Raw genomic sequence first — 72089 nt, forward strand, 5'->3', positions numbered from 1 at the left:
TGTAAAAGAATATCCCCTTTCGCCATCTTTTGCGGAATCCTGCTAGCTCATAAATTCTCGCGACATCGCCAGAAGGGAACTGCTACATAAAACCTTTTGTTTCCATTCCACGAAATCCCCATCCGTACTCCTTTTAGCCCACAAATTGCTCCTGTTTTCGTTATTTTTTTTGTTGTTGTTTCTCCTCTTGCGTTCTTAAGTCTGCAAAGCACATCTCTCTACATGATTCTCCACGCTCTATCTCGTTTTCTTTTTAGAGCGCCTTAATTCCTTCTCTACCTCTACATATAGTTTTTTTTTCATGCAGGCTGTGAGAAGAATCCCCTCACCCCATAGAGAGAGACCTTCTGCACAAATTTTCCACATCCCAAAATTCCTTTCCCAAAATTTAATCCGCATTCACATTTTATGGAGTCCTCTACTTTTTTGCGTAGCGCGAAAGTTTTGGGTCATGCTTCTGCAATATTCAAACCATATGCTGCGTCTTAAGCAACGACTTTTCCTGTATTTTGCGGGGGTGGGTGGATGTGCCACCACACAAAAAAGCTCCCACCGTGTGCAAGTTTTGTCCTTTTGTCTCTTGTCTAAAATTAAGGAATTTTCCTCTTTTTTGGAAGACAGCACCAGATGAAAACTTGGACGTCACATCTTGTGCATAACTTTTTGCTCATTTTCACAGATGGAACAGCTGCTAAATGCGACAACATTTTCCATGCTGCGATCCCCCCACTACCGCCAAAGAAAATTCCCCACACAGCAGATTGGCTCTAATTGAAAATTTCATCCTCTCTGCGAATTTTTCCACATCTCCATAAATTTTCAACACTTATGTCCCCAATGCTAAAATACGCGTCATGATGAGATAAATTGCATTGTATTAAAAGTGCCTTCGTTGGTGCATTAATTAATTTATTGCATCTCTGAGGAATTGCAATTGAAGCTCTTTGCCTATATGGAAAACACTACATACCTACATGTACATAGCGTCAGCTTAGCGTGAATTGAAGTCATTCTCGCATTGCGTGGCACGTATGGAAGAGTTTTTTTTTTTTAACAAAACGACGACTATTTACCTTATCTTTCGGTCTACTCACAGGTGATGGAGTGACTGATAAAAGTATGAATTTATTAATATTTAATGCAATTTTCTTCAGCATCGAAATTCCATTTGATTTTGAAAGTTTTCAGCGCACTTTGAAGTTTCTGCGCTTGAAGGTTTGCGGTGGAATTTGGAGCCCTGGGTGGTCGTATTTTCAAGCATTTCCCATTGAAGCATTTCGCTGAATTATGACAAGCAGCTGAAAGGAATTTTAGGTGTGCGTATTGCACAGTAAAATATTCTTAATTTAGCATTTTATCAAAGTACTTCTTCAGTGGCAAATGTATGATAATTTTAAATTGTTGTAAATTCAAACAGTTGAAGGTATGTGAGAGTTTTCTTTTTTGTGTTAGACGGCGTCTGGGAATTATTTAAATTTGGTTAAACCCAACGCAGACTATTGGCTTAAGCCCAAAATTAATTTCTTTGAGGTTTAGACACAAAAAAGCTTTTTTTTCTTTTAATTTTAGTTGATTTATTATTTAACATTTTAAATTATATTAAAAATAATACAAATAAAAATTTTTTAAAATAAATAAATTTTAACTTAAATTTTGGATGAGATTTAGGAGAGTTTAGCATAAGCAAAATGATTTTTTTATGCAAGTTAAATATAATATGCGATTTTTCTTTTTCTTAATCTGTCATTTAAATACTAAAACCATAATTAATGAATAATGATTTTCCGGGTTTTTCGTCGATTAAATGGAGGTTTCTCACCGAGAAAAACTCACAATTTCCAGAGCTTTCAGCTACATTCGGAGTCTCCTTCAGTGGCGACAGAAAGAAGGAATTTATTTACAAACATTTTCTACAAAAACAAGACAATTTCTGAGACAAAATTCCTTTCTCTCTGAAGTCACTGAAGAAGGCTCCGAACGGAAACAAAAGCTCTGGAAAACATGAGTTTTTCTGGGTGGGAAACCCCCATTTAACCGACGAAAAACCCGGAAAATCACTTCATAATTAGTTATTTATTCAATAAAGCAAAACCAAGAAAAATTCATTAAAAAAATTATCTAAAGAATATTTTCTAAATACTATATTTTTTTATTTACCTCCAACCTTTTAATTAAAATATCACAGACTTTTTGCAAGCCTTAGGCTGTGTTTCAGAGCTTTTAAATAGGCCTAAATTAAAATGTAATTTAATCTCATTCCTAAAAGCTTCTAAGATATTTTAAATAGTTTTTTTTTATCTTATAAATTCCTCACCTAAAGATTTTTTTTATACATTTCGTGCCTCTTTCAAACACTTTTGCCTAACCAATTCAACTCTGTGTGGTGTGGCTCTCAACACCAGACGGTCAATTAATTTGAGTTCAAGGAGATGGACATTTTGGCCATTTTGCAGTACTTGAGACTGCGATTTATACGAAAGCTCCCTTCAATACTTAATGCGCCACATGACCCAAAGGGCGTTCAAGGAAACTTCCAAACAAATGTGCGGATCAGGGGGGTGCTCGTGTGGGTGGGAAATTAAATATTAAGGGAGATGGGGGGACAGAGACGCTGCTCTGTGGAATTTGAAGGAGAGAAACCCAACTCGCTATTGATCTCTCTACATGGAGAACACGGAGTCTGTGGGCAGTGTTGGTGGATTGTAAAGTTGTGCTTCTGCGGGGTCCTCCTTCGGTGCCGAGATAAGGCATAACAGGTCGCATAAATTTTGTGTTTTATTATCATAGATTAGCACGTTAGACGGTGCTGTGCCCCACATGGTCGCACTGTGTGTATGGCACCATCCTAAGGCGCGTGCCTCGGAGATTTTTCGCAAAAGATGAACCGGAATTTCGCCCAACCAGCGTCTTGTATAAAATTCTGCAAAATATTTAATAAGTTTCAGCAATAAATATGTTGACTTTATATGTTTGAGCACCCTTCGTATTATAATGTAAATCGTTACGGGGGTCTCGGTGGAATTTCATTTTCCTACCCCGTGCACCGTTGACAGGCACTTTTCTCCCCCTTTTCCTTACCCATTTTCCACAACAGGGAGGCCGGAAAAATCCCCTTCCGGCTTCCTGATGGGAGTGGGGCGGAGAGGGAGGTGGAAGAATGGATTGTATTGTGTATCAACAAAGTTTCGTTAAAATACGAAAAAAGAAGCAAAAAGGAGTTGGAATTCTTGACCTGAAAACACACCCTCATGCGTATTAGTTACCTGAGTTGAAGGTGAGAGACGGGTGGGCGAGAAATCTTTCACAGGTAGAAATCTATTGGAAGGAGGAGATTTTGTACCGAAAGAGCCATTATTCTTTGCATTTAATGGGCATCTTATTGCATCGTATGCAAATTTTCAGCAACAACTTCTCCTATCCTTCTGCCACTTTTATCATCTTTGTTGCAATTGGAAAATCCACATTGAAAGCACATAAACTATCTCATTGACTCTTGGCGGTATTTTATGAGTTGTTCTCGCGTCGACTCTCTACGCGCAATTTGCAATGCATGGGCCGATCCCACGTGCAAGTTCGATGGAGTCAAGGATCTCCAGAGAGGAACCCAGATGTACCCCTCATAAGAAAATCTCTCAAAGAGATGAAAATGAAAAAAAAAAGTCACGGGGGTTGTTTGAGAAGTCTTAGATTTTTCTTTATTTTAATTAAAAATTAAGATAAGAAATTCTGAAATTTAAATTTTAATTATATTGAAAAGTCGTTAAAAAATACAAAATATAGCGCCCGACTCACTATCCAGCAAATATTAACCTGCTCATAGAGTGAGTACCCTTAGATTTGGCAGTAACTGTAACGGCTGCCCAGAATTTAGGAGAGCACTGAGTGAGTAATTAGATGAGAGAATAGCAGAGAGTGATGATGAGAGTAGAGTTAGTCGTAGCACAGCCTCAATCGGGAATGACTGCGAGCTGAAATTGCACTGTAGATTGAGTGAGGACGAGGGTGGAGGTTACTTGGGGAGTTGACCAGAATCCCACCTTATGGCGTCCCCCTATGCAACGCGTCACAAAAAAATTCTTTTTTTATTTTTAATTCCTTTGAATTATTATGAAAAATATATGATTTTATGTAAATCCTTTAGCAAGTGTTTTAATTTCAAATTAATGAATTATGAAGAAAATCAAAACGTCGCTAGAAAGCACAAAAAAAAAAGAAGTCTGATTATCACGAAAACATGAAATTTCAATTAATTTTCAAAAATAACGAATTTCTCATACTAACTATGCTATTTTGCAGCAAAGAAGGACAAATTTTAGGGCCTTAGGAATTTTATACGTTCTTTTATATGCTGCCAAGTAAAACCAATGTATTGAAAATCATATGTTCAATTTTTATTACATTTGTTTTTACAAAAAATGACTTTTTTAAAGAAACTTCTTAAATTTCTCGCTTGTATAGATTGATGAAGAATAACAAGTGTTTGTCCACACGACTCTATCTCAATCCCCGCATCACTCTCTGGGGCTAGAGAGTGCTCTACTATGAGAGAGAGTGAGAAACAGAGACGCAGAGGCATTCCCATAAAATGTCTATTTGTATGGATGATGTGGCGGTGCTATGTGTAAAAATTTGATGTGACTTTTGACTCGATTAGCGTATTAATGTGACAATTTTATTATTTAATTCAAATTATTATTATTGATCCCATAAAAATGTGCGAAAATATTAATGAAAACCGAAAGCGGACATCAAATGTCTCACTTTTCCTTTCAACACCACGATCATCACACAAATGTCTGCGCAACTAGAAGTCATCACGAGAAGGCTAATATATAGAGAGGGAGATTATGTATTAAAGCATTATGGTGAGTGACATTTGAGTGATTTGACATCAATCGCGCGCTGTGACTTCTTGACACCCCGGAGCGCATCTGTATGAGATAGAACATAATAAACTCACTGAATACAAAAAGAAAGAAAAAATACGCGGCACTATCTCCATGACATGGCGTTGTTGATGATGATCCCCGATTGGGGGCGAAGTGTGCTGCTCTCGAATCATCTCTCCCGGCACACAAAATGAAATGGTCATTAAATTAACGCATAATCGTTCATAATTCATTTGGGATACAATAAAATTTTTTACTATCAATAAAATGATACTAAAAATATCGTAAAATAATCATTATGCAATAACAATAATGATATTATTCATCGTCAACAAACCATCACACATGTAAGGCGAAAATTGTCACTTTGTGCGACGCGGATTGTTTATTATTCGCTCCTCATCAGCCCATTTTCGCCTCCATAGTGCCTCCCTCCCAATGTCTTTCAGGCCCCCCATTTTTTCCATCAACACCCAACAAGGTGATCTTCCGCCAGTGAAACTGGAAATATAATATCGTAACATTTTGCCCATTTTTGGCAAAAGGAACCATTTTCCACATAAAAACCATTCATGTTCTACTTTTTTTATTCTATACGCCCAACATGGTGTGTGTTCACTCTTAAAAGGATTAACCATCTTCTGAATTATATTCTGTCTTATTGAATATCAAATTGGATGCAAGGAAATTAATGATCAAAATGTTCAGCGTCAGAGAAAGAGAGAAAAAAGCTCCCGCATATAAGGCCCCATAACGACTCAATTCATTACCAAACGAATCAAACATCTTATGAGCTTTTCAATTGTGATTGGGGCAGTAAAAAGAGAAAAATTATCTCGGCTGTCATTTTTACTTAAAGACACAATTTATTTAGCAGTCGTTTCTCAAGCAGTTCATTTTTTTTTGGCGAGAGGAGACCTCCAAGGTGCTCTGGCTTCTTGTTTACCGATTTGTTTTTTTTTTTTTTTTGCTAAATGTATTTAGATGATTTCTATGAATTATTATTTTTTAAATACTTTAAATTATTTTTTAGAGATGTTGGTGAGAGTTCAATTAAATTACTTAAATAAAAAAATATATATATATATATGGACGTATCAATACAGCAGTGGTGGCGCCTGGTTGAACCATTTTCATTTATTTCGTGCTTTTACTTTTGAATTTAATCATTTTTATGGAAAACTTCTTTCAAATTAAAAAGCATAAGAAGCATCGAAGAGACTTTTAGAATAAATATAAATCAGTGCAGTGGAGGCGCCTGGTTGAACAATCCACTTCCATTCAGTTCATGCTTTGAGTTCTGAGCCTAATTATTTTATTGGATTTTAAAAACATATTTTTAAATTAACAAAAATAGTTAAATAATATTCAGAATTATTAATTTTCATTTCTTATTTGTGTCGATATATTCTTTTTAAAAATCAAAGACATATAGCTTTTAGTAAAAAAAAATATTAATTCAATGGAGACGCCTGGTTTTCATGCATCCCCATCGTTTCATGCTTTAATTTTTTGAGCTTAATCAGAGAGCTTTTAGCCTCCTTTCTATGAATTATTGGCGTGAATACATATCTTAAGAATTAAATAAAGAACAGCTCTTAGGAGAATAAACTACTATATAGGTAGGTATATAGCTTTACCGAGTTTTCTTTACTAAAAATTTTTGCCATTAAAAAAAAACAATAAAAATATTAATAAAATAATAATAAAAAATAATCAAAAAAATATTTTAAAAAAATATACAAAATATAATAAAATAATAAAATTTTTGCCTTTTAAGTAATTCATTTCTTTTGAATTTATAACTTTGAAAATTTATTTCAATCCTTTAGAAAAATATTTTTTAAATATAATTTCATGAATTTTATATTTTTAGACGTGAGACATTTAGGAATTTATATGAAATTAAAAAATAATTAATAAAAAATACTTTTAAATATACCTCAAAGGCCTTTAATAATACTGAAATATTCTCTTGATATTTTGTAAACAATTCCCACCTTCAGAGCACCTTGAAAAGACAGGAGGTAAGCAGAACAAAAAATTGGAAGGGAAATAAATAACATCGCAGCCACGATCACCCCTTGCTTGTGACTTTTTAATCTCTGTGCAATTCGGGAAAAACCTTCACGAAAGATCCAACCTGTGTGTTGGAGAGCAATTAACGCGAGAGACCCACAGTGATGGCCAAAAAAACAAGCGAGGATCTCTTGCAAAAAGCGCGTGATATAATGTTGCATTTTGGCATTTCCATTAAGAACCATCAATTGTGCGTCTTAATGGGCATCTTGCGATATCTTTATTCTCCCTAATTGACCCATGAGCCCCCCGGGTGGGGAGGGCCAGCTCATTCCATCTTTCACATCTCTGTGCGAGCTTTGTGGTAAAAATTATGGGAAATGAGCGGGAGATGGGTGTTGTGAGATTGAAAAACATCTTCCCACAATGGACCACAGTATCGGCAAAATCTCACGATCCTCCGGGTTTGTGTGTGCAAAGAATGCCCCCAAAGAACCCTAAAACATGGGGGGAAACGGGGGAGTATGGGAAGCATATGCAAAAGACGAGGACAAATGCGGGTGGGAAACAATGGAAAAGCTCTCTGAGCTCTGTTGGTGATGGGTGAGATTGGATAAAGCACGTATAGCCGTACATCAACCCCTTTTTTCCTCCTTCGGGGTACAATGCCGAAAAGCATAAAGAGTATTAAAATATTATAAGGAGTTGCAGGAAAGATAAGAAAATGCACGATGGCAGGGCATTAAGGCGAATGGCAGAAAATTGTCACGCAACTAAATTATTTTCAGTTATTTATGATCTTGATACACACAAAGCTAAACCGCGTGGCTGTGTTTTTTGTCCTACACAGCACAGCAAGGTATCGTCTACGACGATTGCATGTTCCTCGATGGTGTATCTCCTTGTCACCGTATTTTATGTACAATACCCCGTCCCCCCCCCTCAGCCCCCTCAGACCGCCACGAGGTCAGCTATATCGGTGGTTGAATTTATGATTTCGCCAGAACTTCATCGATTAGACATTCGCAGCAAATGATTAAAAATTAGTACCTATTTTGTTTTGCTTAAGATTTCCTTCGATATGGAATTTTGTTTAAAGTAGAATGAATCGTTGTACTTAAAAGTCTTAAAAAGTGGTAGAGTTTTTAAGTATAGGAGCGATAAGACAAGCATCTCATTTCCATAGTAGAACCTGAACTTGATAAAATCCAACGAAATGCATCCAATTCATTAAATAAAAGCGTGAGAAGATCTAGACTAGATTGTTTGTACGTCCTTAAAGGACTCAAACTGATTGAAATGTCGGTTTGAAATAAAATTTTTAAAATGAAAAATTCTGGCTGAAAATCCGTCTTTAAGAACTCTTATGTTTAGAGACGATCGCCGGCTGTAATTAATTAATGATTTATTAATGCTTATAAATTCCCGATTCTGACCCTGCACAAGAAAAAAAAAAACATTTTAGAGTCAAATAAATATTTAACCAAAAAGTCAAAATTTTGTTCCTTTTTCAACCATAAAATTCCCCAAAAATGAATTCTTTTCAATTTCTTCCAAGAAAAAGAATCTTAAAAAAAATTCTTTATGATACCCCTTTTTAGCTGTGATGCTTTTTTTTATGATTCCTCAACCCTTGACCTGACAAAACCATCCAAAATGTTTTTTTTTTCTTTGCCAAAACAGAAGCACTTTGCATGAAGAAATTCTCAGAGTGCAAACATCCTTGAAAATTTGTCACAAAAATTAAAAAAAAAATCCTTGAAGATCGTTTAGCTGAAAAAAAAAGTACGCGGAAAGGGTTGTGTTGAGGTTCCTTATTGCGTAAGAAAAAAAAGGCATTCATGGTCAAATTCTATTGCAGCAATGCATTTTTTATGGGCATTTAGGAGTCAATAGATGGATGTTTTTTTACGGGGACAGCAAAGGCAAAATATCGTAATAAAATGAAAGAAGAAATGACCTCGAGTGTCACGTAAAAAGGGGTAAGGTGCATCCCTCACAGGGGTGGGAATTTTTTTTTGCTATCATGCCTTGAGGTTCGTTGAGAAGGAGGTCTCTCACTCTGCACCTCAGATGCCGTGTACTTCACCTCCGTGGCGGAATTGATTTTTGGTGTTTGCGGAGGAAATTTGTGGCTTGTGCGGTTCTCTGTTGGAATTTCTTCATTAATTTTTCGGGCGCCTTTCATTGGGGAAATTTTTAATCAACAAGTGAAAGTTGAGAGATGATTGAGGAGGGAAAATTTGTGTGTGTTCGTGTTAATTAAAAGTGCCAATGATGGGGTTCATTAATAGGGTCGCCTCAAGTGCTTTTGCCATCTGATCTTGGGTAACGATTGAGGCAAAATATTTATGTGAATGAAAAGTTTAATGAGTGGTTTACAAAGGGGATTGGCAACCTTTTGCACGAGGTGGAAATTTTTATCAAATATTTAATAAGGAAAATTCAAGAAGAATTGAATTGAAGAGTTTTGAAATTTTTTTTGTAGTTCATGAAGTTCTTAAGAAAATCAGATCTGTTCTAAAAATTCCTGGATAATCAAGAATAATTTTATCAAAAAGAAAATTTCTGGATAAACTACGGAAACGTTTTAGATTCTAGAATTTCCAGAGCCTAGATTTTTTTCATAAAACTTTTTAATCAAATTCAGAATCTTTCTTAGAAAACTTCTCAATTTCAAGTCCTTACGAAAATTATAAAAATTAATTTAGAAGCTCCAGAATAAGAGAAAATTTTTGAAAAATTCACATAAGAAATAATAATCAGAAACATTCTAAAGTTGAACCGTCCAAGTTAGATATTTTAGAGATTTTTTTTTAGAAAAATCTTAGAACTACTTTTCAAACTCTAAAACAATTGATTTTTAAATTCTTTAAGAATTAAAATATCTAAAAAATTCTAATGAAAATTACTCTAAAGTTCTTAATTAGAAATCTTCTAAAAATCTCTAGAATTTTCTTCTTCTTTCCTGACTCGACAAAAGGTTCCTCACAACTGGATTTTGTTGCCAAATATATAAAATTTAACGTGGAGAATCTTCATTTGTGTGAGAAGCGATCGATCGATGTTCCCGCAAAGTTTGGGGTCTCGGAAATTTTTCTTTTAATTAAAGCTAAATACGGTAAGTTTGCTAACCATGGAATATTTCCACATATTGCCAAATTGGGGTGGGCGAGGGAAATGTAATTTTAAGTTTTCCCATTTGCTTCCCTCATTGTCTCCCCCCTCCCATTTTCCCATCCCGCAACTTTTGTACGAAAAGAAAAAGAATATCGTGCGTGTTTTGGGTAATTTCTACGTGGGGGAGGAGGTTGGAAGAAGTTGGGGGTGGCAGAGAATGAAGAGAAAAACCCGTAGATGAAAAGGAGAAGTAAAAGTTTTCACTGTGCCTCCGTGAATAACAAATTCTTAGACAACCCACCCCCCGTGTATTCGGTTATGCTCCACCAGCCCCTAAATATTTCCATGTATATTGGACATTTGTGTTACAGTTGAATCAGCATTTGGCTCCTCTAGTAGAGCTTTCGTGGATACGGGAGTTTCGTCGCTCAAAGTCGCACAGACAAAAATATATTCTTCACAGCTCCGCAAAATGTATATAGAGACAATTCTCTCTACAAGCCAAAACGAAACTAAAAGGCACAAAATTTGCCTCTTCTATCTGCATATTTCCAAAGAGGATTTTTCCCATAACATAAACTCAATAATATTCGCTTTTTTATCCACCCCGCCACCTTACCTGCTTCACACAGTTCTTCGGGTGGTCCCGGGACTTCTTCCAACGGGGGGAATGCGGTGGGGGCTTTTGGGGAGCGAAGAACATGAAGATATATTTATGATGTGGTGTCGAAGTTTTACATTATATTTCTTTTACGTTTTGGTACATGAAAAGCAACAGTATTCCAATGGCGTATTTGGGGAGCCACCGATGGATTGAAAGTGTGAGAAAAGCAATATTCTCAACAGTGTCTTCTGAATACAAATAGAAAATTATACACATATCATATTTCTCTATTTTTTATTCTTTTGCCTTCTCCAGCAAAAAAATATATAAATATAGCAAATTATTAATATTCGATAGATTTTTCAAGAGACTCCGCTCGCATATACAAAAGCTTTGTACAAAAGTTTCGCGCATATATGCAAATTTCACCCAGCAAATGGTGTGAATTCTGCGTCTGTTGATTTTCCAACGCGCGCAAAGATTACTTGCAAGAGGGAAAATCGTGTGTACGGCCATTTGGGTTGGAAATTCACATCTTCCAATCGATTTCATGCGCGCCAGGAGCTTCCCCCGGGCAACGCGACATAGCAGCAGAACTCACCCCTTGAGTGTCACAGCCCCTTTTGTCCCACACCGTCCAATCTCGCCTTTGCGATACAAAAGACATAAAATGGCAATCACACTCAACAGGGGGAAAATATTAAAATTTCTGCGAATACAACTGTTGATTGGAACAATGGAAGGCAAATGAGGGTTGGTTGGTAACAATCCAAAGCATTGATTACAATTTTCTCAGCATTTAAGGTGTCATCAATTTTTGAAATTTTCCAGTGAAAACTTCTGAATTTGATTCCTAGATTTCAAGAAATATTTATTCTGAGAATATTGATTAGTTTATGAGACTTTAAAATGCGTTATATTGCAGTGGAGACGCCAGGTGTCTACCAGGTAGCACCAGGCGTCTCCATTTTTAAAATTATTAATTAACAAGTAAATTACGGGCAATGAATTTAATCCTTTTTGTTAAGTATTTTAAATTAAATAGTCTAAAGGGATATTATTTATATAATTTCTTCGATTAAGTGGAGGCGCCAGGTGACTACCAGGCGTCTCCATATTATTTTAATTGCTAATTATTAAGTAAATTACGAGCAATGAATTTAATTCGTTATGTTTAAAAGAGAAGAAAAAGAAGGACTAATGTTATTTATTTAATTTCTTGGATTTAAGTGGAGGCGCCGGGTAAGCACCAGGCGTCTCTATAGTATTTCAGATTAGTTTAATAAATTTTGATTTAGAAAAGAAAGAAGATTTTTAAATTTCTGGGTAATCAAAACTCTTCAAAATATTCTTAAAACCCTTAAAATCGATCTAGAATCCTGTCAAGAATGAAAGACATAAATTTTCCTCCTTATGATTTGCAAAAGCATTGCAATTATCTCTCAATTCTGGGATTCCAAAGAAGTGAAATAATTTACCTTTTTCCATTTTAAATCGACAAAGAAATCTTTAAAAAAGTTGTCTACAAAACTGAGTAAACAATATAATAACCACTGCAAACGTAATGAATTGGTAAAATGTAGAAAATTCCCACCATCTCTGGCACTTTTTGCCTCATTTGCGTCATTTCCGCAGCTGTTGCAATGGAGAGGGTGGGATAAATGGCTTACAGGAGGAGGCAAAATGTGATTTTAAGATGGGAAACTCAGAGGTACTCAGAAGTGCATTATCTGCGGTACCTCCATTCTCGACACAACGGCAAAGTGGTTGACCTGTGAAGAAGCGTCTGGATGAGATAAGATTCATGCATAGTGCGGGAAAGGGGGAAGAGCCACAAGAGTTCATTTCCCGCGCGACCATTCATTAATCACAACGGCCCTTGTGGTATGGGTTGTTTATGAGGCGTACAGGGATGCTGCTATGGCAGAAAAATCGACCATCTTGGGCGTACGGCATGAGCAAAGGTGATGTCGGAGGTATAACCTGCTTGTTGGGAAACCATGCTGTGCGCCATGCGGGCCACAAAGAAGGACAGACAGAGATGGAGAAATGCAAACAATTATGGCTGCTGCGGTGTTCCTTCAATGGCTTTCATGGTTCTCTCCAAACCCATGGCCCGGTTATTCCATTCACCCTTAAACGGAGAAATGGGGGTGGGACAATTTTGTGAAAACTTTCTGCTGACAACAGCATCCCACCTCCACATCCACAGCAGCAATGACCAGCAGTGTTTGGAGAGGATTTAAAATTTTCACCACACTGCGCGCTTTTTCCTGTCGCATCATCAGCAATTTCCTCGCCAATTTTTCCACCCGCCCCCCCTTTCTGTATTACCTCATCGGAAGTCCCATTTTGCCCCCGACTGGACAACCGGAAGAACTCCATACATACCGTTTTGGGTGGAATAAAAGACGAATGAGAAGGAGGAAAAAAAGTGCATAAGTCGTGCCATTACAGCATGTTCTTTGTTGGCGAAATTGCAAGTTATGCGATATGGTACGTGACGAAATTGCTGATCACAGCCGGGAGAACATATCACATCGTTCACATTAATAAGTTATGAAGCGGAGTCACACAGAAGAGAATTCCTCCTGAGACACGCTCACATGGGCCAACGTCAATGGGGGGCATTGCACACACGAAAATTTCAAGAAGAAATCAACGAAATCTTTTCAAAGATGACCATGAGGAATTTCAACATGAAATTATATGCATGTTGAGATGCAAAAGATAGTGAAGACATGTTAAAGAGCTCCCATTTCTATAACAAGTTGAACAAGAAATGGCAGGAAGCATCCCATTTACTATGGATTGCATGAAATTTAACACGAGAACGTACTTTATCCAACACTGCGATGATCTTCTAGCTGATTTTATGCTATTTTAGAATTTTATAAATTACTCTGATAAAGTAAATCAGAGTGCATTATATAATTCAGCTCATTAGAATTTATTTAGCTTTTTTTTCTACCTTGAAATTTTTGCATTAATGGAGTGCATTTTGTATTAAAATAAAGTTTATCTTGGTCATAAGTGCATTACACAAGATGACTCGGTTAAGGAGATTGAGGAGATTAAGAAGAGAGATTTTTTGTTGGAGTATGTGCGTGGATTGCATTTTAAGCTAAAACGGAAACGTAGAGTAATTCCACAAGCGTCTTTTACATTCATTTGTGTTTTATTTTCAAGAGAAAAGAAAATATTAAGCAAATACCAGGCGCCTCCATCTCTTCATTTGATTAATTTTCAGTAAAAATGATATTTTTAATAACAACCAGGCGCCTCCATCTTCGTAATTTGAGTCAAATCTTTGCTAAAACGAATATTTAGAAAACAAATCTAATTTTCCAAATAATTTTGAGCAGTAACAGAATTTGAAAAATTATTACCAGGCGCCTCCATCTGTAACTGAATAAATTGAGCAAAATAAAATAATTAAGCGTGTTTATTTAAACCAGGTTAAACTAAAAATTATCAAAAACATTTCTTAAAATTAATTTTTGGTTAATTTTGGGGTATTATTTAGCAACCAGGCGTCTCCATCTCAATACTTTCATTCATTTCAATTAAAAGGAAATTATTAAGTAGCCACCAGACGTTTCCGCTTAATTATTCAACAACTTTTTAGCTAAAACAAGACATTTAATAAACAACCAGATTCCTTTAACAAACTTTTTATCAAATCAATTTAAAATTAAATTAATTATATTTTCTGTTTTATTTTAGAAAAAACTAAAATTCTGACGAACTCTGTTCTAAAGAATTTTTCAGTATTTACCAGACGTCTCCATTTACTAACTTAATCAATTTTTATTTAAAATAAGGGATTTTAATGCCAATAAGGCCCTTGTCTCGCTAATATTTTAACAATTTGCATTCAAAGAAAATTTTTAAGTGATTACCAGGCGTTTCCACTGATATTTTTGACAGAGACACCTCGTGAAATCTTCAAATGAAACTTTCAAAATTCATTTAAAATTCACCAGGCGTCTCCATCATTTTTTTCTGTTCTATATTTTCGAGCTATATATTTATTTAAAGTTTGACTAATTATGTATAAAAAAAAATTTTAAGTCTTTACCAGGCGTCTCCATCTAATCTTCTTAATATATAAAGCTGAAAATGTTTGTTTGTCTGTCTGTGGCACATGAACTCCTCCGAAACGGCTGGGCCGATCTTGATGAAATTTGGTATGGGGGTAGAGGAGGTCAATACGAGTTGCAAGCGCTATATGGGATTCCGCCCCAACCCCCCTTTATAGCGCCCCCACAGAAAAATTGATTTTTTCTCATTTTCTACCTGCTGAAGGGTCAGATAACGGGATTTTTTTATTTTTAGAATTTCTTGGGGTACCGTATTATTCATCCCCCCTATTAATATACGCCCACCTTTTATAGCTTAAAATGGAGTTTGCTCACACGTGATTGGGGGCTCGGGTTGACTAGTTATTTAAATATTTTTTTTTATGTAAAATTAAGGAGCTTTATTTGCATTCGTTTAGCATTCACCAAGCGTCTCCATCTGGTTATTTATTTAATTTTATAACTACCAGGCTCCTTCATTTTTATTATATTTTATTTTCAGAATATTTTCCAACTTATCCAATGAACAAAATAAAAAACATAAAAAAATACTTGAATATGAAAGTTACGAAGAATTTCAAGAAATTTTCAATGCCTAATGGCCCAAAATGCCGTGGACATCGCATTAATGTGAAAAACAATGCAATAATGTGTGGGGAATGACCATAGAGAGTCTCCCCTAATGGTGAAAATCACGTGAAAATTGTCGCCTGGTGCGAAATTCGCTTTAATCCACCCACGTAGGTGGTCAAAGTGCGGAGAGGGTGTCTAAGGGGGGAGAAGAGGGACCTACAGAGAGGTGTTCATGAAATTGCAATATCTTCACGATAATCGCTGCAATTATTCGCAATGGTTAAAGCTTCAATGGTTATGAGGTAAAATGGTGGATTATTAAAAATACTCACGTAATTCGGCGGACTCTCCTTTTGGCGGCAAGTCCCTTATTTCTTTCGTTTTATTTCATCTTATGCGTGGGGTCAAATCACAGGGCAACACCGAGGGGTTGTGCAATCCAATTTGGATGATTGTGCGAGAAACCCTCGCATTGGTAGTCCCCGTTCTGATCGATTTATTTTTATTGGTGTGTAAAATGGTTGGTTTGGAGTGTGAGAAAAACGAATGTTTATTGCATGTTTATTTTCCTGGAGCACACTCTTTTTTTTTCTTCTTCCATGAGTGCGCCCTCAAAGTCCATTCACAAGAGTGCACTTCTTTCATACATACATTGATGATGGGAAAAAGTGAATGTGAGACAGAGAGAGAGAGAGAGAGGTCGTAGAAATTATGTGAATGTTTATTGTTATGTGTGCAATATATTAAATATTTTGTAAAAGTTGCTTATAAATTGCCAATGATGGGTGAATAATTTAAAACAGAATACAATTGCAGTTTTTACTTTAAATGTCTTGTCAACAATTACATTAAAAAACCATCCCCGAAAGAGCTCTTCGTCTAATTAAAATTAAGCACGAGAATGCTTTTGGGTCTTTTATCGTGCACGCTCTTTCATCTTGGCTTTGGTATGGTGTTGGAGAATCTTTTTTATCTTTGCCATGCAAATGAGCAATATTTGTGCTTTCGAGTGGGCAATTAAGTGAGATAAAATTCTCATTACGTTCGCAATGTGCCAAATTCCATGCGCTGTGCGAGAAAATGACGCCATGGAGGGAAATTTTTGCGTCTGCAAGGAATCCTCTCTACGTTGCCGACATTGAGCTTTCCCCCAGTGAGACGAGAGATGGCACCATCAGTTCCATTTCCTCCTGGAATCTTTCCCCCTCTCCACGCAAGCACCCTTCACACACACACTACCCCTAGTCCAAAAGAAAAAGCACAAAAGGGATGATGCTTTGCAATCCCTCGTTGCTCTCAAGCAAATATTTCTCTGCAAATTCCTCCATGAAAATTCCTTCACAAATATGTAGCTAAAAAATTCCACGGGAACGTTCTTTCCTGGAAATCAAAGAAAAGAAAAAGCTCCAAATGAATCTCTTGCACGGAAACGCTGCATATTGCTCCCAAATCATTCAGCATGCAACCTGAAAGAAAAAATATAATAAATTAATTTTAATTTTTATCAAAATTCATTAAATAAAAAAATATTTTGTGCTTGAGTGTTTGGCCATATCAATTTCGTCCCTAATTATCACTCTCTATTTATATATTCTAATAATAAATGAGAGGGCACACAAGAATCTCGTTCGAGTCGTAAAACTTTTACGACTTTTTAATGGATATACTTGCCGCGACTTTTTTTCCCTCGCCTTATGTGTTGTTTCCATAATTTACAAAGTCACTCAAGTCCCGCATATACCCAAAGAGCTGTTACATTGGTGAATAAACATCTTCGCGGGGCGTTGAGGAGAGATGTTGATGAAAAAATAGAGCCAAAATAAATTGAAATTCAATTCGAAAAGATGCCCACTTTGGTGCAAAAAAAAAAGAAACTTTTTCGTATCGCACCATCAATAAAATTCTCCATTATTTTCGTTTAAATGTTGCGCCAGAGAAATTTACAGCATTGGTAATTTTTTCGTCTTTTTTTTTTCTTTTAATAAAATAAAATTTTAAGGGGGTGATTTCGCGAATTCAAGTGCTTCTGTTAATTTATTTAAATGGGGCATTAAACTGCTATTGCACGGGAGGTGCTATAAAAAAGTTCATATATAGGTATGAAAGAAATATATACATATTATGTCATCTAATAATTGACGGTTATTTATTGAATAGCTTGAGGTGTGATAGATCAATTTTATGGGAAGAAAATTTTAAATATTTTTTCTATTTCATTTTGCTTTCTTTCTTTCTTTTAAAAAATTTCTTTTCTTACCTATTTATTTATTTTTAATCTTCAGTTATTTTTCGGTTAATATATCTGTCGCTTTTTATTTAGTTATTAAGGAAACCACAGAATATTAATTTTTTTAATAAAAAAAATATTTATTGAAATTTTTTTTCTTTTGTTCAAAGTTATTCAAAAAAGATTCGTTTTTTTTCAATATGACATTAAGGAAAATTAAATGTGAATCATTTGTTTGTCTGTCAATACATGTTAAAACTATTTTATTTTATTATTTTAATTCTGGATTTTTTTTATTCTACGTAATTTTTAAATCGTTTTTGGGAACAAACTAAAATATGAACTTATTATTAGTTTTATTTAAATAAATATTAATTGAATTAAAAATTTATGAGAAATGAAGTCAAATTAAAAAAAAATCTTTTAAAGAATAACTTGTAATTGGAAAAAAAATTATTTAGAATAATTCAATTTAAATTCAATAAATAACTGTGAGTTAACAACTGTCAAGTTATTGTAGAACAACTCAATATTTAGTGAAGTGTTTTTTAGAAATAATTTAACGGTTTTAACACAAAATGAATTAAAAATCATTTTTTATGATAAAAGCCTAATTTAACTCTAAGATCAAAGCTTAACCTTTGAAGAGTTTTCAACTTTTCCATATAAGACTTCCCAAAATTTATTAAAAAAAAAAGTGAAGTAACTATAATTTTGCAGCTATAAAAGTAGTTTAAAGCCATTTAAAAAAACACCGCCAAAAAACTATGAGGAACCCTAAAGCGGAACATCACTGTAAAGCCCTCAAAACTGCCATAAAATGCCCTAAACTTGCTCAGAAACTTTCAAACTCATTTTACCTTACAAAAAATAAACTTTCAATGTCCAATTGGATTCTTTTTTTTTCAATTTTTTTTCAAATTCCTAATATTTTTTTCTCTTTAATTTCAGGTGAAATTTTCCGATGAAAAAAGAGGGTGGAAACATATATATGTATGACAGATATCTGTCTTCAGGGTAAGTTTAATATATGATTTTTTCTTGAGAATTTTCACACGTGGATGGGGGAAAATTGCTGGAAAATTCCATCACACATAATTTTGATCCTCAATATGGATTAAATGCGAAACCATTCGATAAGAATCACCCCTTGTGTTGTCCTTCGAGAGCCGAAGAGCATGCAGAAGTGTGAATAATGTGACAATACAGCCACCCCCGCCACTATTTATTATAAGCAATTTAACGCCCAATGAATTGATATAGCAATAATAATAGTATAAGGAAAAAAAAGTGAGGAAAAAAAGCATAAGAGGAAAAAAAGTTAACTTCCACGGTGAAGAGGAAAAAAAAAGTTCAATCTGCAGGGAAAAGTCATCCACACTCCCGGTCTCTGTTGCGCCCAGATGATGGGGAATCATCAAAGAGAGACACGACGAGCCCAAAATGGGCGTGGATTATGTGAATATCTCAAGTAAATGCATTTTATGTTGCTATAAAACCTAATGTGTATGACTGAAATGGCGATAATGTCATAATGAAGAAGGTGAGAGCTTTAAGTGTGTGCATAAAGTTGGGAATTACGAGGGGTGCCATTAGTGTGAGGGAGATGGCTGCATTTGTGCATGACATGTGGAATGACAGGAGGTGATTTTGACATTTGTTGCGATGTGACAGAAGGAGACAACGGGCTGTCTTGGTCGTTTGGTGTGTGCGAAAGAAATAGAAGCATAATTGGTGTGAAAATTTGATGCGGAAAACTTTTCGTTTTTTTTCATGGAGGGTGACTGTTTGGGGGAGAAATGTGAATGAGTAAGTGAAATGGCGGACGATGAGTGTCAAATGGGTGCGAAGAGGAAGAAATCTGGCTACTTGTTTACAATTATAGCTATTTGTATGGCAACACTATCAAGTAGAAAGAGATAAAATCAAGTGTTATATGCCCTTTTGTGCGCCATGAATATTGCACATTGCAGTGAGAGGGATGGCCGCAGATGGGGGTTGCGGCGTGTCAGAGGGAGATGATAGATGTTCAGGTATTTTGATTTTATATGTAATGCAAAACTCCTTCACCGATTTGCCGTCGAAGGGTTAATTAGTGCCCTCTGCAGTGAGTCTTAATGATTTTTTAGCGTCCTTTAAGTAATCTAAGGAAATTTTCTGCAGTTCCTCATTATTTGTAAGGCTGCATAATCAAGTCATGATTTAGCCTCTTTAGCCTTCAACTCGTGCGAGCAATTGGATGAGATTTATTGGGCTATTTGCCTCATCAGACGACTCACTACAAATTGGCGCGAATTGAAAGAGAAATGTTCCTATTATGCATCAATTGCACGGGGATATGTACAAAGTGCACCATATTGTGCAATTTTTTATATATATTAATTTTATTACTTTACAAGAATGTATACGCTAGAATGAGACACTGTACATAGCACAGACGGAAGCTTAGTCAAAGTCCGCTATCTCACTCTTCCGGGAATATTTTATTTTAAATTTTCCGGAAGTTGTGAATTTTTTTAAAAATAATTTCTCCATATTGGGATCATCGGAGTAAGGATGGCGCTTGGGCTTGCACCCTTAGCCGTAGGGGGTGTGGGTGGGTAGTAGGGTTAACTACTAATCTCCCGAAAATGCTTCATGCTTCACGAAAGAGCGAGAAGGCACGATCCCAAATTGGAATCCAACATGAAAATCAAACAGTGCTCGTTGTTTGAAGCGGTTTTGCCATAACGTCAGACAAGAGCAGATATCATATCTTGGGTTGGTTGGAATGGAAAAAAAAAGTTCAGTTGCTCGGCGTGCGCTGAAGTGAGAACGACAGAGGCCGCGCGGTGCTTTAAGCGAAATCGTGCAGCTTTTGTATTGTGTCATAAACGAACTACTTCTCATAACGTAAACAGCTTCGGACTAATACGATCGAAAAAGTTGTTTCACAAATATCGCCTCGTTTGCAAACCCCTGCAAAGGCACTGTTGCATCGTTCATTTTTATATTTATTGGCGGTTTGGCGGGAGCGAAGGAACAAAATTTCGCCCACAAAAGACTTTTCCTTTTGAAAATAAAATATACAAACATCCCTTTTCTTCTCTCTTTTCCTCCCATTTCGCAAAAAAAGAACACATTTTCCTACGAAAAGGGATTAAATTTAATAATTTGTGCTTTTTTTCATTCGAAGATTGCGCGTTGTGAATTTTTGAATTTAAAAATTTCTTTGGTGGTGAAAGTGTTGAGGTGCATTTGTGCTTCCTGAGAAAAAGGACAAGAAGAGGAATCCGCAAGAAAACGAGAAATAGAAGAAGAAAAAATATTGGCAAGAGTGGACACCACGTGCTGCGGGAAGAGCAATAAAAAAATGTTGAGGGTTGTTAAAGCCATATTGCTTTATTATGGCTAAATTTAATGGTCGGTTGAGTACAAAATTGCGTCTTTGGTGTGAGGAGACATTGGCAGTCAAATGAGGCAAAGAGTGGACAATGTTTGAAGACTGACAGACCCACAGGGAGCTGGTCTTGATAGAAAGAACAAAATAAAATAAAAATATGTGCACTTGAGGAGAGATTTTAAAGCAACACAACAAGCCCAAAGAAGGAATCACAGACATTTTTATGACGAATTCAGTCATAAAATTAATTTCTTTTATTGCCCTCGCGACACATGATACGCTAAATCATCCACGGAGGAATTGTTAGCTGCTACTGCTGCTGTCTAAGAGATTTTTGAGAGTGTGCTGTGCAAATTCAGAGAAAGAGAGAAATAAAAGAAGAAAAATCTCAAAAAGAGGGTGTGTGTGCACGTTAAACTACCCCTATTCAACGAAACAAGAAGAAGAATAAGAGAGAAAAAAAGCTCATCATCTATGCAGTATAAGTTTGCCATTGAGAAATCATCAGTTTTGGTATTGTTGATGACCCAATAAAATTTTTTTACTAGTGTTTACACTACAAGTCATAAAAGACGGAGTTTATAACAGAAGAAGAAGTTTGTGGTGTTTGCTTCAAAACACCACCGAAGAATACATCTTAGTTGGGAATATTTAGGAAGTTAACTGCAAGGAATTCCGAGGAGCTTTCAGCACCTCAACGAAGCTTCTCCGTTAAATGCGTGTGGAGTGTATTTTTAAGTAATCCGAAGAACTCGCAATAAGCCAATATAAACATTGTGACTGTTGTGAAAAAAATAAGAGAGACTTGAAGGCGAGGAGTGAGTAAAAAAAAATCATTTGTTTATCCCCATTAACAACTTCTAACTAACATTAACAACCGCAGAGAAATCTTCACTGCAAACAACCAATTAAAATCTATAAATGCCAAAGCAATTGATGAAATTGATCATCAACTAACACACCACAGAGGAGATTTTAATTTCACAAATTAAAAAGAAACTAATTTTAATTAATTATTTGCTAACAAACTTCTTGAGAAAAGTAAGAAATTCGTGGAGGAAAACCTTCTCATCTAACATTGTCCATTAACGTGGGGATCTCTGGGCTTTTTTTTGAGCAAGTGAAAACCCACAAGGAGTAGCTAATAAACCAAAGTACATAGTATGTGCGATGTCAAAATTCCTCTTTGATAGTATGCTACCAAAGTACTCACAGTTTCAGTCACTCATAAGTTCCCAAATTTCCTCACAAACCCCAACTGTGTCGCAGACGCCAAACTCCGAAGGTAGCCCCCTCACAAGCTCCGAAGGAAGCCCCAGCTCGCCGCCAACAAGTAAAATGTACCCCTATGTCTCCAATCATCCATCGTCCCACACAAGTTTGTCTGGTATGCCTGGCTTTTCTGGTCTTGATGACAAATCGTGCAGGTAAGAAGCAAACCATATACGCCACCCTCCATGTGCGCTACATAGCCGACGGCATTAGCGCTCATTGCGACGCTTTCTTGTCTTTTCACAAAAAAAAAAAGAATAATACAACACACATTTGCAGATATACTGAGAGCATGATGAATACATACCAGTCAATGGGTGTACCACCGAGTGCGTCGAGTTTCGCACAATTCTACCAAGCTGCTTCCGCCGTATCTGCCGCTTCCGCCGGCGCTATTGGCGTCGGGGTGGATTCCTTGGGGAATGCCTGCACACAACCATCGTCCGGAGTTGTCTCCACCGGCGGCACTGGGCAAACAATCACCGACATTCCACGATACCCCTGGATGACGCTCACAGGTTCGTTAAATCATTTTCTCATGATTTTCCCAACGTTTTATTATAAAATAATTCAATTTTTTGTGTTATCTATATTTTAACCCAGCTGCACACTTTTGGTTTAAATCTGAAGCTTTTGATTTAACTTTGAGAGTTTTCTTGCTGGATTTGGAGATGATTTTAAGGGAATTTTCTTTGAATGATTTCTTGATGGGAAATGCTTTTAAATATATTAATTGATTGAGCCCATTTTTGAGAATTATTTTAGAACATAAATGGTACATAATTATTAATATTGTTACGGCACTGCCCGTGGCACTCAACGATGTCCCACCGGGTTCCCGAAGTTAGCTACTTCCGTGCTAATTCGGCTGAGTTTACGTCGGAAAATGACCCTCTGGATCGTGGTGGGAGATGGAATACAAAAGGAGAACAACGGGAAAGATCTTCAGTCTTTCCCGCGTCATCAAGTAAAGCACATCGTTAGAGAGTTGAGTGTCGTGCCACGTGGTGTCCCCAATTGCGCCCCCGGAGGGTTCGCACAGCCAGATTCTACGATCAGCGTGCGTGTCACAGCTTGCCTTACGCACCCTGCCGTCGCCTGCCAACGAGACCACCACGACGCCACCCCCCCGGCGTCTGAGATCGCAATCTACTGACGTCTTTCCGTTGACTTGATTCCGGAACGCTTCGTGACGCTCTCGCTGGCCCCCTGTTCGACGTGCCGTGCATTCTGTGGCTATTGCCGGCTTCCACGTCCCAATTGACGTCACGCCGGGGCCACCGCGAGTTGGGATTCATCCTCATCGTCGGGACTTCGCATTCAGCTGTGCCCAGCTGCACCGTTACGTGACACGACCCGACACAAAAGACTCCTCTCTATCGATAGACGCGGATGTGGCCGATAGCGGCACTTTTAATGAACAATGACAAGCGTGTTAGAGGACAGTGCCTGCCCAGAAATATTAGTGCTGTAAGAAAAGTTTGCCAATAAATGCCTAAAGTGAATTCTTGTGTTCTGCTGAATGGTTGCCAGTTCCTTAAACCCCCCAGCCGCAACACTGGTGTCAGGTGTGGGGTATTCCTGACCGCTCGGAAGGACTGGCAACCCCAAAAAAGGACCTTCCTCGCAATCCTGGAATCCTCGAGGGATCATCACAAGAAGACATCGTTTCTGACGTAACGACGTGGGATTTTCTGGCCCTCTACATCGTCTCGTGCCTCATGTCTGAATTGCTGGCCGGGACGGCCAGTCTAAGGGGGGAGTAGTGTTACGGCACTGCCCGTGGCACTCAACGATGTCCCACCGGGTTCCCGAAGTTAGCTACTTCCGTGCTAATTCGGCTGAGTTTACGTCGGAAAATGACCCTCTGGATCGTGGTGGGAGATGGAATACAAAAGGAGAACAACGGGAAAGATCTTCAGTCTTTCCCGCGTCATCAAGTAAAGCACATCGTTAGAGAGTTGAGTGTCGTGCCACGTGGTGTCCCCAATTGCGCCCCCGGAGGGTTCGCACAGCCAGATTCTACGATCAGCGTGCGTGTCACAGCTTGCCTTACGCACCCTGCCGTCGCCTGCCAACGAGACCACCACGACGCCACCCCCCCGGCGTCTGAGATCGCAATCTACTGACGTCTTTCCGTTGACTTGATTCCGGAACGCTTCGTGACGCTCTCGCTGGCCCCCTGTTCGACGTGCCGTGCATTCTGTGGCTATTGCCGGCTTCCACGTCCCAATTGACGTCACGCCGGGGCCACCGCGAGTTGGGATTCATCCTCATCGTCGGGACTTCGCATTCAGCTGTGCCCAGCTGCACCGTTACGTGACACGACCCGACACAAAAGACTCCTCTCTATCGATAGACGCGGATGTGGCCGATAGCGGCACTTTTAATGAACAATGACAAGCGTGTTAGAGGACAGTGCCTGCCCAGAAATATTAGTGCTGTAAGAAAAGTTTGCCAATAAATGCCTAAAGTGAATTCTTGTGTTCTGCTGAATGGTTGCCAGTTCCTTAAACCCCCCAGCCGCAACAATATTATGTCCACTATTATGTTGTAATCAGTATAATTTCATTTGCACTGGAACATATAATTTTGAGAGACTTTCAAGATTTTTTTTGGATTTTCTATAATTAAAGAAAATAATTTTTGATAAGAAAATCTTTATTGCTGCAAATTTCAATGAAAAAGCTTCCAAAGAGAGCTTTTATTATACACAAAGTTGATTGACATTTTTTTATTAACTTTGTAGGCGATTTTAAAAGAAGAAGAAGAAGGAAAAGTCTTAAGAAAATAATTTATAGTATTCAATTTTAGATAGATAGATAGATTTAGAGTTAATCGTTAATAATTTTAGAGGCATTATTTGGAGCAGATATAAAATATTGAAATAATTAAATGTTTGCTGGATGAATTCAAAATAAAGCTCTTTTTGATTAAATTCTATGATTGAAAGCTTTTTTTTTAAAGAATCTCTAGAATTTGTAACAAAAAGATATTTAAACTGAAAATAAAACTTTCTTGAAACAAATAAATTTAGAAAAAAAATGAAAAAGCTTTCAAGGAGATCTAACAAAATAACTAAAGAGGATTGACGTTTTGCTAATCTCGTTCTCTTAAAATAAGAGACAAAAAAATTACACAAAAAATGTATTAAAAATTTTTATTTAAAGAATTTTCCTAAAGAAATCATGAAAATAAAATTTTGAAGAAAGATTTATTCCTCCTTAATATTAATTACTGTATTTAACATTAAAATAAATAAATTAATTAATTTAAAATTAATCAAATCAATAAAAATCAGCAGTGTGCAGCTGGTTGAAAAATTTTAATTGAGAGAGGATGGTCATCTTTTTAAATAAACAAAAATTACAAAAATTATCCCCAAACAAATTTCTTCATTTATTGAATTAAATATTTAATAAAAAAAAATATTAATCAGACATGAATTTAAAGAGAAATTAAAAGCCAAATAATCAATGCTCTTCCTGAGAGCTCAATTGTGTTTTATTACACTTGTGGATGCTTTAGTTTCTCAATATACATTTTCTTAATTCTCTGATATTTAATTGATAATAAGATCAATTTCTTTTAATGCTCCCGTAATTAACTTTAATCGTCCAAGAAATAAAAAAAATGCGAATGCAAATAAAATTCAACCGTGTTCTTCTTATAATGTTTAATTTGCATTTACGTATGTAACTTTGCTTCTCATGCAAAAGCTTGTTATTCTTGGACATAATGTCGGTTCTGTGATAAATAAAAATTGAGTTTAAATTGTATAGAAATTGAATATCTTGAGGAAAAGATGATCATTCTGTTTGAAAATTTACTGCCGGAGAATTTTTCATGTGAATCCTCACGAAATCCAATGAAATTCCATTGGAATTCACGCAAGAATTTCTTTGTGGAATTTCCATGTGGGCTCTCTAAGCTAGAGCTCCGTGGTGGAATGTACTGCGGGAGATTTAAGCTTTAGCCGAGGGATTGTCTGTGTTTGATGGAAGAGGCATTACACGGGGAGGAGGGTGCAGGGGCCTCACCCACACTGAAAGTGTTTAATGTCTTGTTAGTAATTCCGGGGCGAAGAGCCATTATGTAAGCATTGGGCAATTAAAGTCGAGACTTTTGCATGGTTCAGTGGAGATTAATAATAATAATTCAAAATGGTCAAAAAATGTCGCACACTAGCATTATTTTTTTTCTGCTACAAAAATCGTCTGATGGCCCCATTTTTTCCGGCACACACGCAGTCTCTTTTGGTTGTGTGCTGTGATGAGAAAAAGACGGTGTTTTCACAAAATTTGACATGAATTATCATTTGGGCACTTTTTTCGGCATCATGGCACACAGACATACTGCGCGGAGGAACTGTCTGGAGGAAGTGACGAGAGAAAGCACCCAGAAGCTGGTGTGTGCGTTGTAAATTAGTCAAAATGGTTAGAGGCAATACTATGGAGGCAAAAACCAACAAATACCCATAGAGAGAGATTTTGGTGACATTGAACTTGTGAGATGGCTCAAAATACGTACAATTTGGGCCATTTGAATGGCGCACATTTCGGGGGGAAAGCTGATCATTCGATGGAGCCGCCGGGTATGCGGCATAGGCACCATCGGCAACCACCCCCCATCAATTTCTTGTCTATATGTGTATATTTTCCTACGCCTAAGGGGGGTAACTTTGAGGCTAACATTGAGTGTGGGAGAGAGACACGACGAAGACGCAAAAAAATTGCGACTTATACAAATTTTCCGTCTCATAGAGCGTCGCCATAACACTTTCGGCATCGACCATCGAGGAACCCCATTGTATGGCCTTACAAATGTCACACCACATAACATTTTCATTCCCACCACCCCCATACATGGGCCGTGCAAAATGCCGACGGGTGCCTCTGTGTGCAATTGTGGAGAGTGATGTGAAAAATATTGACTTGAACGCACCATAAAGCTCCCCTTCACACGGGGCGTAGAGACGAAAAGAAAAGCTCGCACCCACCTTCATTGCGGCACTCACTTGACTTTCGTGAGCAAGAAGGAAACTCTTTTTACCCCGAAATGGGGGTGGCTCATACAGAAAAATTACAAATGGGCGAAAATTCATTCCCCCACCACCGCCGCATTGAGAAAATGTTGCCGAAGATAGGGCCAAAAGAGAGGCTTTCTGGGGGTGTAGGAGTAAAAAAAAAAAAAGAAGCAATGAAGACATTCCAAAGATGGGGGTGGTTGAAACTTTTTTTTCCTGTGTGCGCCTCTTCCACGCGAGAAGTATACGCGAGAGGACTATATGGGAGCATAATAAAAGCAAAGAAAAATTATAAAACAAACCATAACACTAAAATAAATCTATATTGTCCCATTTAACTGGTTTTTATTAAGAAAATTACGTCTATATGCAGAGGAAAATGACTTTTTTCATAGCCCAAGCAGAGTCATTTTTATAAACAAACACACACACACCACATACGGGCGGGGAGGTGGAAAAACACGTGGATGGAAAGGCAAAGAGCTAACACTATTTTAGCGCCCATACTTAAGTACCCCATTGCCAATGGGATGATTGTTACGATGGTGAACGGAGAAATGGTCAAAAAGAAGCACCATAAGATGGGTGTCACTATATGCTTTTACAACATGCAGCAGCCATGCTGTGGCCACAACCTATGTGCATGATTTAAGGGGCAAAAATACTGACTAAATGCTTGACGTTCTGGAGTAAATTGAAATGCAAAGGGAGGATTCTAAAAGAAGAAAAAACTACCCCACACTTTATTTCTGATTCTCACTGCGATAATCGCCATTATTAGCTATTCGACATTGTCGTAAAAGATTGATTTAATGGCAAAGAAAATGAGCTGCAATGTGAGGTGCAACGTGTACATTTCTTCACAAGACTCTGCGACACCATTGCGCCTGAGAGGGTTTTTTTTTAGTTTTATTTGAAAATAAAATTTATTCTATTTGCAATTCTTCTGTGGCTTAAGTTCCCCTAACGAATTGCCAATAATTTATCTGCCAATAATTTGTTCTTTCATCGATTGAGAATTATCGGAATTATCCATGAAGGCATGGTGTTGATGGTATTAGTGGATAAATTCAGTGTTGGTCAACTTCATGGGATCGTTTTACTTGGAAAAGAATTTTCTTTGTTTAGTGGAATGAGTAAAAATTTTGAGAAAATTAAAAAATAAGAAATTTAAAATTTAATAAGACTCAATTAAAGACTTGATAAAACTTTTAAAGAATTTTTGAAGACGTTTTCCTGGAATTTTCTTCATTTTTTGACAAATTCATTACGTAAAGACCTTAAGAAGGCTATTAGTATCCACAAAACGTATTAAAAGAAAATTTATTTCTTGTAGTAATTTAAATTTTAACGTCTTATGGTCGATTAAAAGTTTAGTTAAAGAGAAAAAGAAAAACATTCTAAAGCACTGTGGCTCTATTTTCATGCCCACTACTGTGATCTCCACGTAAATCCCGCAAATCACAGAACTATATAGTAATTTTCTCACCCAACCCCATAGATAAATTCTAAGCTATTACTTTAGATAATTTAGAAGCCAAAAACTATTCGGTGGGAATATTTATTAATACCAAAATGATGATTTTTATTGCATAAGAATGCGCAACAATGATCACGATAAATTGGTGAATTTCTCCTCCGAGTCTGGGTGCGGGGCAATGCTCCAAATTTTCACCGTGTGGTGCCTGTACGATCAATCAATATTGTGGGTGATTTTGTGGATGAAATCCATATACATTAGACACTCCATTAGCATACAAAATATCTTTCTCACAGCCATATTGCATCTGTTTAGACGATGCTGAAATTGGCCATTTAGAATCTCATTCGCGCCCATACCGCTCTCAAACGGAAATAGATTTCTTCTTTCTTTTTTCTTCCTTCGTGTTATACTTTTCGGTTAAATGTTCTCCGTGCGCAATTCCAATGGCCGCACGGTTTACCAACAACCAAATGTTTGGTATTATTTATAAAAGTGATTTTTAATGGCCACATTTCCATCTCAAAATGAATGATTGACGTGTGGCAAAAGGAATATTTTGCCAGTATCGGAAAAATAATTATATATTTTTTCTTCTTGCTGTGAGAGAAAAGAAACCCAGGTGTACACCAGGCGTCTCCACTGTGTGCAGCTTATGCTGCATTGAATTTACTATCTACAATTTGGGCGAGTTCTTTCGTTCTTTCGGTGTGTTAACAAGGCCAAGAAGAAAAAAACTCAATATTTTAGCGGATTTCCGAAGAAAAAAAAATTTTTTTTGAGTCTGTGAGGAAGGAAAGCCGGCAGAAATCTCTCGAATAAAATTATCAATGGCCTGAGAAATATATACAACACACAGAAGCCCCCGCTTGAGCACATTACACTAATTTTTGTGGGGCTATAACAATAATAAAAGTCAAATAATGGCAATAATCATCATAATTTGACATGGTGATTTTTTTTCTTCTGCCTCTCTCACTTCCCCTCCTGCGTACACACCGGTCAAAGTGATTGTGCGAGCAAAATAGAGGCACATATACACCACATTTTAATTAATCATCATAGAAGTTGGTTTGGATGTGTAATAAAAAAAAAGAAAATAAGAGAGAGATTGTTGGCGGTGTGTAAAAAAAGTTTAGTGTGTGAAAAAAATTGTACAATGTGGTATTAGGGCATTCCGATGAAAACTGCGTGATAATATGTTTGTTAACACACCAATTTGGAGCTCAATAGTGTCGTGACACGACACATATTAACAATGCTACACATATCCCCTCATTTTACCATTAGGTACCTACTTAAACAGCCCATTTCGTGAAAAGTTAATTACATTTTTTTTGCCAATTTATCACGCAGCTCGATTGAGAATTCTCATGCGCGGGCGGGGGAGTGGGGGGGGATAAATTATAAAATAGCGTTTAGAGCATTTGTTAATTATCATTTGAGACTTCTCTGTTGGGGTTATATTGTAAAAGTAAATCGTTTGAAGTTTATATTATGTTTAGTGTTCCAACACTTACAGCACTCCTCATGGGTGGAATGCCGCGTTTTGCTCTTCTACGGGCTCACAACACGAGAAGGAAGAAGAAAAAAAAGATCAATTTGTTTATTTTCTCATAGCATAAACTCCTCAAATTAAACATTTTAACCACAACCCAGAACAATTTAAAATAAACAGGATATTTTTCCTCCACCTCAAATGACTGAGAACGCGCCCATTCACACCACGAGTACTCTTACTTTCTTGCATAAATGATTGAGAATGATGCGTCTCTGAATGGCCACTAAATGTTACTTTATTAGAGATTTAAAATTGAGAATTAAAAAAGAAAAGAATTTGGGAATTATTCCTAAACTTTCCTTAATTTTTTCTTAAATTTTCCTTAACTATTTATCTCTCATTTTTCTTTAGTTTTTTTTTAGAGATCAATGAAATCTTTATCGACCTGATGAATAGAATAAATACCTACGAAATATAACAAAAAATAAATAAAAAATCTTGAATAAGACATAATGAGCTTAATTCAGCGACCAAGAAACCCTTGAAATCTTTGAATTTTGTACTGAAATTTCAAGATTTCAAGCGAATTTCAAGGGTTTCTTGACCGCTGAATAAGGCTCAATGTCAAGGAAAAGATTAAATAAAATTTTGCTTTGAGATTGTTTGAAGGCTACTTTCAATTTTATTCAAATTTAATTAGTTTTACATGAAAATTATTATGTACATTTATTTTTTTAATGATAAAAAGTCAAAGAAAAATTAATCAAATTATCTTCAGAACTTTGAAGGTATTTTCCTCATTTTTCTTGCAATTTTTCAAAAATTTTCCTTTGATTATATTTTAAAAACTAATTAAATATTTAATCTAAGGGTGTTATTCATTAGTCAGACAGACTTAAAATTCCCTAAGAAAGACTTGAGTTTTCTCAAGATTCTTTAAGTTTTCTTAAGAGTGTCTTAAGTTTTCATGAGTTTTCTTAAGAATCTTTAAGAAAAAACTAAAGTTTTCCTAAGAAAAATTTAATATTTTTAAGTTTTCTTAAGCGAATCTTAGAATTTCTTAAGTAAATAGAGCAAAATGCATATTTTCAGGTGCACTATGCAGATTCAGTCTGACTGAAGAAATCTCAAGTTTCGCTTAAGAAAACTTAAAAATCCTAAATTTTTCTTAGGAAACCTTAAGTTTTTTCTTACAAAATCTGAAGAAATTTTATGAAAACTTTAAATATTCTTAAGAAAACTCAAGTCTGACTAACTAGTGAATTTCACCCATAAGACATTTAATTTAAAATTTATTTCAAATTTTAAATTATTTCTTTCTTCTAAAATTGTTGTTAAAAAAAATTGTTGTTTGGTTTTAAAAGAAAATTAATACCCACAAAGAATCATAAAAAAAAATCCCCATAAAAGTCAACATTATGGCTCAATTCACGCCAAAATCGTCAAAATAAACGAAAATTCTACATAAATTAATTGGAATATAATTAAAAAAGAAATTAATCTTGCGGAAAATCATATATTTCCCTGAAATATAATTTTCAAAATGGATATTTCACCGAAAGTAACCCTGATTGGGATGATTAATGATTTTGTGAGGATTCCATGAGAACTTTAAAATTAATTGAATTTTCTTTATGACATTTTAATGGTGAGAATTAACACAATTTCCTTGTTTTTAGCAGAGTGGATGAACGGACCCTTCGACCGTGTCGTTTGCGCTGATTTCAATGGTAAGTTACATTTTAGCATTTTTAATCATACTACGCTCCCTCCTTGGCGTTCCTCTGAAAGGGCCCCATAAAAGCTGCGATATGACCCACTAAAAGTTGATATTGACGCACACCGTGAATCCCTCTTTCTATCGCCCCGGAGAAATGGGCCAGGAGAGCCTTCTAATAAAAGTGGAGGCTCTCACAAGTATCGCCTGCTCCAGCATGAGGCGTGTATGCGAGTTCTTTTCAACAAAATGAAGCATCTTTTGCGGCATGTCTGATAAATTAGACACCGGAACACATAAAATAGCATATAATAGTGATTTTTATGGTAGTATTTCTGAGGCAATTGACATTTTAAGAATCCATTTTATCGCTTTTTAATGTGCTTTCTTTCGTCTTTCTTACCCAAAACATATCAAAATATGTTATATATGCGCGCCCTCGAAGATACATTTCTTCCTCACACAAGCCCAAAAAGAAAGAAAGAGTGCGAGTCCTTCCATGAGAAAGTCTCTGCTGTTCAAAATGTTTTGATTTGCGTCACAAAATAAAACTTTCACGTCGTAAAATATGTCACCCTTTCGTGTTTTGAGATTTTTTCTTCTTCTTCATGGTTCTCAAAGAAGAAAAGAACATACGGCAGGGGTAAAGGGACGACGGGGATTTGGCTCAAAGGTGTTGTAAAAACTTTCAAATAGTTTTATACCTCTTTGAAAAATATATTGTCCTTCTCTTGCACTCGAGAGCTCCTCCTTTTCTTTACGTGTGTGACCCTCCGTCAACCATCTTCAACTCTCACCTTTCCTCATATAAGAAGAAATTCTTTCCATGGCGTCTTCACCTGTGGAGTAAATTTGTGTTTGCTTTGTGCGAAAAATTCTGCGGAAGAGTGCAAAGGATTACTTTTAAGAGATTTTTTCTTCTTCACATTTTAAATCAATAAAAAATTGTACTAAAATTGTGGAAATTAATTTAGATAGGGGTGTAACTAGGAATTTATTCGAAGGGGTGTTTTTCTGTCATTTTACGTTTGACGTTAATTTAGATATTTTGACATTTTTGTTACAATATTTAACTTTAATGTTTGACACTTATTCTAATGTTTGACGTTTATTCAAAAGCTTTCATTTTTTTAAAATAAAATTTGACATGACTTCTAACGTTACGTTAATTTTTACCTTCGAAATAATTTCTTTTGACTTCTAAATAAAAATCTATCGGCGTTAAAACATTCAATTCTTGGCTTGGAAGAATTTTAAAGTTTTCTTGAGCTTTCGCTAATTTCTAGAACTTTATCAGGGTCATGTGGATTTTTTTTATTTCAATTTTAAACGTTCCTACTCTGCCATATTTGCTTAATTTTCTGTTAAATTTCTTATAAATAAAGAATGAGAATTTCTCAAGAAACAATTAATCTGTCGTCTGCAAACCAAGCCCATATTGTCTCCTGTCGCAGACTCAGTGGCAGATGGTATCTCATCGCGCCAAAGAAGAATTTCAACCCAAAAAGCTTTTCAATCTCCCATCACAATAAATTCTTCCCTCGTTTTTCTCGGGACTCTCGTGACACGAATAAGTATTAAAAAAAAAGCTCCCTGGCAATTTGCTTAGAGCGAGCGAGATACCATTAAAAGTTTTAAAAACAAGACTTTGCAACCTTGGTGCATGCCACATAATTATGTGCTATAAATCACTTTAGTCCAGAGATGGAAAATATAATTAAAAACGTGCTTTTGCATGTTTTAGTTCAGCAGTTTGGTTTTTTTTTATTTCATTTAATTCACTCCAAGCCAGGCAAAAAGCCACAAACATTTGAAATGGGTGGAAAAAGGTTGGTTGGTGGTGTGCAAAAAAAAGACAGAGAGGCAGAGAGAAATTTATGATTTAAATCACTTCAAGTACATAAATTCTTACCGAGTCGACAAGTCAAATGAATGGGACCCATTCTGTTTGTGGAATAATTTGTGTGATGCCAATAAAATGGGCACACACACTGCAAATTTTTCAATATATAACATTGTCCCGTCACATGGGGGCTGTGTGTGGTTTTTGGGGGGAGCATTTTGTTGGTGGGTGGTGGAGGAAGGTTTTTCTTTTTGGCTCTCTCTCTGAAGGAAAATCGAATCACATTGAAGAAGATGCGAATCGCAATTGTGGCGAGAGATCGTAAATAAGTCATAAAACACGAATGGCGGACTCTTCCGATGGGACATTCGCCCTTTTCTACCCTCCACCCCCGCGCCGCAATGTTCAATGAGGGGCCTCTCCTATAAAATGGCAAAGCATTGAATTTATCTTCTCAAACGCAATTGGGGAGCAAGAGCGTTAAATTCACTAACATTCTTCTCCGTTTATATGCGTTCCTTTGGCTCTCTCGATACTTTAGAATTTTCTCCTCTTTTCATCAAAGACGTTTTTTTTTCTCACTTCACGCACTTTTCACTTCCGCCATTGAGGGGCCCTCTTCAAGGGGGAACAAATGACGACTGGGCCGAAATGTGAGATAAATTTTGTGTTTATCGAGAAATTAATACTGTTTGCCTCGGTTGTACCATTTAATCTCCCTTACGCATCACAATTTGATATGGAGCGCTAGATGCCCCCAAAAAAAATGTATGTAGCAATAAAACTTGCGCTGAAGATGCTGAAGAGACCTAAGCGGAACAATTTCTTTGCGGTCGACTGATGAATTTATTTTTTAATTCTTTGAATGAATTTTTTTCTTATTTTTTAGTAATTTTAGTAGAGAAAATTCTTATTGTTTTGATAATTGATTCTGCTAATTAATTAAATAAAATATGCTGAGGAGACCTAAGCTGGATGATTTCTTCGTGGCTGAATGATTAATTTTTTTTCTTTTTCATTCTTTAAAGGATGTTTTTCTTAATTTTCCAGTGTCTTTTAGTAGAGAACAATTCTAATAGTTTTGACAATTTCATTCTGCTAATTAATTAAATAAAATTTCTTAAATCTACTAAATTTATTTAAATCGTTCAATCAGCTTTAAGAAGTTCCTTGGAAAATCTTCTCAATTGCGAGCTTCTTGACTGCAAACCAGTTGTCCATTCATCAAATTCATCGTGATTCTTCTTAAAGTCTCAATCATCATTTCTTTTGATTTTTTTCCTCTCATCATCATCACTGCATGTGACCTCTTCAAGCACCTCATTTGCAACTTCTTTCCCCGCACAGAAAACACCTCATTTTCACAAATTAATTGCACTTGAGAAGTGCAAATTGTGCAAAAAAGCGTACCCACAAGAACCCACATAGTAGTAATGTTGGAAATTGCAGCAATATTTGACCATTTCATCAATTGAATCGAGTCATAGACGGCAATTTATGGTCAATGATGATCTCACCACTTGGAGGAGATTTTTCTCCTCTCTGTGGTCCACCAGCTTTTCCTCGACATAATGCGCGACAGAACACAATTTTTTGCGGTACTTTATGTTTGTGGCAAAATTGTTTGCACACACAGAGTGAGACAGAGAAAAACCCCATCGAGTGTCTCTCGTCTTAATGGCTGCAATCACATTAATTACTTTATATACCCATTGATGATTGTTGAGAAGATAGAAAATAGCAGAAAAGGAGCCACCGCAAAAGGAGTGCGCGCACCGAGAATATTTTCTTAATTGGGATCATGGTGAAAATCTCTTTTGCAAAATGGTGGATGCACAGAGGAGGATTCTATTAAAATGGAGGAAATAAATCATTGAAGGTTTTATCTTATGCCAAAAAGGAACAGCGCAGTGGTTCGATTGTGTACCATAGCATCGTGCAGAAGGTGAACCATAAATTCCGCGGTGCTCGTAAATATTCTTATCCTCCCTCTGCCGCGAAGGGGGAGATAAGGCGCAGAGAAGTTCCCCGAAAAAGGGGTGGCAAAAATCTCCGCGTGGAATTTTCAATTAAATCGCACGACATAATTTATAGTTCCACTTGAGCACAACTTCTTGTCTCTCTTCCCTCATATCTCAGCGTGCCCACAAATAATGGAGATAGTGTCGGGAGATTTTGCAAAATGCACTTTAAGTGATTCTCTTTTGTATTTATTTAATATATTGTGTGCGACGATGGGTGAGGAAATTTGCATTTGTTGCCCACAAGTTCCCCATCGTGAGATGGGTTTGGGTATTTTTTTTTAATTTACTCTCTCCCCCCGAAAATGGAGTAGATGTCTCCCTACTGGTGGGACTCATAAATTTCCCACTGAGAGCGTCCTTTTATTGTCTCCCCATCGCCTTCGAAAAATTTTACGACCTCTTGCCACAATTTTTCTTCACCCCCTCCCCCTGTACACCAGCCCACATCCTCTATACTTCTTCGGCGAGTTATTAACACTCCCTCACTCTGTGAGTGTCCGAGGATATTTTGCAGAATTGGCCAAAGAGTATCTTTGGGAGAGAGGTTTGTGCTGAACAATTTATTGAGGAGGAACTTTTATTTAACTTCGTTGAATTATGTCTGATTTAGATGTAAAAATTATCTATTTTGTAAATTTTTTTGGAAAAATATCCCTAATATCTTGCTGAATTTGATAAAGAATATCATTCTTTTGCAAAGGAATTGATGCACGAATATATGAAAGATGATCCTCTATCGCAGAACAATTTTAACCCATTCCATCTTGTAGAGGATCAAAAAACATTGAAGAATCGCGAGAGAAACTCCCCAAAATCCACTGGGATCACATCGAAAAGTGCAAATAAAAATTGCCAAAAAATTCAAATATTGCGACGCCATTTGACGTTTTTTTCCCTATAAAAAATGTTTGAAAACTTTTTTGTAGACTTGTCGCTCATTTTCCATGGAGTTTTTTTCTAGTCAAAATAAATGTTTATTATTTTTGTTTCTGGAGTTCTACGATAGAGGATCATCTTTCATATATTCGTGCATCAATTCCTTTATAAATGTTTTGAAATTTTTCATCGTAAGAAGTCTGATATCCTACTGAAGGACATAAAAATTAGAGAATTTTGTGAACTTAATAATTTTAGCCATATTTTGCGTAAAATTCTATCTTAATTACTTATAATTATTCTTAAACAAATTAAAAATTTAAATGATTTACTGAAAAATGTCTGATATTTTGCTGATTTCGACGCAAAAATAGTCATTTTATGTCTCTAAAATCTTTTGCAATTTTCTGTATTAGAATACTTTTTAGTATCTTGCTAAAGTTGAATAAAATCATTTTTTGACAGATTAGAATTCAAATTTGATTAAAAATCTTCTTATTAGGCTTGCTGATTTTGATGTATAAAATTCGAATAAACTTACCCTATTTTACAGTAAAAATCATAAATCAAAAAATAAATCAAAGAATCAAACCTTAAAAGAATAAAAAAAATCCTTCTATTCCTTATACGAAATTATCGAAAGCTCTGCTATATATTTACAAACAAATTGCTAGCTAATTAATCTTCCTGTTTTGAGCAAAAAAAAAACCTAAAACACAGACCTCAGCCCCAAATAACTTCTCAATTTGAGATTCTCGCAAATCTCGCGCGTTATTGAGAAATAATTGGCGTGAAACATGCGTGAGATTGTGATAAGGAAATGAGCAAGAGAGCAAACCATTTCCACTGACGCATGGCGAGTGTGTGTGAAAATTTCATGGGCAAGAGATCGTGTAAAATATTTAACTTTCATGCCCTCTAACATTGTTGAAAAGAATGAAAGAAAAAAATCCATTTAGCAATTATTTATATTTTAATTTTTGCTCTCAACAAATAATTCTCCGTGCGCGCCTTATCAGGGCACAGAAGTAATATGAAAGAATACGCCATTTAAGTGGGGCGGTAATACTGCAATTATGGGGACAAAATGTTAATTGTCTGGCTATTTTCAATATGGGTGACAAAGTTGTCATGAGAATGGCCATTGAGCACGATTATGGGAGCATTTCATGCAAATATAACACCTACTTTCCAACCACAAACGACTACAATTGATAGTTTTGCATTAGTTGGCAATGTGACGCAATATTAAACGTCTCGGCGAATTTCTTTTTTTTTCTCTTTGCGAAATTGCGAAACTTCTTGGTGGGTCTATCTATGTACATATGCGCAAAGCAAAAGAGCTCAAAGACGAGAGCTCAAAGAGGCAATGCTGTGGATGAAAGGGATTTTTCATTCGTCTCTCTCTCTTCTAGCGCTTTCCTCTGCTATATACAAAGTCCATAAGGAGGGAATATCTACCACTTATTGGTTATTTATGACACACTCGAGAGCTACAATGGAAAATTTTTCGCATAAGAATGCCTTGCAAGAATGAAAATTGCAATTGATGCCCTCCTCAGCAAAGCAATTTAGGATGATGAAAGTCTCCGTTTTTTTGTACAAAGTGCCGCGGCCATTTTTTCTTACTCATCTTTCACATAATGGGCGATACAAACCCCTTCGTTTCCACTGCTGCGCTCTGTTTTGACACATTGTGATGATAAAAATGATGTAAAGTTGCACACCCCTTTTGAATAGCGCGAAGGGTGTCCCTTCTGGCAGTTTCCTTTCAACCCCTCCAGTGGTGTCTGTTGCTCTCTCGCAAAATGGTTGAATTGCATCGTCGAATGGGTTAAATGGGGGTGGTATCCGCATAAAACCACGATAAATTGCCAATTGTAAATTGCGAGATTTGTTCTTGACATGAGAGAGACCCCTTCTTCATGTGATATTATATTTCTATTACCCCTCGTCAAGAAAACCACCATGGAAATTTCCCCAGAGAGATTTTTCTCAGGCTTTAATGGGATTTTATTCTTCAATTGAAGTACATTTTGATGGCTACTTCACAGAGAGAGAGAGAGAGAGAGAGAGAGAGAGAGAGAAAGAGAGAGTTTTCTCTTAGAATTGTCAATAACCTTTTTTCATGAAAGGGAGAAGATTATAAGAAATTAATAATTTTAATAAAATTTCTTTAAGGGTTGTTTTTAATGACAATTTCTGAATAAGTATTTATTAACATTTTTAATAATCTTAAAAGCTCAAGAGTTGGACTATATATATATATTCATGAAGCTTTTATTTTACAGTTTAAGCAGAATTTTTAGAGAAATTAATTTTTTTAAATGAACAAAATAATGAACTATACAGTTTATATTTATGGAGCTTTTTTCAAGGAATTTAAAGATGTTTTTTTTTCTCAAATTAAAAGTTTAGGATTAAACTACATTCATGTACTAGTTTTTCTTTCTCAAAGCTTGATCATTTCTTTTTTTTTTTTTTAATTTAAATTTAAATATCCAAAAAGCTCAAGAATTCGACTATATATTCCAAGAGATTTCCTTTCCAAATTTAAGATGAATTTTTAACCAAATTAATTTTTGATTTCAAAATGAAAAAGCTCAAGAAATCAAAGGTATAATATTCATGAAAATTTTCTTTTAAAATTTTTGCGGATTTATTTAATAAATAAATTTCGAATTAAAAAAAATTGAAGAATTTGCCTATATTTATGAAGTTTTTCTCTTCAAGATCAAGTCTCCTTAGTTTTTTTTATTTCAAAGTTAAAAAAGTTCCTAAACTATTTGTTAAAAAAAAAATTTTTTGTTACAGTAAAAGCAAATTATATATAAAATTCAATAAAAAAGCTCTGAAGAAGAGAATAAAGAATATTTCAAGAGCATTCCCCCGCCTAAATCTTAGGTCTAGAACTTCCTTAACTCTGCAGCACCATAAAAAAGAACCCCCAAAAGTGAAAGAGATGCAAAAATCCGTCATTCGCTTCCTCGTTGTCTCCCCTTTTACTCTCTTTTGCGTACCTCTACATACTTGAACAAGCCACCCCCAATTGGAGGGAAAGTAAGAGACTGATGCGGAAAAGTGTGCTTGAGTGAGAAAGGCGCACACACTGAAGGGTGGAAAAGCATTTTGTGTGGCACAGAAAAAGAGAGGCCTAGACCGAACAGCCTAATAACAATATAGACGTCGAACAATCCCCACTGTCGAGCGGCAATTGCAAATTTCGTTAAGCATAACGAGTTGTTCGTCGGCGTTAAATCCCATCCGCACCCCAAGCTCCCTTACAATGTCAAAAATATTTCCCCAAATTGAATGATACTGCTTTCAGTGTGTCTGAAAAGTTTTCTCAAACACTTTTGAAAGGGAGTTTTGATTTTAGTTTTTGGGGAGCTTTCTGCTCACGCAAGGGGTTGATGCACAGAAGAGCTTAAAGCTCACAAAAAGGGGAAAATATTTTCTTTGAGTAATTTTTTGTGGATCTTTCTTGTGGTTTTCTCTGAATGATAACGTTTGGGGGATGGATTCTCTGTCCCAGGAAGGGAGTTGGGGGTTTTTGGGGGTGTCGCTGCATAAAACAGCAAAACGAGAGTATTGATCGTGTTTTATAACCCCCAAAAATTTCGCGCATGGACAATATGCGCAATTTTACAGGGTTGTATTCGATTCAGGGCACTTCCATTTCCTCCTGGGAAATTAAATCATGAGAATATCACCATCAGATTCCACCAATGTCGCCTTTCCCATCGCCTGCAGAGCAGAAATGGTGTGTGGAACCGGCCAAAAACACCATAAATTCTCAAATGGACAAGACAGACCACACAAAAAAATTGTATATATTGTACCATCTCACATATATAGCAGATGGAGACGTACAACAACCCAAAAACTGAAAGAACCCGATATCGCGCTTCAGCAATAATTTTAGCAGGAATAAAAAAGAGAACTTGAAGCATATCTATGCATACAATGTAATGCGAGACAACCCCTTTTTGGGGTGAAGTCACATCTAAATATATTAAATTTGTGTATACAAACCAACATTTGCGATAAACGACCCCCGGAGGCCGGCATTGGTCAAGCAAAGAGTTGCCAAATCGCAAGGGGTTGAGAGACTGGGATGGGGTGCTTTCGGTTGCGGACACACTGGGAAATTACCCTGGAATGGTGGCAATTTAGCTGGTAGTTTGCATAACACCCCACAGACTGAAATATGAATTCTCCACACATTGATTTTCCCACACTATCTCTCTTTCACTCTGTCCCCTTCCCGGATTTGTCCGATGCTCCGCGTACTTTTGATTGGAATTTACTCACAATTTGGCACAAGATTGCATGAGTCTGTAAATTGGTCGTACAATAGAACTCCATATCTCTATCAAAATGTTCAACAATAGAATAAAATATAGAATATATAGTTTTGATAAAAGCTACAGATTTATGCAGCACTGAAATTGCTAATTCAGCTGAAAAGTATTTTTCCAGCTAGAAGGAGGATTTTCGTAAATTTTCATTAAGAAAACATTTTCATTGGCTTGAGAATTTTCCACGTAGAGGATATTATGTGCAAAAATACTAAAAGATTCTAAGCTTCACTGTTAAATGCGGAATTTCAGAGAAATTGTGAAGCTTTGTATATCGTAAATTTTCCCGCAAACAAGACTTCCGGTTTTAGGCATTTATTGCTTGCGATATACGTCGTTTATGTACAGGCGGACGTGCAATTAAGAACAGGAGATGATCATAATTTTTCAATACTATTGCTGAGAATTGAATGTACAGGTTGCAGATTAGTTGTAAAAGATCCTAGAATGTGAATTTCTATTAATTCTTAAGAATGAAAAGTACGATTTTTCAGAATTTGGATGATTAAAAAAAATTCTTTTAAAGTCCTTTATTTCTTTATTTTCTCTTCTTCATTGTTTTTCTTTTCTTTGTTATTGTAGCCTGTAGACTGACTTCTGACAATTCTAATGAAAAATTATAAGATTTTCTTGATAAAAAGAAAATTAAAAAATGTTTCCCTAAATTTTCAGGTTATTCTCATAATTTTCCAGGAGAATATAAAGAATTTATTCTACAAATTATGTATTAACTCTGATTTCAAAATTCCATATTTAAAATAAATATTAATGTAAGAATATTGTTTTTTTTTTTAAATTTTTAATGATTATTAAAAAAAAATGAACAAAATCTTCAGTAGAATATTTTGAAAAAATTTGAAATTAGAATTTAAAAATATTAATAAAACAATTTAAAAAAGATTTTCTTAAAGAATTTTTTTGAATTCTTGTAAAAAATGGAGGAATAGGTATTCTCTTAATTTTAAGATTCTCAAGAAGAAATCTCTGGAAATTCATTAGAACCTTCATTTTCTTCTCATTTTCTTCATCAAAAATTAAATTAAAAAACCCCTCTAAATCAATATTCAGGAATACTTTAATAACAAAAAAGCCTTCAAATATTGAAATTATATTCATTTCAAGAATTATTTAACTGAAAGGATAATCACTGCAGCACAACACAATTTATCTCACTCAAAAGATTGGCCCCATTTTGGGAGAAGTTCTACCTTTGAAGCTCCACACTGGGCTTCATTGGCTACCATCCCACACACACTTCCAAATGATTTCTTAAAGCATTTTTGGGGAATAGTGTGTGAAATAAAATCCGACATAATGCTTTTGCATGAATGTGATGTGAGTTCAAAGAAAAGAGTCATCCCAGACGGAATTGTCCATCCATGCGGGTTTCATCTTAAAATTTATTTCTCCAACTGCCGTGTAGAGTCTCTCCCCGAAAAAAGCTGAAACAGGTTGTGTGCGCCAAAAGGAATTTTATTCATCGTTGTGGGGATAAGAAATGCGATGAAGAAGGCAAAAAAAAATTGTGTCACAGAGCAATTGGCGCGTGAATATTTTGAGATGCAAATCGACAGTGACTAATGGGCAAGAATCGCACAGTGGATGCGATAAATTGTGCAGAAATTGAGCCAAGGAGATGGAGGAGGAGGAAAAAAATGTGCAGGAGATGTACCCGCAATGGCCTCATTTGTTTGCCCCGTCTGTGTGTGGCAAAACTGGTTGGAAATTAATTTTTTTTCCATGAAAATTTTCCAGTCTTTTCTTACTGCGAACGCTGAAAGGCGGGGGGAGGGCTCGCGGTGTGGTGCGTGGAAAATGATTTATCATGATTGTTGAATACCGCTGTTGGGGCTTATTTCCTCTCCATCGAACTTGGTGATAAATCATGCAGTACGTAAACATAAATAATGGATCAATTAAACATCATTTATTCATCATTTTCCAACCGTTTCAACTACTTTGTTGTATGAACAACATCATGCGCGTATATCCCATCATTTTCGCCCTTTTGCTGCGTGTTTTTCTCTGTGTAAAAAAAAAATAATTGCGGACCGCACGAAATTATTTTGATACCCTATATCAACAAATAAATATAAAATGAGTTAAATTTACATCTTCAAAAAAAAAGAAGAATTAAAAATGAGAAGAAGAAAAAAAGCCGCGCCACATTGGATATCTTCTCTTTGGGGGCTAGAGGAGAGGAGCATGAAGACACGCATACGTTGGGCTCTTCTGAACAAAAGACATTGAGACAACTCATAATGTATGAGACATTTATTTATTGCCATCGGAATCGGAGGGAAAACAGACACACAGAGAACAAGCTCTCTATGCTTGAGAATTTATATCGAGGTTGTTCTTCTTTTTTTTCGTCTTGCGAAGCATATAAATTGAAAAATTTTGTATTAGACTGGAGGATTTCTTTTTCTTCTTCTTCCAAAGAAAGATTCTTCTTCTATGAATATTAATGCGGTGATTTGTTAGCATTTTCCCCATCACTTGCATGTATTTGCCAATAAATCACATGGAAATCAATCAAAATGGATTACACGGAGGTAGATTCACCTTTTTTTTTGTTCTATGTATGTAAAGATGTGTGTGAAGCATATGCTGCATACAGTGGAGGTGCCTGGTACAGGGGAGGATGTTTGTTGTGCAAGCAAACAGTGTAAGAATAATGCGGAAAAAGATGAGAAAACCCATAAAATTGTGATAAATATCATCTCATTGTGCTGTGCGTGCGATAGGGACTGAAATGGGGGAATTGTTTCGATTATTATCAATGTCAACGTCTCACTGGAGTGCATCATTGAATACTAATTCAACCATTTCGCACCATCTTCATCTCCCCGTACTTTCTCACCCGATCAATTCAACCCCCAACATTCGCGCCATTTTTTTCTTCTTCAGCTTCTTCTTCCTCCCAATTCCCAAAGAACGTGCCCTCAGTTGCATCTCAAGACTTGAGAAAAAAAAATCCCAAAAGACACCCTCTGAAGGCTCTGAAGAAAACAACCCTCCAAGAATAGAACAAGAAGAAGAAGAAGGCAGAAAATAAGAATCAAACTTTGGCAATTGAAGATGGCATAGAAGGAGATTACAAGTCGCCAATATGGAATTAAGGAGAAGAGAGAAGCTCAAAAGGCGAGAAGCAGCCCCACAATTTGACCTCCGTCAGTGCAAGGCATTTGGAGAATAAAACAAGTAAAACTAATTCCATTAGTGGGTGGAAACGAAACACAATTACATTAAGAATCAAGAGTAGAGAGATGGTGCACAGGGAGGAATCTTTATAAATTAGTTAATTGAATTGAATGCCTGGAGTGAGTGCCTTTTTACTACCCGAAAGGTACAACATATTGACGATGCTAAGACCGAATTTATGGGCGCTATACAGCATAATACATAGAATAGCGGAGAGGAGGGAAATCCTTCGCGAGCGCGAGACTTCTCTATATAGCCAGCTAAACAAGGGTGGCCCCCGGAGGTGCGTAGGATGTGCCATAGCGCAGAATTGATTTAAATTGCATAAAGTGCCATTGGAAGGCCGCACACATGATGTGTCACTCGCATTATTAATTGGTTGGGATGGTGCAGTGATGGCGAGCAGACACATTGTAAATAATTCACTTGCAATATTATTTAGTTAACGTTGCCTCGTGTCTGTGTGTGGGGAATTTAACCTAAAATGGCGAAGAGATTGAAGGACGCATCTTCATCTATTTAATGGAGATTTATTGAGGAGAATGTTGCTCTCATTCTTCATGAAGGAACTTCTCTCATAAATAATGTTTTCTTGCACTACATACAGACTACATACAAACTATATAGAATTGCAATCTATATTTGTGAATGAACTAAAATATGTTTCTTGGAGATTTTCTGGGAAGAAACAAGAAAAATTATTTTTTCTTTCAATTTAATTTTTTTTTTGAAAAATCTCTGTTAAAAGAACGTTTGAAAATTATTTTATTTCAATTTCAATAAATTCTGATAACTTTGAAAAATAAAAAAAAAATTCATTATAAATACTTTACTCAGAATTTTCCTAACGACGTCTCTTTATCGCAAAAAGACACCCCTTTTTCACTCTCAAGTTCACATTTGCAATATTTGCAATGAAATCTCACTGTATGACGCACTTTTTTTGTCACAATTCCACCCCCGCGCTGTAAATGGCGCTCGAGGGTGGAAATTATAAGAGGATAAAATATTATTCCATATACCTCCCCCATTTAAATTAAAATCAAATTAGACCAATAAGGGGGTTGAAATAACGACAAAACGCCGCCGATTTGCATACAAATTTGAGGTCGTAAACAGCACGCGGTGGTTGTCAAAATTTGTCTCACTCCCACCCCCTGAGCGTGCCCAAAAGCGCCCAAACACGAGAAGGGTCTCTTGTGCACCAAAGGGGGCCTAATCTAAATATTTGAATAATTTTTATATACAACCAAAAGAGACTCCTCTCTCTTTCTCTCGTTTCTGTTGGATATCTCCGCGCGCGCAACCCCCAACCCGGGAGGGAATGCGTGGGCGTGAGGAGAAATTTATAAGGAATAAAAAATATTTAGGGATGGTGAGAGAGGAAAATTCCTTGTATCTTTTGCTGAATCTCCAATATTTGCTCATTTTTCAAATCATGCCACTCTCTGTCGAACAGATACACTCGAAATGTGCTTCGCATATTGATAGATCCTTTTTTCGGGAGTTTGATTCCACCTTACACTCCCCCCCCCATATTCTCCCTCCTGCACCTCCTGGGTTATTCTTCCTGCAGTTTTTTCTTCTTTTCTAACTGGCAAAGAAGGTTTCCTCCGCCAATGTTCTGGAGAAAAAAATTCAATGTGGATGGGGGGACAAAAAAAGCACACAGTTCAGTGTTATTGCAACATATTATGATATTTTTTGTACTCCATCCACCACACGGGGGTTGCAAATACATACAACCATCCCATTTGGAGGGTGGGTGTGATCCCCACCAGGTTTTTGGGCGAAAGAACACACACACCAACCCCCTTAATTATGTATTCCGAAAGGGTAACATTTTGCGAACGCCGACTGAATTTATAAAGCTTGATTAACAACGGACTAAAATATTGTTATTAGTCTCTGGCGCAATTCTCGTCTGCCAAAGCTCCACTTGCCACCCTCTTTCGAGCTCTCCCGGTGAATATATTTTTGTGCACGTTGTGTGAGTGAGGGAGGGATGCTTCCCGAAATTCACCCCCTGCTACATATGATGGCCTTTTCGGGTTGGTCAGGTGTTTCGGGTGTTTGATTTCATTCTCGTCTAATCGATTAACTTAATTCCATTCTAGGGTTGTTCTTCTTGCCATAATACGATATATTAAATAATAAAAAGATTTTTTTATTAAGATTTAATTAAATTTAAAGAAAAGAATTTTCTTTGTAAATTCTCTTTAAAAAAAACTCATTAAATGCCAATTTAAACAGACCTGACTAGACTAAATAAAATTAAAGAAATAATTATTAAGTTTCATATTTAATATTCACCTTGAATTTTTTTTTTCATGAATTACTTTTCAATTTTTTTGTTGCCTTTCAAGGTGAAAAATAATTTTATTCATTCACCGCAATATTTCTTTATTTTCAAAATTATTATTCTCCATTTACAAACTCATAAAAGCAATAAAAAGTTTTATAGTTCGATATTTATTAATTTATTATTGAAATACTTTTCAATATAATATCTCTTTGAGTGGCTTAATAACGTTGATATTTATAGGTTTTAATGGGTGGCTTTCGTAGGTGAAGAAATGAGTAATGCAAAAGACTTTTCTTTTAATATAAAATTATATTTTTTAATATATTTTATTGGGCAATAAAGTTATATTAACTAACATGATAATTAGGTCAGAATGTTAAGTTTTTTTTTCAATCTATTCACTAATAATAAAACTTTTTTTTTCTCTATTGTTGTGTTTACGTTGAAAATCTTATAGATTTGAATTTTTATTTTAGATTTTGCACCAAAATTAAATAAAAATGGATGTCTGAAAATAACTCTAAATTTTTCTTTTAGCAAAAGCATGATATTATAAAGTTCTTTCATTTTCTTTTTAAAAATTTAGGGATGGTTATAATGAATATTTCCCATTTTCCTTAATTTTTTGATTTTTCCCTACTTTCATTTACCTTAAAATTTGTATTAAAATCATGTTTAAATTTTAATTAAATTTAAATATAATTTTCTGTATAACCACCCCACTGTCTTTGTTAATTTTCCATCATCCAAAGGCATCTTCTCCTTTAAAATTTCCCTTTAATTTCCATCTGCAGACTCCTTCCTTCTCAAACGAAAGATTCCGTCATCTACCCAAGTTTCATTGAACCCCAGAAAGTGTTATCTATCTATGCGTATATAGCATGCATGGGGTGTGCTAAAGGGGTGGCAAAGTACCATTTCTTTTGGGGTGGCAAAATTACAATCATTAATCAGTGGATTTAGCATGTTGACACACGCTTAAGCCTCCGTCTATTAGTGTTCTCAGATTCCCAATTTGGGGTGTCTTATCAACCCTCATGGATCACCCAAAAATCACCCCTTTTGCCATTTCTTTTTTTTTCTAGAAATCTGTATTGGCCTATAGATTTTGTAAAAAATCTCTAGAGCGTAAAATTATGCACAAAACAAATAATTTTGTATGTTGTACGACTTGTGGGTACACCGTGCTTAAATTATGGCGTGTTTTTGGGTGGAGAGACGGAGAATTTATGGAAATTTGTGACAAAATATTTTCCCATTGTTTCCACAATTCAATCGCCTCAATATTCCGTCCCAATAACTCTTCCCAAACGTGCAATTATTTACAAATTTTGAGCTCAAATTCTCTCAATTGTTGGGTAATAATTTCAAAACACACAGAAAAGTCATTTTGCGGGGTTTTATTGTTGCTTGAATTATTCTTTGAGATCTCTACTATTTCACCAAAATATTTTACTTTACTTATGCGCCTTAAGAAACATGATTCTCACATTTCTCCCCAAGATACGATGCTGATCTCAATTTTGTGCTCTCACAGAAGGTGTGGCTCCCGTGAGAAGTTTTGGGTTAATTGTGGATGCAAATGTAGTGGATGAAAAGTTTCATTTTCACCACGAAGCAGGAATTTTCATCCCCCCGTGCCTGTTTTAAATGAAATTTGCATGCTCAATATGAACTGCAGTGTCTCCAAAAATGGCTTTTGGTGGTGCAAACTTCCCCGTGAGAACTGCAAAAGCTTTTCATTTGAGCTCATGCACACACATGAGAATTTCCTGCACATTCTGCACCCCATTCCGGGGGAGGAAGTATTCCACGAAAATTGAAATACCCCCAGTGTTGTGTTGGTCCTTTTTCCTCTTTAAAATTTCACCTCCTCCTCCTCCTCATACAACATTTCCCGGGGATGTAAGAAGGGATGATGTGGGAGGAAGGGTGGTTTGTGGGGCTCATTCAATTGCCCAATGCAGGCAAAACTTCATCCCCAAAAATCACCCTCGGAAGGATCACATTTTCCAAGAGTTGAGAATTACTCTTCGCAGCAACAAAAGGGGTATGGGGGTGGCTCACACAATCCCTCAGGGGGGTGGTGTGCGGACGGGGGAATTTACGAGGCGTCTAATAAAGAAATAATTGAAGAAAAGGAAACAAAAGGCAATAACATGTGCAATACAAAATGGTATATTGGTTGAAATGGGCAAATGTGTTATTGTAAGTGATATTGTAATTCAAAGGCGTCCTCCAATATTGGATGCCACACTATAGCAGCTATAAGCCACCCCCGGGGTGTGGGTTTTCTTTTATTAATAACTCCCACAGTTTGCACCCTCCTGGATGCCAAAAATGTCTTCATGGATCGCTCTCTTTCTCTCCCACTTTGCTCCCTTTTCCCATTCTCCTTGCAAGGCGACGCCATCATTATCACACCCTTCCACCCACCCCACCCAATTTAGCATCTTTGGATAAATTTCCTTCTTGGCGCGCATAGACCATCCTCGCACCCTATGTGAACCCACACTTAATTGCTCCGGATTACGGGCACAGCGTGCAATGGCAAAAAGTGGCGTAATTTATTGGATTAATTTCGATGTTTTCAAATTGTAATTCCTCCGCACCACTGGGTGTACGACGTACCATTCTTTTTCCACATCACCACCCACTCATTCTTCTATATCTATATAGCCAGCAGAAAAATTGCATGCAAACGCTGTCGGTGGAAAAATTCGATTTTTCGCTGCACTGGAGCATTCAAATTCACTCAATGGGGTGAGAAAAGGTCGTTAGTTTCAGAGGGGAGGCAGGCGGCACTCCTGGGGTATGCTTTGCTATATACTTTCGGGAATATATATTTTTTAAACTTGGTGGTGTGGAAGTTGAAGTAAATAATGAGACCATTTGGGGTTATTTTTAAAACTAATTTGATGAACTTTGTAAGTAAAGTTCAAGAATCATGGAACTCTTCATACTTTCTTGAGTCATTTATTTTGTTAAAATTTTGTTTTTTGAACAGATTTTTTAAAAAATAAATAATATTACATTTTATTTTTAATAAAGAAAATATCTTGCTTTAGAATCCAAGAAAGTTTTTAAATAAATATATATATTTTTTAATTAAAAAAAATATTTCTTTAGTTTTAATTTTTTTTAATAAAAGCTTAGAAAGAAATTTGAATATCATAATTTTTAGAATAACATTTTTTTATCGTTCTTTTAATAAATTAATCAAAGTTAAAAATGTTTAAGTTCTATGTTTTATTAGAATGTAATTCACTATAAAGCACTTAAATCAGGCTTAAGAATTTTCTAAACAGGCTCAAGTTTTTTTTTTCAAGAGGCTTACGTATTTTAAGTCAAATCTAAAGTCAGACATTTTTTTTAAGTCAAGCTTAATTTTCTTTTAGATTAGGGGCTGTTAAGGCTTCAAGATTAGGTCAGGCTGAACCGGGTTTAAATGTATTTTGTTAATTTGGTTTAGGATTTTCGATAAGAGTAGGTGTTCAAGTATCTGACTGTTTTCGCGTGTTGAAATTATAGAAACTATCCAGAAACGTATTTATCCGAATAACCTGATCTCAAAAAAAAATTAAGACAGGTCAAAAACCTGAAGTCTGCTTAAGAAACTAGTAACCGACTTAAGAATCCAGACATGGCTTTTAAAAAGAACAGAATAAACCGGACTTAGTAGTAAATTTCACTCTTTAATAAATAAAATTTATAAAAGAAATAAATATAGAAAGAATAACATTTATGCTTAGTAATAAAAGCAATTAATTTTACATAAATATTAAAAAAAAAACAAGATACTTCTAAACATTATTCTAAACAATACCAAATGCGTGTGAAAACTTCCATTTTCTCTTGAAGTTCTGACTGCTGAAAGAAAGCAAAAATAAAACTAAAAAGAAAACTTCTCTCTTGGGCTCTCAATACTCTTTAACTCCGCATCAATGAGCCTTTCGTGACTTGTGCCCATAAATTTTGGCGTGTTCGAGAACAAACCATTGAGTTTTGTATGGAAAACGATCGAGAAACGTCACAACATTAGCTCACGATTTATTTCAATCACAAAACTTAATGAAAATTCACGCATCGCCAGACCAAAAGACCTGCCTTGCCATCACTCTGTCGCATGGCTCGGCAAACCACCTCCTCACCTCCTTCTGGCTTCAGTTTTTTTTTCTTCTCATTTTTCGCGCCACAGCATTTGAATATAATTTCGGACTCGTGCGTCGTGCGCAGGGTTCGCGGGTGAGGGCACTATAAAAAGCCACACGGCAAAGAGAGTGGTGCGGATTATCCCGTGCTCACGGGTGTTTTGGCATAATAATTTTCACGGCAACAGCCACAAGGAGGAAGAAAGAAAAAATTCATCTGAGTGATGTTTATATTTGATTTTTGAATTGTTTTTATGATTTTTATAGGCTCTATAGTGTAACATTATCATGATTTTTATTGCATATTTACGTTTATTTTTATGTTTATTGTCGACTTTTGTATTAGTCTATAAGCCATTTAGTATGGCGTAATGTTTTCATTGATGAACAAACATTTTTTTCTCACTCTCTCCCTCTTTTCCCTCTCTCTCTTTCTCCCTCTCTGTCTTTTAAAAGTCCGCGCGCATTATTTTATGCCCCCCTGGCGTCCACCACATATTTTGTCTCGTATCCACTGTGACTACATATAAATACAACGACCAATATTAACGACCTCTTTTCTCGACATTTCGGCAGCACCGCGCAAACATTTTTTTTTCACTTTTCTTGCAAATTTGCTCCTCACATGCGATTTACGAGTTTTTTTGCTGCAAAAAAAAGATCTTGGAATTTTGTGCATGTAAAGGAAGAGAAGAAAAAGAAGACTTCCTCACGGAGGAGAAAACTCCTTTGCAATGTTGAGAAGGGGCCGTCACTGAAATTGATGACGGTTGAGCTCCTGGCTGCACACATAAATTTCAAAAAAAAAACCCCGGTCCCGACGGCTGTGAGAATGGTTGCTTAGCAACTGATAGCGCCATATTTGAAAGTCAATGCTGCTGAACTCTCGAAAAGAGCACGCAAAGATGGCACTTTGATGGCCACGACACGGCATTCCGCCATCGATCCGCGACACAATCAATTTCCCTCTCAATTGATTTGCCCGCCGCTCACGCGGGGGATAAATGATGGGCCAATTTTGCATGCCACAAGAGCAAAGAAACTCCATGAACTCCATCCATGTACAATGGGCGACAATATAAGGAGATTTTTTCGATTTATTTTATATATAGTTTTACATACATATCCATACATATGTAGGTATGTCAAAGGGGTGGCTAAATGGCAAGAATAGAGGTGAATCCAACTGTTGAGTCACATAATTTCGTGAAAATTGTTAATATTTTACGTTATCTGGTTAAGATGGAGACGCCTGGTAGCTATTTGGATCTATATCAATAATAGTGGAGACGCCGGGTGGAAATTTAGAAAAAAAAATTGAAGTCCCTGAATGAAGCTAAAAATTCTAAAACTCATGCCTATCAAAAATAAATATCTGTCTGTAAATTCATAGAATTTTCAGGCAGAAGTTTCAATATGAAAATCCTTTAAAAATTCTTAATCCTCATACAAGAAAGTATAGAGCTAAAATGTTTTACGAAATTAAGAAGCTAAATATTTATTAAAAATTTGTAATAATTTAATTTTTGAATATTTAGTTTTTAAAAAATTTAAAAGTTAAAATAACGAATTAGTAGACACGATAGTTACTAAAACTGATTTAAGTCAGAATGATTCATTAGTCCGAAGCGACTGAAAAGTCTGAAATGACAAGTACGTTAAGGCTTTAAAATTTAATCCAAATCAGACAAATATCAGCTCCGTAAACTAACCCAACTTAGGTCTCTCATTTTTGCTCTAAAGATTTTTATAATATATTTTCTTTGTACAAAATTAAATAAAAAATATTCTTAAAAAGATAACTAATTAATTTACAAAAATTATAAAACCGTTAAAATTAAAAAAAAAAAACCCTAATTTATTTACGATAGATAAAAAATTATCAGAGCTTATAGTATTTTATGTTGTATATAATTATGCAGTGTTTAACATAATTTAATCACAGCTTGAAGGTCACTCATGATGGGATTGCTAAAAATGCATGCCATCGCATCCAAATTATGTGTTTTTTCTTTATTTCTTTTGATGTCTTCCTCATTTCTCACAGCACCGAAATAGCCCATTTGTAGTCAATAAAAGCTTGAAAAGTCGTAAAGGGCCATTAAACTCCTCATTAAACAGACAAAGTAGTTGATGTTTAACCGCACATTGAATACAAACATCTCATGTGCATATGACGCATCAAATGCAGCACTTGCACTCCCCTTTTTTGCCGTGAGAAATAAATCAGAGATTTCTTATTTCCCTCATTCAACTTCTTTCTTATTCTTTTGAGGAATTATCTTTTGGAGAGAGTGTTGTTGGGAATGTTAATCCTGGAACGTGCACACACCTCAAAATCTGTCCATATGGGTGCTTTTGGACACAGGAAAAGCATCTCTCTTGATGGGCCGTGTTCCTGCCTTGATAAGAAAGACTCTGAACCCAACCCATTGAGTATGGGGGAGCATAGATAATCAGGTGTCGAGCAAGCGCTGAGGAGGAGGGAGGGGGGCAGATCATCCATATATTGATTGCTGTGTGTGTGGAAAATTGTAGAGAAAATGGGCAGTTGAATGAGGCGAACGGCATTGGGGCCTTTGATGCCCCCACGGGATGGGGATTTGTTGCGCTGAAACGTGTCTCGAGGCGATTTAAGAATGAACAATTACTGATTTATTGATTGCTGCAAGTTGCTTGTTTTCTTTTAATTAACACCACGCGAGTTGTTGAAGAAATCCGAGGAGATTATTTGGGTATTTTTCAATGTTTATTGATGAACTTTGTCGAGGGAGAGGGAGGGGCAAGAGTGTGTTTTGAGGGAAACAATAACACAAACTCCAATGATCCAGATAAACAATCCCATATAGCAAAGATTGGTTGTATACAAGCTGCGTTCTTTGGACTCAACTCGATTTGCTCCTTTGGGGTCTTTTCTTTTGGATTGTTAAAAGACGATGGTTAAAATTGTGCAGAGAGCGAGAAATTAATTGTGGAGAGAAAGGCCAATGAATTGAATTGAAAATCTTATCGGGAAATTTTCAATTAATTAATTTTTAATTGAATTTTCTTGCTCAGAGAATTTCTCTCGTATTTCTTCCTCCGCGTCATCGTCAGAAGAAACTCTTTTGCTATTTAACTGGAAACTTTCTCCTCGCAAAAAAGGGATATTTTTCACGAGAAAAATCAAAGTAAAAAAAAAGCGAAGGAGTTGAAAGGAGCGAGAAAAGAAGGGAGAGAAAGTTGCCGTGAAATATATTTTTTTGTGCGATGGGATTTACCCTTTTCTTGCGTAACTGCAAAGTTAAATTTCTCCACGCAGTTTGTCAGCTCTTTTTATTTCTTCACAGTGTCCATGTCCTTTTCTTTATTTATTTATTGCACACATTGATTTTTTTCTTCGTTTTGCCTCCACGACCTTTTACCCTTTTCCCATGGAACACGGGAAGTTTGGGTGACTTTCTAAATTCCAAGGAGGACGCGTAGAGTGAAGAAATATTACCTAAAAAAGCAAGGTTTTCAACACAGGAAGGATACTAAATGGTTATTCTTGTAAATTTTCTTTTTTGTAGGCCCAAATGGTTGTCCACGACGAAGAGGACGTCAAACGTACACGCGATTCCAGACGTTGGAGCTGGAGAAGGAATTCCACTTTAATCACTACTTGACGCGGAGACGGCGAATAGAGATTGCCCATGCCCTCTGCCTCACCGAACGACAGATCAAGATCTGGTTCCAGAATCGCCGGATGAAGCTGAAGAAGGAGCTTAGGGCTGTCAAGGAAATTAATGAGCAGGTGAGCAAGAATAAGATTCCAATTCCACGCCAATCTAAAAAGCTTTTCAATGTTTTTTTTTTATTAAGAGAAAAATAAGTTTAGATAATAATAGAAAATTAATAAAATTAGAAAATTTTTAAATTAATTCTTTTCTTTTTGCAAATTAACTGGATGTAATGTCAACGTGGTTTCAGACCTCATTTTCTTCTTTTCATTAAAGGCACGACGAGATCGTGAGGAGCAGGATAAGATGAAGCTCAAGGAGTCCCAATTAACCGGCCAGCACAACAACAAACCACCACAGGAGCACCCCATAGTGTCGTCACAAAATTCAGGTAGTGGCGGCGGACACCATTTACACCATCACCCGTCAGTTCAGAATGATCTCAAATTGGGTCTGGGCATGGGTGTTGGGGTGGGTGGTAATCTGGGGATGATGGGTGGCTTGGACAAGAATAATCAAGACCTCCTCAAGGTGGTCAGTAAAGTCAATACATAAATTTGCCATAATACGCGTGGAAGCTTCTTCCACATCTTTTTCGTTAATTTTTATTTCTTTTCTCGTAATTTTAATGTAATAATTAACATTTCCCCGCGTATTTATTTATCTCACATCCTCCCCCCATCCCTTTACAATACGTGTCTCTTAAGAAAATTAAGAAAGAAAGAAAAATCATTAAATTACCATCATGTTTTCAGTTTTCAAGTGGAACTGTTGATCAAGTTTCCAGGTAAGATCACACCATCATTTTCCTTAAGATTGACGCGTGATGTAATGCCACGCACACGAGAGAAGTATCCATAAAACAATGACTAAAAAAATCTCTATCAAACTTTAGATTTTAATAATGAAAAAAAAGTGAAGTTAATACAAAAAAATAAATAAAATACAATACGTAAGTTGAGGTACTTGAAGTGCGAAGTGAAACCTGATGAATGGACTGCAAATTGCAATTACATTTCAAATGATCTTTAGGGGCGTGATTGCTTCCCTCTTTTGCCCCCAAATAAAACAAAAACTGTCCAACAAAGTTCCAAAAGAGGGTTGCAAAGAAAGAGAGAGATACGTGCGTTCTTGTGAGATTGTATCACATTAAATTGCGGATGAAATCATTGTCCAGTGAAAAGTGCAAAAGTTGCAATCTCACAGAATCCACGATACGCGAGGGAGGTGAAAGAAACAAGGAGAAGAAACACCCACAACAAAACTATATACACAATATACGTACTAGAAATTAAGTGGAACCACATCAACAAAAAAAAAGAGAAAATCGACAAGTTCGACGGAGTCACTGCATATTGAGAAAATTTTAGCAATTAGCTGAAAACAAAAAGATAGTTCAAAGAGAGATAGCGGGAGGAAGTTTCCTTGAAAAGGGAAAAGAATGCCATTCTCCAAAAAAAATTCTTGTGCAATTTCAGTGTTGATTTTATCTGTTAAAACCTTTCTTTTTGTTTTTTTTTGGAAAAAAAATGAAGAATAAAAAACATTTCGAATTTTGTCTTATTTTGTTCTTAAAATTGATTTTAAAGACCACGACAAATTGTGATTAAACTTTTCTTGGTTTTTCTTTTGAAAATCCTCCATTTTGAAAATATTCTGTTGATGCTCTTGAATTCCTTTTTTTCTTTATACGTTTTCTTTTTTGTAAATGCTACTGAGAGAGAGAGATTCTGGTTATCTAAAAGTTTGATTTATTTTCGGAGAAACCAGGCGGTTACATATTAAATTTTGAATATTTTGAATCTGATTTGATTGAAAAATAATTAAGAAAAAAGTCTGAAAATAAAGAAAATAGAAAATTAACTTTTCATAACCCAAAAATAATTTTTAAAAAATATTTTTAGTTAATAAAAATTAAAAAAACATAAAATCAGTAGATTGGCCATTTCCACATCTAGTGTAATTCAAGAAACTGAAAAAAGTTAGCTAAACCTGGTTTTTTTTTTGTAACTAGTTTTTTAAACTAGGCTTAATTTTTTTAGGCTAGATTTAAGTTTTTTGAAGCAGGCTTTTATTTTTTTATTCTAATTGTAAGTCTTATTATTGTAAGTTATTCTTTAGTTTTTTAGTGGTTGAGCTTAAGTAAGTTATTTATAGTTAGGTCAGGCTTTATTGCGATTCAGTCTCAATTTAGCTTATCTAACCTTAAAGGCTTATTCTAAAAAATTAGTCTCAACATAAGAAAAACTAAATTTTGGCATAATAAATATGGCTTAGATTAAAAGAAACTCTAGTCTAGCCTAAAAACTTTGATTTTGATTCAAAAACTAAAGCAAGGCCAAATTAAACATTATCAGGCTAAACAACTTAAGCCTAGTTTGAAACTTCAGCTTGCTTAGTAAGCAGTAAATTTCCCTCTCGGAGTAATTAAGTTTTATAATTCTAATTCGCTATAAAGTTCGATTTATTTTTGAATTTCTATTGCGAATTAGTTCGTTATATTGGGTACTGACTGTAAATATTGCAGAACAAACAATAATTAATTTGCTGCAACATTTACTCTAAAAACCACAAATTGCATACAGAATCACTCTCTCACGAATGTAGGAAAATAACTAATAGACCGAACCTTCTTTTGCCAAGAAAAACAAGACGATACACCGCATAATTTCCTTCCTAAGACAGCAAAGATAAATGCTGATCTTTTTTTTGCATTCAAGACGTACGATAATTATTTTCAATTGCGGAACTGTGGGAGGTAAAACATCTCTTTTACTTACCTATAAATTTCATACAAAAAAATTGAAACTCTTGGCAATTTACTCCTTTTGTGAGCAGAATGTTTCATCTGCCTGACAAAGTAAATAATATAAAATTTAAAAAAAAAAACGCCTGAAAGTGAATTTTTTTCTTGAGATATTTCTCTTTATTATATATTTATATACATACATATTATTGTAATGAGCATTTTAGTGTTGGCGTGTCTGTGTTGTATCAAAACAAAAAGAAAAGAAATCCAGTGACGAAGAAATGTGTGAATGTAATTTAAAGAGATACTCTTTGTGCATGTTTTTGGTGCCCGCCCCCACCCTCTACCCTTAAGAAAATACCCCCCTCCCAAGTACCCCCCTGGTGTGCTGGGAATGTATGAATGGAAAAATTTTATCTAACTGTCTGTGGTAAATAAAAAATTAGGGTGTAGCAAGTGCGAATGATTTTTAATTGAAGACAAAACACCTTAAAATTTATTAATAACAAAATACTGTTTTAATTGCATTAAGATAATGTGTGTAGTTAATTGTGCCAAATGTAATTAAAAAAAAAACAATCTTCTTACTGAAAGAGCAAGGCTAAAGAAACAAACAAAAAAACATTCAGAAAAAAAACTTCTCTTGAACCAAACGAAAACCATTTAAAGAAAAAGAAGGAAAAACTCATTGGGAAATGGGAGTGTAAAGACAAAAATAAATAAAATAAAATTCTATTCGTCCAGAGACATGAAAAACATTGTAAAAAGATTAAATATTGAAGCTAAAGAAAAAAAAAGAAGTAAAAAGAATAAATTCAATGCTTTGAAGGTTTATGTGGCAACATGAGATAATAATAATGAAAAAACAATTGAGCCTCTTACCTTGACAAAGAATTAAGAATTTTTGGAATCTTAGAATTTTCATATCCATATATAAATACTATTTATTTTCCCTCAAAAATACGTAAATGCAAAAAGGAAAGAATTCTTTATGGAAATTCTTTACTGACAATCTCGATTTATTTTTTTTGGGAAATTTCGCAAAGGGAAAATCCACGAGATATTTTATCGGGAAGGGTTAAAAGAGAAGGAATTCACTGAGAAAAAAAATCCCATCGTAGTGATTGAGAGAACATTTTAAATACGTAATTTTGTCCAGGGTAGATTTAAAAGAAATAAAAAAATAGCAAGAGAAAGTAATAAGAAAAACAAGAATATTAAAGAAAAAGTAGTTTACACCAATAATCTCAAAATTCTATATACAAAAAAACATATTTTGCTCGCTATAGAGAAAAAGAACTTTTTAAAAGGAAAAATAAATAAACATCCCCCGAGGAGCGAAAGAATGAATTATTTTGCATGCAAGAAAATATTTATTTTGTGGGAAAACTTTTGCTCCTCCCTGTAGAATTTTCATTTTTTGCTTTTTATAATTGCAATGAAAAACAGAGAAATTTAAATGTGCGAATTTATTGGGAATCAGCTTAAAATCGAATTTAGAATTTTCCGGAAAATTTGCTTTATTGAGTACTTATTTTTTGTTGTTGTTAATTTTTAAAATTTCCTTCCACTGAATATTTTTTTTAATTTCTTTGCAATTTCTGGAAGTGAGAATCCAACAAATTCTTTTCATGCTCAAACAGCCCTTTTTGAGTTAGAAAAATAATTGTTTTGCTTTGCAATTTATTTTTATGTCGTGTTTAATTGCTATTTTTCATCACTTCCATTTCTTTCTTTTTTTTAATTGCCATTTTTTGTTGCAAGAACATTGTGTAGAAGAAGGAAATAAAAAGAAAAAAGAAAAACGAATCCATAGCATCGTGAATCAACACTGCATCTTACTCATATAATTATTAATTGTAATAGTAATTGAATATATTTAAAGGTTTAATTAAAATAAACGCTTTGCTTATTCCTAACAAGATAATAATTAAATAAAAAATTAAGTGTAATGAGAAATAAAAGATGAGCTATTTCTTGCCACAATAGAAATATATAAATAAAGAGAAGAAGAAGAAGAAGGGAGAAAGGCAAAAGAAACAATTTATATATAAAAAATGATGAAGAAACATTCAACACATCTAAAATATCCATAATGATGATAATATTCATTAGAGCAACATGTTTACAATACACTAAATATACGTAAAAAAAACTATTATTAAATAGAAATATTTAAAACATAAATAAATATGCATATTGTGTAAATATGTATATTTTTTTCAAACATTTTTCCACCCATTTATGTCATTTTTTTCCACAACTGTTTGACATCAGCAAAAGAAAATTTTGCAAGAAAAAATTTCTCCTCTTTTACTTTCATTTGAAATTTTTTTTATCTGTGATAAGATTATGTTAATATTAAATTTTCTTTCTCTTTTATTGAACTTTTCTTTTCAATTAATAATTTTCACGTTTTATTTCCCATCTCTTTATTCAGAATACTTTTATTTAGCGCGTTGACCTAAAAATGTTTCTTTATTTTTAAAATAAAACATTCTTTAATTAGAATTTATTTGTTCTACTTTAGGGTTTTATTTTTGTTATTTATTTCTGACTTTTATTGAAAGGAAAAAAAAGGACTTCAAGGCTTTTTTTTAAACAAAAAATGAAAAAAAGTATCTCTTAAAATGTGAAACTCTCTGTATCCGAATTAAAACATAAAACTATTAAGAAATGAGAGAGAGCGAAAGATAGGAATAAAAAAGGGAAAAGAGATAGGAAGATGACTTACAGTTAAATCATAAAGAAAACATATATACATTTTAAATGTAATTGACATAATTTTTACTTTGTCACCACAGCAATTTTTATAGCCCAGCAAAGTATAAAATATCGATAAATTTAAAGGTGCGGGGTGACGACGTCACACGCAGAATTTATCGATGAAGAAAGAAATATCTCGCCCATAGTATATTTAATGAAAAAATAAATAAACAAAAAAAATGGAGAAGAAGATAAAAAGGCAGGAGAAAGAGCCCACAGATAATTATAAAAAAATTATATTCTTAAATGATGATGAAGATGGAAAAAAGTGAGAGAAGTAAACTAAAAGTACTCTTATAGTGTAATAAAATGATTTAGAAAGTGTAGGTAAGGCTTAACAATTATGTAACAACCTGTATAATATACAGAGACGAAATACAAATAAAAATAACAATTGCGACAGCTTTTTTTTCATTCATTCCAACCCTTTATCATTCACCAGGCGCCTCCATTGCGGGGTTGCTGTGTGTTGTCCCTCAAAAAGATAAAATCGAATGGTTTCGCATTTAAAATATCAAGTAGAAAATTGTTTTTGTGTTCTTATCCCCGCTTTGTGTGTTGTTTATTTTGTATTGGCAACATTTTAACTCTTTTCTGCCATGTTTTGTTGTTCTCTCCGCAAGCAAAACTTTGCTCTGCTCAATTCACAGCTCAAATATCAAATTGAGATTATTTCATCAAGGCGTGTAGACGCTATACAATCGAAATATTTTTATTTTTAAATAAAGATTTTTTTGTTCTTTTTTGCAGTGTCTGGAAGATCACAAGGTAGGTCATAAAAGGGTTAAATTTTAAATTTTCATTAAATTTAATGGATTCTTGCTAAGAATATAACTAGACAATTTTTTTTTCTAAAGCGGTTTTGTCAAAATCGGAATATTTAACTGATTTAGATAGGACGGAACTCACTACTCAGTCGGGCTTACAATGAAAATGAATAAAAAATCATCAAAAAGATTTCCTCCATCTTTAATAAAATACAATAAAAAAAATTTAAAACAAAACATAAAATAATTTATCTTTAATCAAATTCAAGTTGTTTGATTAGAAAATCTTAAATATTTTTCAGGACAACTCAGGAAAATTCAAGCCCGTCTTAAAAATTTTAAGATTGACTTAAAATTTTTCAGTCAGACTTAAAATTTTAAGTCAGATTTATAAAAAAAGTACTTAAAACTTTAAGACCGATTTAAAAACCAACTTAAACTTTTAAGCCTGACTGAGTAGTGAATTCCACCTATAAAGTACATATATATGGCTTTAGAAATTACATTTCCTTACTATCCTATGTATGAGAATTATTATTTTTAAAATCCCTTGGAAAATGTGGAAAATGTCTATGAATAAATCGTTGGGAAAAAATAACTTATTCCACCTCTTTCTGTTAGAATTATTTATTAAAAAATTTTCTTCCCTTTCCATTCAAGTGATTTTAATAGAATTGGTTAAAAATTAAAAGAAAATAAGTAATTGGAAGTAAAATTTCCCAAAGATTCATTCAAAAAGAGGTCAAAAATTCCAAAAAATATAAAAATTCTGACCTAAATCTTCCCCAAAACGGAATAGAATAAATAAGTTCTGTGTGTGGTCAACCCACCTTACACCTCTTTTCAGTGAATGGCACAAAAACTGGGCGAAAAGTGTCTCAAAAGAGTGTTATGCGCAAAAAAAAGAAAGAAGAATGAAATTGATATCCTACATAAAAGTTTAATTTACTCGTTGAATTTTTTTCTCGTAGCATTTCATGCGCATTCCCCAAATGAAAAACGGAAGAGATGCGACGTTTTTTTTTGTCTTTTACTCTTGGCGCTCCTCACTGATTTTCAATGGTTCATTACCAACAATATTTATACTTTTCAATAAGTCCATTAAATGGTCCATTTGGCTGCCTTCACCCCGCGCGCGCGGGCCAACATTGAGGCACTTTGAGAGGCTCCTTCTGCAAGTGCGTTAAAACCGTCAAGTTTATGGTAATTGCAGAAATATGCTCCACTCGGGAGATAACTCCGTATTTTGTTATCTTAATTAAATCGTAAAAATCGCCAGAGATTTTTCCATCTGTTGCTGACTTCTTTTCTCCACCACCACCAACAACAACACCACCGTAGCTGCTCCTATTCGCGCTTCAATGGGATTTAGTTTGGGATGATTCTCATCTCTTTTTTTTTTCGGGGAAGAAGAATTGATGGGATTCAGCTTCTTTTCTCTTTTTTTTACTTCTTTTTTTTTGTTGGCTGAATAAGAAATTACTGCGAGAGTTGGGTTGTAGACAAAAACTTTACGGTGCGCGCAGGGTGATATCAGAAACAGGAGCGGAGCATTTGCAGGAAATTTATGAATCCTCGAAGCACCCCATGAGATCCTCTCTCTCTTCGTCATGAGTTAGGGGTTCGTGATTTGCGGATCGATGCCTGAGGTCAGGGGTGGGGTGGTGCGCCCGAAGATGCGCTACTTTTTGCGTGGCTCTACATCTTCTGCTCCTGACGCCCCCGCAATGCCACCCTCTACCCGCCAGCTCCACGGAAGGAAGGAAGAACTGAAAGCCACACACACGGAAAGGCGAATAAATTAAATGATTTAGTGCGAACACGGGAATACGATAAACATTGTGTATTTATATTCGGTACTCCAGCTGAATTATTGACACCCTCCAAAATACACGAAGGCACTCCACCCCCACGTCATCCCCCCCAAATCACTTGACGTGTCGAGGACATACCTCCCTGTACATTACACATATTTTTCCAGGCAACCAGAGTGACATTTTTCTCCATCTCTGCAATGTGCCAAAATATGATTTATGAGGTCATTCTCACCTCCATAAGTTTTCTCTGCTATTTTTTTTTCTCTTACCTAAAGCATTAGAGTTGAGAAATTTCGCAAAGAAAGTGGATTATAGATTTGAGATTTTGATAATTTATTTTTGTTCAAATTCTTTCTCTAGAAAATTTCTATTCTTGAAAGTCTTTTAAAGGAATGCTGTTTAGTAGAATTTTATTTTGTAGTTTTTGAACAGTTAGAAAATGCAAAATTGGTAATTTAATACCTTTAAAAGTTTTTTAAGTAAAAAAAAATTGTAAAAAAAGGTTTGAAAAATCTAAAAAAAAAAGTTTTGAATGCTTGATATGTCTTAATGTGAGATAGCCAAGGCTAAGACGTAGATTCAGTCAAAAATCTCTTTTTATTTTTATCTAACAAATTAAGAATTTGTTGAACTATATAGAAAACATTCTGAAAGATATTTAACCCTTGGAAAATTTTGCTGGCTAAAGTAGCCAATTCGACTGTTTTCAATCGCCACAGAATTTAAACCTATTTTACATTTCGAAAGAAAACTTGGAAAAATATTTTCTTTTAAGAGAAAATTAAGGTCAAACTTTTGAGGTTAGAAACCTTCATTCTCCAAGTGTTAAATATCCATGGAAAAGTTATTTTCTTATATTAAGACGATTAATGACGATCAAGCTTTTAAAATCTTATAAAATTCTTCATTTTTCCCATCCTCAGCCTAAGTTTTTCTCTTCATGAGACCTATGTAGGACCGCTAGATTTTTCATAGGATACCAAAAAATCTTATACCCAATTAATGAATTGTTAGACAAGAATTTTATCAGAATCGCCTCCTTAACATGAATTCAGACTTTAAAAAAAATCAAACACCTGATGACAAATTGAACTGAAACCATTGATGAAGTTCTTCAATGAATTCTTATAGTTTTTAGATTATCTATATATTTTATTTTTAATGATTTCACTTAATAAAAATTAAAATACATAACAAAAAAATATGTATTTAAAAAATAAAGAAAAGAAATCATTAATAAATGGGACTTATTCAGCGACTGAGAAACCATTGAAATTTTAGAAATTTGCACTGAAATTTCAAGCGAATTTCAAGGGTTTCTGAATAGGGCCCATTACTCCTTCATTATTTTCAACCTCTTTGAAATTTTGTATAAAATAAAAAAAAATCTTTATCTAGAAAAAAATTCCCAAAAGGCCTTTCTCAACTCTGTTTTGGGAAACTTTTCACTCCACACCCCGTCAAATTTGTCCTCTTTAGTTTCCCGTGGCTTTTTGCTCATTTCCATGATATTTACGGCATTGTGTGTAGCTTCTTCAGCAGCACGAAAAAAATATGTAAGTGAGCAGCCCACAAAACATCCCACAAACTCCGTGGGGTGGTGGTGGATACACACAGAGGGAGGAACTTTTTTTTTTGTCTGCCTGCGAAAGCTTTGCGTGGGTGCGAAAGCTTTTGCGAAAATTCCTCATTTTTTCCCCGGCATATGGAAAAATGTGGATGTTGTGTGGTTGAGAAGAGAGAGAGTGGGTGTACCACAAAGACCTACGGTTGAAGAGATTAAATGTGATTTTTTGCAAAAGGGGGCTCAGGCGAAAAAAAAAGCTGCGACAAAACAGGAGAGAAACGATCAATAATCTCGTCTAGACTCTATTTTGTGGACTCTAATGACAATTCTCGTGGCTTTTTTGTTGTTGCTGCTGCTACCATGCCCCATCCACACACATTATTGTTGTTTATGGGATGGAATATATAGGAGATTTTGGTGTCTTTTCTCAAACACCCATTACAAATTCCATTCATTTTTATTTAAATGAATGGGTAAAAGGAGCGAGTATTTTGCATCTTACGGGCGTGCGTCGGTGAATTTTCACTGAAGAACAACGCATAAGGTAAGAGAGAGGGAAGGAAATGGCAGTGAAGATGGGTCATGCGGAGGGCAAAAGAAACATCCCCCGGGTTGAAGAAGAAGATGGTTCTGAGTAAAAGAGAGAGGGAGAACAATGCCATAAACATCCATAATGCACGTATATAAATCTAATGGTGGGAGAATAAAGAAAAAAGGGCATGTGTTTGCGCAAAGTTAGATTAAAAAACATCCCCATAGATTCGAACATCGAAATAATTCAGAATTATTCCAACCCCTCGGAGTTTCTTCTTCCGTTCTTACTTTTTGCCCACCTTTTCACTGTGTTTGGCTTCTTCTCTTCCTTTTTTCGGGTGTTGTACAACACCAAAGCCCATGGGGGGTGGGTGGGTGAAGAAAAAACATCCGAGGGTGTGCTGTGTGTGTGTGGTGGAAGCTGAGTGCAAGAAAATTGGAATTTATTATTCTAAACCCCCTCGTGGGCTTCCGTTGTTTTTATTTATATTTATTGCTGATTACAGTCAGATGCTGAATTAAAATTTTAATAATAAACTCCATGAGGATTCATCGTTTTTCTGTGTTACCAAGTCTCCCTTGCGTTGATGGAGAAATTCAAAATTAAAAAGTAATTAATTTAATTGAAGGACATTCCTATTTTTCAAAGCCTTTGAGAAAGAATCTGTGGGAAAATATTTTTTTAGGAAAATCTGAAATATTCAACAGAGACTTTTCTCTCTCAGAAAAATTGGGAAAATTCCCGGAAAATTCTCTGCAAGAGTAGCTAAAAAAATTAGTTTAAGAGAATGATTTTCTTTTGCACTTTGTTCTGCATAAATTGCAATATTTTGCAACATTCGCAACATAAAATTACTTTGATTCTCTCAAGCGTGTGCAGTGGAAAATTGCTGGGTGGGTGTGTTTGCATCCACCCTCCTCCTCAGGGGAAGCACATTGTCTCGGGAAATGTGGAGCAAAAATGCAGCAATTTCTGCCAACCATCAAATTTTATACTTGAGAGAATTTTTCTCATAAATCTCCGTGAGATTTCTCCACACAGATAAATCCATTTTTGCGCTATATGTGGAAGAAAGCTCTTCCTCAGCTTCCCCCCTTAGGGGATGGGAATTTAGGGGAGCACACTGTGTGTGTGAGTTAATTTACAATCATCATTTTGGTGTGGAATTAACATCTGCAGAAAGTTTTTCGTTGAGGGAGAATGTGGAATTTTTTTCCACACAATTTACAAGGGTGAATTTTTTCCCCATTGCAATTTCATGCTTGGCTAACATTTTCCCTGTTGACCGGGTTTACAAGGGGTGTGGGGGAGCGTGGGGGTGGGTGGTATCTATCGAGGATGGCTCTTGAGGGATTTTCTTTGTAATTTTTTCTCTGTGTCCTGCATGAGCTGGAAGACACTGGGAGAAGAATACCAAACCAAATGTTTTCATTGAAGCAATGATTCACCTTCATTGTGAACGAGGGGAGATTGAAGAATTTTCAATTTCAACCGTTGCCCCATGGCGGTAGCATTAATCAGACTTTTCTAATTCACCAGGCGTCCCCATCTTGGAGCAACTTCAGCAGCTTCTTTTTTGATCGTTAAACTATTAATTATGCGCCACTTTCGCGGTGTTTGAGACACACTAAAGAAGAAAAAAAGGCGCACGATTAACCTCCATGAATGGCCATTGGGATTGAAAGACATCACCAATAATTAATAAAATTAATGATGAATTATTGAAAACAGAGAGAATTCGGAGCGTGATTTGAATAAAATTTCATGAATATTCAATGAATTCCGCCGAATTCCGCGAGATGAATATTTTAATAGAAAATTATTTTTAATTTTTTTCCTGTTTGTGATTTTTTTTTGCCTGACAGTGGTGGTACTCTTTGTGCATCCTTGAGGGTTGTCCCAGGCGCCATTGTGCTGTAAATCATCCTCCTGGCAGCTATGTATCCTTTCGCACCTGCCTCTGTGTGTGGAAAAATTTTCCCACTCTTCATTGGACCCTCTCTTGGATCCTCTCTTGATGCCGACAATTGGTTCCGCATTTCTTGGATATATATAACCATGAAAGAGAGAAGATACAAATCACGGATGGAGTTCTCTCCACACAAGATGATTCTCATTGTTCTGTCGAGATTGCAAGAAGAAAAAACCCTCAATATTTACAGCAATTCCACGTTGCTTTATCCCTCGCCGCCATTATGAGGTAAAGAAATTGATTGATGACCCTTGACCGCACATCACGGCACAGAAAAGCCGCAAGAAAATTGATTTTATGCACAGAGATACCCAGAAACATTCCAAAGTATCAACTTTTATTTGCCCCCACTGGGAGTCACTGAGGCCTTCACAACACGCAGTGTGTGGGGGGATGTAATTGTTAAAATTAAACGTGACCCCAAAAAGTTTGCTGTGTTATGTATCTTTCTCACCACCACCACCCTGGTAAATCGTTCCCCAAAGTACCGTCACAGGGAAGTGGCCCCAAAGCAAATAAATCACGGGATGTGGGTGCGATGGTATCAAAATGAATTTCCTCACAGTACGTAGCCCCCAAAAAAGCTCCCGAGATAAAGCACACCCCCATCCACAGCGAAGAATTATCCAAAATTATATGCCGAAAGATTGTTATCGCGCGAGAAAATTTTCCACAATGCCCACCATTTTCTTCTGTTAGCAAGAACTTTTCCCTTGGAGGTCGTTCCCTTTTTGAGACAAAACTCACTACAATATAGCATGGAGAGAAAGGAAAAGAAAGTGCCACGAGAGAGTCATTGTTGACTCAAAAGGGTTTTACAAGTGCGTCTCTTAAATTAAGATAATCACACGCAGTGGAAAGTCAGGCAATTCAGATAATCTTATGATTTATTATAGTTTTTTCTTGTATAAGTAAGCATTCAGTTTGTGAGGAAAAGTTCAGGAAAAGTCTAATTTTCTCAGGAAGAATTTTACTTAATTTCAAGATTTAAATTTGTTTTTAGAAATATCAGAAAACTTCTTGAATAGCTAAGACAGTTATACTGCTTATTAGACTCCGAAAGCTACGAAGAAATTATTAAATTCCTATAAGAATTCATTTCTTAATTTTCTGATAGTTAGAATTCTTTTTTTAAGTCTATAAGATTTAAGGTTTAATTCTGTACAAACTTCAAGTGAATTTTCTTAAAATGTTTTGAGAATATTTTCTTAAATTGCAGTGGAGGTGCCTAGTTTCATGTGTATTTATTTTAATTTCTTGCTAGTTTTTTAATAGTTACCCTAAAATTTAATTAAACGCAATAATAAGATAAAATTTTTATATATTTTATTTGTTATAAATTATTTCAGATGGAGGCGCCAGGTAGTTTGTGCCAGACACCAGGCGTCTCCATTTAATATTTTATATTTGTTAAAGGACTTTAAAAAAATCAGCCTATAAAATTTAGCCAATACAGCAGAGCCTAGGTCTCACCAGGCGTCTCCATATTAATTTTTAATAAACACGATAGCACATAATGATAACCAAATGACTTTTTAAACCTCTTTTTAACAAATGAGGTGAATTTATCTGACCACCAGGCGTCTCCATTTGTTTTATATTTAAAAATAAGCTCCGGGAGACTTCTCACAATTTTTTTTTAAATTTTTAATAGATGGTAAAAGGATCTTTAAAAGTTTAAGCTTTTTGTTTTTAATATTAAGTTTATTAAAAAAAAACTTAACATATGTTTCTTTATTTTTTTTTCAATTAAAAATTAGGTAGGTCTTAAAAAAAACCAGGCGCCTCCATAATAATTCTTAAAGTTTTTAGTCAACTTACAAGGTCAATGAATGCACCAGGCGTCTCCATCTTTATTTTTACTTATTTTAGAGGCATTCAGTGAGCATCAGGCGCCTCCACTTGATTTTTATTTAAATGGAGGCGCCGGGTAGGCTTCTCATAATTTTTATTATAAAAGGAAAGATCTGTAGAAGTCTAAGCTTTTTGTTTTTAATATTTATTTTATAAAGAAACACGAAAAAAGTCCTCAAAGATTCTTTTTTTTATTTAAAATTTTAATTCGGTAAATAATTTAAAAAAAATAGACACTTTTGTATAATTTTTAATATCTTAAGTCAACTTAGAGACGCTAATAAAGCACCAGGCGCCTCCATATTAATTTTTAGTTAATGTGGAGATGCCAGGTAGGTACCAGGCGCCTCCATTTCAGTGCCATGTCGTGAAAGCAAATTTTTAACACCACCAAGAGGGTTAATTTTTTTTTCATTTGAAATTTATCAATTGGAAAACTGAAACCACCCTGAAAAATCATGTAATTTAATCTTGTAAAATAAATAATTTAAACATGTTTTTAAATGCCTTCCCTTGCCACATTATCATGGAGTTTATTGGGAGTTTTATGAGTGTTTAATTTATTATCTATTGCCACACAATTTGTCAGAGATTCTCTCTCTCGGAGTTTTTTTTTCATTGTGGGGAAAGAGGATCAAGCGCCAGAAGCACAGGACTGCCGGCGACGATCTGTCGGAGACTTTTTTCCCGAGATTGTCTTTTGTGCTCTCTTTTGGGGGTAGAAGGAGAAGAGGTAAAAAAAATTAAAGGGAGATGACAAATGCAGGTCAGGGAGCGAGTCAAGTGTCATCATTCATCACCCCCTAAATTGTGGTACAATCTGTTCTGGATCTCCTTGGAGGTTTCTCTCATCACAAGTACCCCGCGCGATCGGGGTGATCTCATGTGAGACATGCAGCCTCGCCGGGTTTTTGTGTTTACAAAATAGACATGGAATGTGTGTGAGATCCCCAATGTTGATGCCGATCTCTGTGACATTTTTACGATGATCGTAAATTTTTTCTTTTTTCATTGGTCGGTGAGAGGGGGTAAAAGAAGGGGGTGGGGCTGCTGTGCGATCGTTCTGACAGCAGCAGGTGGCAAAAAAAAAAGTTCAGCATGTGTTGTCAGTTTGACAGGAAAATTTTGACAGTGAAAAGCATAACGGCCAAAAGGTTGAAAAGCGCCGTGTGAGCAGTCCAAGTGGAATGGATTGTGAGACAAGAAGCGGCAGAGCTTGTGGAGAGGGAGATGGCTAGCTTTGTTTGCATTTAAGTGTGAGAGGGATGGGTAGATCAATAAATATGGCCGAAGGTTTATTATTAAACTCTCCACCTCATTGGGCGGTCTTATGAAGCTCAAACTACTAAGTCTCTCCCTCACTCCGCTACTTTGGGTACAAGTTGAAGGGAGACAACTACCTACACCCCTGAGCTTTCACCGCAGGAACTAAGGATATGCAAAGCTCCCTGTGGTGGTGGAATTCCATACACCCCAGTGCCTATATATAGGAACACCCTCAAATTGCGTGCAGGGGTGAACAATGAGGGTTCACAGAGTTTAAATGGGGGTGAAAATTTTATCTTCGTGAGACTTGATGCTGCGAAAGTACCTCTCTCTCAAGGACTTTCCAGGAGGCTCCTTTTGCCAAAAGGAAAATTGTGAAAATTGCTCATTAAGACATGCTGAAACAACCCCTAAATGCCATCCGAATTGCGAATAAGCCCGGCACACCCACACCCTCATTGTGCAAAATTTTCAACCCTCCAGAAATATTTGTATTATATTTTATATGCTCTGCTATATAGCATCCCATGCCATGCGGGAAAATTCTTCGGGGGGCCCTTCAATCAATTGTTGCTCCCACCTCCCCCGATGGATGGTGAGGAATTTTCCTACCACCCCCGCACAACCTTCTTTTTGCACACCCTTCATCGATGCTGGAGAGAAGAAAATTCATCGCAATTTTCTCGTCGTTTGCACCACGAAAACGTTCAAAGATGGTGCGTGAATCGATTGGGATGCGTATGTGCGCGTCCCACCCACACAACCCCCTCAATTATGCTTTGTTTTTATTTTTCCGGCAAAAACCGTGTTCTTGTAAAATTGTTATGAGTATGAAATGGTGCCATTCCCGCCTTGTAATACAACACCCATGAAAATTTTCCATCTCATACTCAGGGAGCATTTAAGGGTGGGTGCTCACGATGTGGATTTTCTCAAGGGGTAAGTGTGTTGGCTCACTTCTCAAGTGCACCCGACAATGGCCAGTTAGCACGCGACTTTGACAATTGACTGCCTCTTTTTGCGGTTTTTATATGCTCTACGGGGAGAGTGAGGAAAAAAGAGAGAACCCGCCGAAATAGATGCCTTTTATGCGACCTCAAGTGCGTGATGGGAATTTCATGGTGGGATTTGCAGCATTTTACGCCCTGGTGGAGGAAATGAGTCGAAAAAGCAGGGCACACAAACAGCACAGTGAAAGATCTCAAAAAATACACTAATAAAAATCGTTTGTTTATCATCTTTTACCTGGCTTGGAAATTTCTAATATCTTTTGTAGCAGTATAAATTATTTTTGTACCATAGCTTTCGGCACTTATTAGTCTTTGAATGTAATTAATCGAGATTATGAATAAAATTCGCAAGTCAGAGAGGCTTAAGATTCCTTAAAAAAGACTAAAATTTTCTTAGGATTCTTAAAGTTTTATTAAGAATATTTAAAGCTTTCTTTAGAGTATTTTAAGTTTTTCTTTGAGAAAAATAACTTGTTTTCTTAAGTAAATCGAGCAAAATGTATATTTTTTGATGATTTTTACGAATTTCTGTGCCCGAAACCGACCAGAAAAAATCTTTGAAAAATATTCATTTAGCTAGATTCAGCTTGACTGAAGAAATCTTAAGTTTCGAGTAAGAAAAATTAAAAGTATTAAATTTTTCTTAGGAAATCTTAAGGTTTTCCTCAAAAGGAATCTTAAGAAAAATTCTAAAAACTTAAGACATTATTAAGAAAACTTTAAGAGGTCTAAGAAAACTAAAGTCTTTCTTAAGAAAACTAAGGTCTGTCTGACTAATGAATTTGACCCCATATTTAAATATTAATAATTTTATGGAGAATCGGTGGAGAATTTAGAAAAAAAAATTTAAAAGATGATATAGCCGAAAGCTCTGTAAAAAAGTTTTTTTTTTATTTGAATGAATGGAAAAAGTTTAAAGAAAATCAAAGAAAAATTTAAATTTTTGAACTAAAAATATTTTACAATGTTTATTTTGCATTTAAAATTTATTTCATGACTTATACTCCGCTGTAACATTTTTTTTAATTTCTCCAAATACTTATAAGATAAATAATAGTTAGCTGTGATTCTTTTTTCAACTGTTTTGGGGATATTTTTTGTGATTAAAAGGATTATTTTAGGGCATTTCCTTTATTCAGACTCTCATTTTTTTTAATAAAAAAAATCTTTTAGTTCTATTTTTAAATTACAAAAAATATCATTTTCTAATTATTTTTGTTTTATAATAAATCTCATCAAGAATCAATCAAAAAATATTCGTGGATATAAAAAACAGTCTTCTCACATAAAAACAGTTTAATTTTAAATCTTTTTTTTTATCCTTTAATATTTTTTTTTAATAAAAGATTGAATCATTTAGCATCAAAAGGTAACTTATTTTCTCTGCCGTTTACTTACACAAAGCTTCACTGTTGTAAGTCAGCAGTGG

The 72089-nt window shown here is 35.5% G+C and overlaps 1 protein-coding gene across 4 annotated transcripts; it reads left to right on the forward strand.

The window, feature by feature from the left end:
• Window positions 1–19649: 19649 nt before the first annotated feature.
• Window positions 19650–60274, forward strand: LOC129787860 (homeobox protein abdominal-A-like). 4 transcript variants are annotated; one of them, XM_055823684.1, is made up of 7 exons: window positions 19650–21714; window positions 22166–22323; window positions 22448–22686; window positions 31855–31905; window positions 54208–54431; window positions 54634–54748; window positions 55113–60274. In XM_055823684.1, exons 2-7 carry the CDS (start codon window positions 22235–22237, stop codon window positions 55130–55132), a joined length of 738 nt encoding a protein of 245 aa, XP_055679659.1. In that variant the 5' UTR covers window positions 19650–21714; window positions 22166–22234; the 3' UTR covers window positions 55133–60274. The 4 variants fall into 4 exon arrangements, with proteins under 4 accessions (XP_055679659.1, XP_055679657.1, XP_055679660.1 ...); XM_055823685.1 differs by having other exon boundaries at window positions 19656–21714; window positions 31858–31905; XM_055823682.1 differs by having other exon boundaries at window positions 19651–21714; window positions 54634–60274.
• The last annotated feature ends 11815 nt before the right edge of the window (window positions 60275–72089 follow it).

The sequence above is a fragment of the Lutzomyia longipalpis genome, chromosome 1, assembly GCF_024334085.1.
Source record: "Lutzomyia longipalpis isolate SR_M1_2022 chromosome 1, ASM2433408v1".
NCBI lineage: Eukaryota > Metazoa > Arthropoda > Insecta > Diptera > Psychodidae > Lutzomyia > Lutzomyia longipalpis.

Coding starts and splice junctions, on each gene's coding strand:
- LOC129787860 (XM_055823682.1), top strand. CDS start 22,235: ATGTACCCCTATGTCTCCAATCATCCATCGTCCCACACAAGTTTGTCT. Junction 22,687..31,854: donor CCCCTGGATGACGCTCACAG/GTTCGTTAAATC, acceptor CCTTGTTTTTAG/CAGAGTGGATGAACGGACCC. Junction 54,432..54,633: donor TCAAGGAAATTAATGAGCAG/GTGAGCAAGAAT, acceptor TTTTCATTAAAG/GCACGACGAGATCGTGAGGA.